At 32.6% G+C, this 71,098-nt stretch overlaps 7 protein-coding genes across 18 annotated transcripts in view; 6 read left to right on the forward strand and 1 right to left on the reverse strand.

Moving 5' to 3' along the window:
* Positions 1-5,410: 5,410 nt before the first annotated feature.
* On the forward strand, positions 5,411-7,034 carry LOC112285779 (60S ribosomal protein L15-1-like). The gene is made up of 4 exons (NM_001378712.1): positions 5,411-5,480; positions 5,606-5,772; positions 6,062-6,259; positions 6,565-7,034. The coding sequence occupies exons 1-4, from the start codon at positions 5,477-5,479 to the stop codon at positions 6,808-6,810; spliced, it is 615 nt and encodes a 204-aa protein (NP_001365641.1). The 5' UTR covers positions 5,411-5,476; the 3' UTR covers positions 6,811-7,034.
* Positions 7,035-8,633: 1,599 nt separating this feature from the next.
* On the forward strand, positions 8,634-11,631 carry LOC112285778 (purple acid phosphatase 18). Of its 3 annotated transcripts, none has more exons than XM_024526895.3 (7): positions 8,634-8,725; positions 8,904-9,152; positions 9,369-9,675; positions 9,996-10,372; positions 10,519-10,707; positions 11,014-11,102; positions 11,296-11,631. In XM_024526895.3, the coding sequence occupies exons 2-7, from the start codon at positions 8,994-8,996 to the stop codon at positions 11,543-11,545; spliced, it is 1,371 nt and encodes a 456-aa protein (XP_024382663.1). In that variant the 5' UTR covers positions 8,634-8,725; positions 8,904-8,993; the 3' UTR covers positions 11,546-11,631. The 3 variants fall into 3 exon arrangements, with proteins under 3 accessions (XP_024382663.1, XP_024382665.1, XP_024382666.1); XM_024526897.3 differs by having other exon boundaries at positions 8,918-9,152; XM_024526898.3 differs by having other exon boundaries at positions 8,948-9,152.
* Positions 11,632-14,790: 3,159 nt separating this feature from the next.
* Positions 14,791-16,346, forward strand: LOC112285423 (large ribosomal subunit protein P1w). The gene is made up of 4 exons (XM_024526243.3): positions 14,791-14,941; positions 15,407-15,527; positions 15,744-15,832; positions 16,134-16,346. The coding sequence occupies exons 1-4, from the start codon at positions 14,873-14,875 to the stop codon at positions 16,185-16,187; spliced, it is 333 nt and encodes a 110-aa protein (XP_024382011.1). The 5' UTR covers positions 14,791-14,872; the 3' UTR covers positions 16,188-16,346.
* Positions 16,347-18,694: 2,348 nt separating this feature from the next.
* On the forward strand, positions 18,695-26,489 carry LOC112285827 (uncharacterized). The gene is made up of 12 exons (XM_024527058.3): positions 18,695-19,914; positions 20,375-20,639; positions 21,010-21,187; positions 21,381-21,580; positions 21,705-22,354; positions 22,763-23,210; positions 23,441-23,622; positions 23,895-24,057; positions 24,232-24,432; positions 24,806-25,162; positions 25,520-25,621; positions 25,862-26,489. The coding sequence occupies exons 1-12, from the start codon at positions 19,259-19,261 to the stop codon at positions 26,267-26,269; spliced, it is 3,810 nt and encodes a 1,269-aa protein (XP_024382826.1). The 5' UTR covers positions 18,695-19,258; the 3' UTR covers positions 26,270-26,489.
* Positions 26,490-31,094: 4,605 nt separating this feature from the next.
* On the reverse strand, positions 31,095-33,995 carry LOC112285987 (uncharacterized). 6 transcript variants are annotated; one of them, XM_090252713.1, is made up of 3 exons: positions 33,899-33,995; positions 33,246-33,754; positions 31,095-33,012 (listed from the first exon to the last, which is right to left on the reverse strand). In XM_090252713.1, the coding sequence occupies exon 3, from the start codon at positions 32,771-32,773 to the stop codon at positions 32,018-32,020; it is 756 nt and encodes a 251-aa protein (XP_090108839.1). In that variant the 5' UTR covers positions 32,774-33,012; positions 33,246-33,754; positions 33,899-33,995; the 3' UTR covers positions 31,095-32,017. The 6 variants fall into 6 exon arrangements, with proteins under 6 accessions (XP_090108839.1, XP_090108840.1, XP_090108842.1 ...); XM_090252714.1 differs by having other exon boundaries at positions 33,441-33,754; positions 33,895-33,995; XM_090252716.1 differs by having other exon boundaries at positions 33,265-33,754; positions 33,895-33,995.
* Positions 33,996-58,499: 24,504 nt separating this feature from the next.
* On the forward strand, positions 58,500-64,085 carry LOC141045690 (uncharacterized). Of its 5 annotated transcripts, XM_090252720.1 has the most exons (5): positions 58,500-59,290; positions 59,670-59,827; positions 60,147-61,825; positions 62,117-62,319; positions 62,689-64,085. In XM_090252720.1, the coding sequence occupies exon 5, from the start codon at positions 63,569-63,571 to the stop codon at positions 63,884-63,886; it is 318 nt and encodes a 105-aa protein (XP_090108846.1). In that variant the 5' UTR covers positions 58,500-59,290; positions 59,670-59,827; positions 60,147-61,825; positions 62,117-62,319; positions 62,689-63,568; the 3' UTR covers positions 63,887-64,085. The 5 variants fall into 5 exon arrangements, with proteins under 5 accessions (XP_090108846.1, XP_090108844.1, XP_090108847.1 ...); XM_090252718.1 differs by having other exon boundaries at positions 58,500-59,328; positions 59,670-61,825; XM_090252721.1 differs by having other exon boundaries at positions 59,670-61,825.
* A 2,279-nt stretch (positions 64,086-66,364) lies between these two features.
* Positions 66,365-71,098, forward strand: part of LOC112286160 (uncharacterized) — a 6,864-nt gene continuing 2,130 nt past the window's right edge. The window contains exons 1-10 of the mRNA XM_024527805.3: positions 66,365-66,907; positions 67,547-67,653; positions 67,870-67,988; positions 68,158-68,320; positions 68,445-68,686; positions 68,868-69,013; positions 69,136-69,243; positions 69,405-69,646; positions 70,247-70,653; positions 70,788-70,979. Of these exons, the coding sequence (XP_024383573.1) occupies positions 66,737-66,907; positions 67,547-67,653; positions 67,870-67,988; positions 68,158-68,320; positions 68,445-68,686; positions 68,868-69,013; positions 69,136-69,243; positions 69,405-69,646; positions 70,247-70,653; positions 70,788-70,979 (1,897 nt within the window). The 5' untranslated portion in view covers positions 66,365-66,736. The remainder of the gene's footprint in view (positions 66,908-67,546; positions 67,654-67,869; positions 67,989-68,157; positions 68,321-68,444; positions 68,687-68,867; positions 69,014-69,135; positions 69,244-69,404; positions 69,647-70,246; positions 70,654-70,787; positions 70,980-71,098) is intronic.

Consider the following 71,098-nt stretch of genomic DNA (forward strand, 5'->3'; position numbering starts at 1 on the left):
CATTTTGAAATAGATTGACATCTTTTTGAAATAAAAAAGATTGTTTGTAAATTAAAATTTGTAGGTATTATAAAATTTTAAAGAACTATTTTTAATATCATGCACATGAAGATCTGATATATTTTATTGAAATTAATCAAATAATACTAAATTAATAATTAACGTTGATTTCATTGCTTAAAAGTGAAACTACTCTAACTTCAAAAGAATTATTTGTTGTTGATTAAAAATTGTATTTTATTTTTTTGGTTGAAGATAAGAACATGTAAAAAATATTTTTGATAAATTGTATTGTTTTTATAGTTAATAAATAAAATTAAATATAAATCTTGATGAAAACATGTTTTAACAATCTTGGTAATAATTAAATATGTGTATTAACATAAAATACTTAAGATTCTTGTCAATTGTATAAATAATCATTTAATTAGAAGTGCTTTTTAAATAATAGCCTTATTCTTAAAATGAATCTATCATTACAAAAAGTTCTTTATTGTCAATCTTAAAATTAATCTTAATTGCAAAAATATTTTTTGAATGAAAAGCTATAGAATGAATTTTATTATCTACTCCTATTTATAATAAAATGGCACTCAAGATAAAGTCTAATGTATTTGTTTCTATAAAAATTGCATTAAAAATATCAACACAATATAAAATTGGTGTTGCAATAAAAATTATCTTTAAAACTTTAAATATTGCTTTGGCTTCTTTATTTTTATTATTATTATTATTATTTTGAAATTTATTTATGTAAGTAAAGTTGCTCTTTGAAAATTATTTTTTTATAAAGATTCAATAATAATTGAAAAAATCAAAAAACATTGAAGATATCTTATTGTTCTTGAAATCTTCTAATCCATAATAATTTATATTTTTTTGGAATCAATTATAAGGCCATTATTTAAAATGATATATTCTAAGAAATTAACTTGAGTTATATGATTTTTTTCCATCTTAATATATAGCCTTACATCTCCAAATATTTGTAATACACAACAAATATAAAAGTTCATATAATCCTCTACTTTTAGAATAGATTAAAATATCATCTAGATAATAGGTAACAAAATTATCTAAATATTTACATAAAATATCATTTATTAGATATTGAAAAGAATTTGGAGTATTTATGAATCCAAAAGCCATAATATTATAGTTAAAATACTCATATCTAATTCAAAATATATCATTATATTCATCCTTTATTTTATATATATGAAGTTATATATTTCTTATACATCTATTTTAATATAAATCTTTTTTTGATTCAATTAATCAAAAATTCTTGATATCAAAGATAATAAATACCTATTCTTTGTAATTTTTTTGATAAGTCACATATAATTCATGCTCATCTATAGAGATCTATCTTATTTCTTCATAAATAAGATAAGGTCTTATGTTCAAGATTTCAAATGGTGCATGAGGTTTTTGACCAAATTCTCATTAATGTAAACTTTGAATAAGCCAACTTTTTTTTTAATAAGCTTCAAATTAGTTTAAATGGTGGTTGAGGTCTTTTTTGAAGATTAATCAATGAATCATAAGATTTTTTTTTAAATAATATTTATATTTTTTTTCTAAAAAATATCTTGATAATAATTATATTACCTTAAAATATTTCTTGAAGTCTTTCGACCATTAAAAATAGATGCGGCATAAATAAAAAATGATTTCATGCATACTACAAAACCATCTATAATTTTGAAATGTTCAAACTTAATTTTCTTTACTAAAAATATTTTATGACTTTTAAAAAATTCTTCATCTAAAAAACTAACTAAGGCTCTTGAATCTAGTGGAACAAAGGCTTTGTGGTTTTAAGATCTTAAATAAATATCTATTATAAAATATGGTGAGAATTTTAAAGAGCAAATATAACCTTCACTAAGTGTTGCATGAGATTCTAGCCACTTGGTCCTTGTTGTAAGTAAAAAAAATTATTTTTTAAGACATTGTCTTCATTAAAAATCATACTTCTGATTTTGTAATTGTGTTCCTTCTTTGATCAATATTGATTAGTGTGTTTAGATTCTCTATAGTATAAATACAATCTTTCTTGATGATGTCAAGTATTTTCTTGCCGACCAAGTTATTTCAAATGTATTGCAATTTACGAAGAATTTTCTCCTTATTTGAAAACTTAGGAATTATTTTTATAACTTGATTTATTCTTCTCTAATCAAGTCTTTATTTTTAGTATCTTTCAAAGAATTAATTATTGCATGCAATGGCATGAGCAATAAATTATTTTAATAAAATTATTCTAGATATTTTTAATAATAAAACTTTGATATTATCTTTTAGTCAATATCAAAATTGGTTGATAATGGCTATATTATTCCGATCCACATTACAAATAAGGCTTTGAAATTTGGCAACATAAATGATAGTTGATCGTAATATATATTATAAAAAACATATTTATTTTTAGTTTTTATTTGTAATCAAATTTTCTAATTATGGCCATATATACTTTCAAAAATAAATTTAAATTATACATGAATTATGATTTTTTTTAATATTGAAGATATAAATAAAAAATAATTACTTAAAAATATGAATGCATGTATAAATCTAACTGAAGTAAATCCATCAAGGTATTGAAAAGAATGTAATCTTAAATAAAACTTGATTTTTTGTCAAAATCTTTGAAATTTTGATCTTCTTCTATCAATCTTCTACAACATACTAATCTTTGCCTCCTTAATATTGGTGGTAGGAAAGCTTTTTGAATTCACTTGTAAGATTGATTTACTTATTTCTCTCAATTGTATAAATTCTTGGCATAAATATTAGATCTCATTGTTAATTTTTTTTTATAGGTGTAAGAATAATACTTTTATGTTTGATATTAATATTTTATAATTTTTTTGTCTTGAAAGTGTTGACAAGCTCATGAAAATCTACAATAGTTACAAATTTATTTTCATTCTCACAAAGTATAGCATTTATAAATTTTTTTTCATAGATAATTTTAACAAATCAACAAGTCAAATAAGAGGACGAGAATCCCTAATTTCTAATACCAAATCAAAACTTCTAAAAAATATATATATATATATATATTATTAAAAAAATCAATATTAAATAAACAAAAAAATGTTAGTTAAAAGTGGATAGTTTGCAACTTTTAAAACACAACAAACAATATGGAAACATATAAGTCTTGTAGTTTATAGAAATATTAACTAACATTTAAAGATTAATTTAGGTTTTGCTTTGACTATGAGATTCAATTTAAGGCATTAGTGCACAACGTTGGAAGAAGTTGAATGTTGTCAAAGGATAGGATATGTTAGATTTTCTATCTAGTATGCCTTGTTCTTAGGGGTTTTTGAAATCTGCCAAGGTAAGATATTGTATGTTGTTTAGTGACATAATCTTATGGAGGGTTGAAGAAAAATGTTTTAAAACAGCAACTACATTTGATTTGATTTTGATTGTGTTAATTTTGAATTGAACACATGTCTATATCATGCTTGATGTGCACAAATGGATTTTGTAGGTTTGGTGTTTTGTAAATGGAAGAGGGAAGAAGTGTGAAGTAAAACCCATCTTAAGCCAGAAATATGAACAAAGGGGAGGGAAAAAGGAGGAAGAGACTAGGAATAAGAAACAAGAACTTAGAATAGAGACAAAATTAGTCATGAGATAGTAAAGGGAGGTGTGGCTTTACTAATTCCTTATCTATCTATCTATCTATCTATCTATATATTATGATGTTTATTTGATAACATTATTGTCAATATACGTGCATTTATAACAAAAAAAAAAAAAAAAAACAAACAAACAAACAAACAAAAATACAATTCATTCTTTTTTATATTCCAAATATTTAAAAAACTTCAATATCTTATTAGCATAAAGATATAAATAAATTTTAAAATATATATTTATGCACTTTTTAAAAATACTATTTTTTTGTGTATTGCAAAAAATCCATATGAATTCTAAAAGTAGAAGAAGCAAATGTATTTATTTATTGTTGTAATTGTGCAAAAACATCAAGATTTATTATTTTATATATTAATATTATAGTATATAAAAGTATTTGTACCAAAACCTTACAATCCAATACTTTGATATTAAATTACATACAATTGATAAGAAGTGTTGAAAGATTTTTAAAATGATGAATATTTGACAATTAATTATTTGTATTGCTTAATCATATGGTTTCTATGTAAATTCAACATAGTTGATTTTTGTAGAAGTAGTAGCATTAGTACTTAGTGTAGTTGATATTTATTTTTGTATTAATGGGTTTTCTCTCAGAAAAATGATAAAAAACAAATATTATACTAGTTGACTTTTAGGACCAAAAATTTAATGGAATTGGATTTTGAGGTCAAAAGTGATTTAGGCTAACAACACATACTTGTATATTTGCAGCTAAAACATTGATATTAAAATTTTCAATATAAAAAATGTCATGATTATTCTTTAAGTTAATACAAAAATTAGGTTTTGAAAGTTTTTATAATGACAAGAAGCATATTAAAACTTAATTAAACATACTATATAATTTTTATTCTGTATTTTTTCTATTACTATAAAAAAAATCAATATTTAAAAAATAATAAATAAAAACCAAGTATTCCAGAAAAAATAGAATAAATTAAAATTAAATTATCCATGTCAAAATAGATAGTTGCAAATATTTTAAAATGTTTATTAAAAAAAATTACAAGTCAAACTTGAGCAAGCAATTTACTTTTAACATCAGTAAGACAAAATTGATGTACTTTCGTTATTTGATATCCCTTAACTAATATTCCTAACTTACTTAAAAATACTTTTTTGAAATAGAGATTTCTAAGTTGTAAACTTATGTCTCAATAAATATTTCTTACATAACTTATAAAATTTCTATCCTTTGAGGTTATAAACTAAGCAAGGTGCATTTTTATTACCAATCAAAACATTAGGTTCCATTTAGAAAAATGTTGAGAAGTATTTGGTTATTAATCAAAACTTTTATATCATAATTACTAATTATTTTGTAAAGTTTTTTTTGAATTGATTTAAAACTTGGATTTTCATATTAAATTAACTCAATAATTTTTATATTGTCATATTCTCTCTTTTCAAATGTAAGTCCTCCAAGAAAATCCAAAGCTATTCAAATTATCCAATGTTAATTCACATTAGTCACATTCATCTGCATAGTACTTATATTTTATTATGCCAACTATTGTATGGAACCCTCTCTCAATTTCGTGGAAGGTGCTTCTGGAGAACACGGGAACACTTTGTTCGCACACGTAGGCAACTTCGAGATCCGTTGTTCTATCCAGGACCTAAAGTGAAGTACCGAGACATGGATCGTCACCTGAACAAAGGCGTGGTCAGATTAGGGTTTGCGTCGGTGGTCGGCTTATGGTCGCAACGAGCCCCCAGAAACGCTCTTTTTCGTGATCCCCCATCGTCGGAGCCACGCTTCTGCGCAGGCGAGCCGCTGTCTCTCATCATGGGTAAGCAATTTCTCGCAGCCTCTGCCCTCGTCATGGATCTCTGTGTGTATGTGGAGCTGACGCCTGACCAGATTCGGAATGAATTCTCAACCTTTAACTAGGGTTTTTGTTTTGTTGAATTTTAGGTGCGTACAAGTACATTGAGGAGCTGTGGAGGAAGAAACAGTCCGATGTGCTGCGCTTCCTGCTGCGTGTTCGCTGCTGGGAGTACAGGCAGCTGCCCGGCATTGTCCGCGTCACCCGCCCTAGCCGCCCTGACAAGGCTCGCCGTCTTGGTTACAAGGCCAAGCAGGTCAGTTTGGATTAGAGACCCTTGGTTTCAGTGTTTTTGTCTGTAATTGTTTCTGTGTGTCTACATTTATCTACATGGAACGCTGTCTTGGACATTAGGGTTTCGAATTTGACTTTGTCCTCTCGTGGATTAGTGATTAGTAGTTTGACGTGTATCGAACGTGTTCGGCAGTAGACCAGTGTGTTTTGATTATACTTTTCAGCACCCTTGTTGTTAGGGTGCCTGGATTCTATCCATATGATATGTTTAGATGTCTAGATTTTCGGATGATAATGGACCTCAACTGCAGGGATATGTGGTCTACCGTGTCCGTGTCCGCCGTGGAGGCAGGAAGAGGCCAGTTGCCAAGGGTATTGTGTATGGAAAGCCCAAGAACCAGGGTATTACGCAGCTCAAGTTCCAGCGTAATTTGAGGTCTGTTGCTGAGGAGCGCGCTGGACGCAAACTTGGTGGCCTTAGAGTCCTTAACTCTTACTGGATCAACCAGGTAAAGTAGTGACTTTTTCCGTGAGAGCTTATTGCTTGCACGCTCATGAGTTATGTCTAAAACATCATTGCTTGCAAGACAGCTGCATTTTCAAATCACAGTGTCATTAAGTCCTTTTCGTGCAAAGACCTAGATTAATCGCCTCTTGATGCTCCGGTTTTATCACAAGCCTAAGCCCACATACCTTGTCCTCTTTCAGTGTCCGTTTCTGTGACCATCTAGATGACAATCTGGTACTCGTTATCTTGAGTATTCATATGCAGACATCTTAGGCAAAATCTCATCAACATGCTTTTCTTGTGTAGGACTCCACTTACAAGTACTTCGAAATTATCTTGATAGACCCACAGCACACTGTGATCCGCAAGGATCCCCGAATCAACTGGATCGTGAACCCAGTGCACAAGCACCGTGAGTTGCGTGGTCTGACCTCAGCAGGAAAGAAGTACCGTGGTCTCCGCGGCAGGGGGCACTTGTACACCAAAGCCCGCCCTTCAATCCGCGCTACCTGGAAGCGCAACAACACCCTGTCTCTCAAGCGTTACCGATGAAGATCTTAGGGTTATTGATGATGTTCTCACTCTCATGTTGGTCAGCATCAATTTATTAATGTTATGACCCACCACAATTTTGGATTTACTTATCCTTTCATCTGCATTCGTATCTGATTGGAGGTGCAAGGAACATCAGCGTCACTTAGGTTTTGAACGACTGGGCGAGGTTGTTGTGGTGTGTTGTGTGCTGAAAATGTGAAGATATTTCTCCAAATATAAGTTGGTTTTTTATCTTTCCAGTTGTGCTCTCTAAAGGTACTGACTTCACTGGTCAAAAATATGCTAAATGTTTTGTGAAAACGATGGTTCAGGGATTTTTGTTCTGCACTTCTTCAGCTCTTCGAAGTGTCGGTATATCTTCTTACAACGAAGTTTCTCAGTGTAAACAATGGACGGTTTATAGTAATCTCAGGCCTGGATATGTTGGTTAAGGGTTTCTCTTCGTTTCGTTAAGGATCTCATTCTTCGTGTGAGTTATTTTTAACCTGGATGTGAGGAAACTTACTTTAATAGGAGGCTCAACGATCGATAGCTATGCAGGTATGCCGATTTCAAAAATCGGCTATAGGACTTATCTCCTAATCGACAGTTAGGTTGTTCTTCTAGGATAACATTTTTACGATCTAAATTCTAATTAGATTGGGAGTATAACGATACATCCCAAAAATATCCTTCGGCAGCTCTCATATTGATATCTGCCACACGCTTCCGTTACCTTTGTGTTAACTTTTCTATGAAGTGAGAAGCCTCCGAGAACTACTCCACACTTCAAGTTCTTCCATCATGAATATCAGTTAACAGATTTTCCCACAATCGCAAAGTTCATTGTCAACTAGTAAGTTATCTCTGTTAGATCACTCAAAATTACATTCGTAATTTCAATTGTACACATTCTAATGGTGGGAGGAGACGCTATACACATCTGAACCTTAACATTTCATTAGTATTCAAATCGAGATAGAGTTATGTAACAATGAATACTATTGACCTTTCAATTACTTCAGTTTAAGCAGATTGTTTAAGACATCTACCGAACGGTATATGAACACAACAAAATAAGACAATGTTGCAATGAGCATTCCGGCATTTGTTTGTCTGCAATTATTAGTATACAACATATACACTGATCATTTTTTGGTAATCTGTATCCAACATGTGTACACAGACCAAGTCATGGATTCATATAAATATAAAAATCAAAGAAAAAATGTAATGGCAATAATAGTAATAATAATAATAGTAGAAGGAGAAAGGCCCTTATAGAATTGGTGCACTATTTCAAATAAAATTAATAAATAAAACGTATACACTACTTGAAAATCATTTCCATGAATTAAAATTTCCGAAATATTTATTAGACCGAAAATTTTGCAAGGTCAGAGCCGGAATTACCACTTTAAATGAGAAAGTTTTCAATTGGTGAATTCATACGTAGTTTACATCATTAAATTATTGCCTTAAAACTAATATGCTTTAACCATTATTTTACAAGAATTGTGATATTCATTTTTCTTTTCTTTTCCTTTCTTTATATTTGTAACTCTTCAACCATCCCTCCATTAATGTGATATCAACCCTATTTTAAGTTAAAATTCCTGAACATAGAAATTCCATACAAAACCTACAAATTTTATATTTCTAGAAGGAATCGCAACTTGTAGCATTTGCTAGTAAGTCCAAATTGTAGGTTTCAACAATCGACATCCACGACGAACAGACACGAGGTAATTCACGTTCATCCACAATTTGTCATCTATCAGTTCCGTGGCCTGCCGAGAAGTGTTGTAGGAATCGTGAGGTGCCGCAACGTCTTTGATCGCGAGCACGAGTGGATGGTCTCGCAGTCGCGAATCCTGTGCCGGAGTATTATTTGAAGTTGGGTTCTGAATTCTCACGGCGTGATTCATTTCCTGTAAGAAAAATTGATGTTTTGTGGGTGTGGAGGAACTGATTTCTCTTGTGGTCGACGCGACGATTGTGTTTTTATAGTTTGTTGGCTGGTCGTTTTTTTGGATGCTACTTGAAAGCAGGGAAATTCTGCTTGTCGAGAATGGATTTTTTTTGGGTATGAGTTTTTGAGAGTGAAGCAGTGTTTTTGATGCAGAGTTTTTCGGGGGGGGGGGGGGTGAGGTAGAGAATGTGACGATTAGCTGGCGCGAGTTTGAAGTATAGAATTGAGCATGGGGTGGACATGGACCTCTCGGTTTACCGCCGTTTTGATCGTGGTGGCGGCGGTGGTGGTCAATATTGATGCGGAAGCTGCTCCTTATGTTCGGCCACCAGCTCGGAAGGCGCTCTCCTTCTGGGGTGGCGTGAAGAGAAAATCCACAGTTCAACAGGTGAGCTTGTGAGTAGAGCTTTTCCCTCATGAAATCTGGAAATCCTTCCTCATGAACTATCATCTGTTCAATCCGTTGTGATGAAGAGTCCAACTCCCTATCTTGTGCTTGTATCCATGTGATGAGGGTTTAGCGTTGAGCTTTCTGTGTTTGGCATTGAATCCACGCGGTTCTAATCTTTGCTATGGGTGTGTGAGTGTGGGTGTGTGTGTGCAGGTGCATGTGTCATTAGCAGGACCCAAGCACATGAGAGTCTCATGGATGAGTACTGTGTATCAAAACAAGCCACCAGTCGTTCAGTATGGATTAAATTCAAGGAATTATACTTTCACGGCTATTGGGAAGTCGTTTGGCAGCTACTCGTTTCTACTCTACGAATCTGGTATTATGAATCATGTTGTCATTGGTCCTCTGGAAGACAGCACCTCTTACTACTACAAATGTGGAGTTGGTCTTGAAGAATACAAATTTAAGACCCCTCCAGGTGTCGGCCCGTCTGTTCCTGTCAAATTTGCAGTTGTTGGTAAGTGCTACAATTTGAGGTTTATTACTCTTTATTGATCACATGGCAGTATGAGAGGATTTCAATTGTGCATTCAATTAAGAATTACATGTTCAGGCCTTGTGTGATGCATTAATCCTTCGCATACTTTTTTTTATTTCCGTATTAACCGCAGGAGTGAGAAAGAGTGGATTTATGTTACTGTGGTGATATGAACTGGTATATGCGTAGGGTACTGCCGAATCGTGTGAAATCATCGTGGAATTCGATCTTGTTCTTCTTACTTGATGCCCTGAATAATGTAGACCGTGGGGGTACAATACTTACTCAATTCTGTGCAGGGGATTTGGGTCAGACTGGATGGACAGAATCTACTCTAGCGCACATCGGTGTTTCCAACTATGATGTTCTGCTTTTTGCTGGAGACTTAGCATATGCGGACTATTACCAGCCTTATTGGGACTCATTTGGCGAGCTTGTTGAACCGTACGCCAATGCTAGACCTTGGATGGTAACAAGTGGAAACCACGACATTGAGTATATTCCACTTTTCGTTGAATCATACCGCTCTTACAATTTGAGGTGGCAAATGCCTTACATGGAAAGCGGCTCCGATTCCAACTTGTATTATTCCTTTGAAGTTGCGGGGGCGCATGTTCTTATGCTTGCTGCATACGCGGATTACAGTAAAGGCTCTGTCCAATACAAGTGGTTGCAGGTAAGAAGGCTAATGTGCTTTAGCTGATGTTGGTTTAACGTATTTCTGTTTCAGTCTCTCTGCTCATCTTTGTCATTTTGTGTTTGCATTGCTACAGTCGTTGTGTTCACACCTTGACACTATCGAAATGATACTGAAATTTGCAGTCAGACCTGGATAAAGTGGACAGGAGCAGGACACCATGGCTTATTGCGGTACTACATACTCCATGGTATAACACAAACCATGCTCATCAGGGCGATGGAGATGGCATGAAGAAGGCAATGGAATTAATGCTCTATGAGGCCCGTGTAGACATCCTTGTTACTGGGCATGTGCATGCATATGAGCGCACGGTGAGCTATTTTTTACTTTGTCGACTATGGTTTTTATTGTAGTAGATTTGAAGGTGGGTTGTTGAACACAAGTCGAAGGAGCTATGTAGTGTTATGCTTAAATCGAACTTCTAAGTACACGTCTAAAGCTGTCTATGGTGGAAGAAGACACTCGGTTGGTACCTCTGATGAACTATTTACTTGAGGGGCTCGCTGTGTTTTCCGACTAACTCAAAATGCGTGCATGTTTTTTTAGAAAAGTTTTATGTATGTGATTTTACTTTACAAATGGTTCTGACCTCAATTACTGTTCGTTTGAGGAATCAGACACGAGTCTATGCAAACAAAGTCGATCCCTGTGGTATTATGCACATCACCGTGGGCGATGGAGGCAACCGGGAAGGTCTTGCTAGAAGGTGCGTCTCATCATTCAAATGTGTTCCAAAGCTAGTCCTTGTTTTTGGGTCGTCCATACTTATGTTTAAGAGCTACGTGGGTCGAGTCTTACTTTCCACATACCTCGAGATTTTTGTGAGGATGTTGTTCTTGTAAAGAATCTCTTCACAAGTCATGCATGAATATTGAGGCTTGGATTTGGATTTTGTGCAGGTTTCGTGATAATCCACCAGAGTGGTCCGCATTCCGAGAGGCAAGTTTTGGTCATGCGGAGCTTGAAATTGTGAATGCAACTCATGCCCACTGGACTTGGCGCCGGAATGACGATGACGACTCTGTTATGGCTGACGAATTGTGGATAACGACCCTGAGTGCCGGGCTTTCAAACTGTGTTCCAGTGAAACCAAGTGTAGAAAGATCTTTTAAATCCGAATCTTTTCGTGTAGGGAAGGGCATATACTAGATCAGTCGATAGCTTAGTTTTGTATCAATGTACCATCAACCTGTTCACATCCGATTAAAAATCATGACCTTTGCTTGTGTTTTAAACTCTTTTGATGCATCCTGTGATACTTTCAGCTGAAGAGGTGTATTTGTGGCTGATTCTACTGATACCAAATCGTGCTTTCTGACTTAGAGAGGTCGATGCACCGTTCTGACGTCCTGAAGAACGGTGCATCGACCTGAGATCATACTGACTGTTGTTGCCTGTATTGCAGATAATGTAGCTCGTGCAATTTTATTTTGCCTAGATACAGAACTCCAAAATTCATCTTGTTTAGCTATTTGGTGACAGAACCTAATGGTGGTGTAGGGAAGAGTGGAAGCAAAAATCGTAATCGGAATACAGATGTGCAGCAGATAAACTAGATTACTCTAACATGAAACAGGGGGATATGAATTTAATCAAACATCAATTTCAGTCTTTAAAGGACCGAAAGAGATGCCACCTGATTGCTAGCATCATTCATCCACCATACAGTATGATCTTATCAAATATATATATATATATATATATATGTTTAAATTTTTATTCTAAATAACAATAATAAGTTTCATATCTTAGAATATTTTTATATATACCTACATACATACAGACATACATAGTTGTTTAATTTCTGAAAAGCTGGAAAAATAATAAGTTTGAATTCTGAAAACTTGGTACTCCTGGAAGCATCATCCTACTTTATTGTATTTAATATTTGCTATTTACACCGAAAAATAAATTATTACTGGTATTTTCAATCAAAGTAAATTTCAGCATCATAAATTTTTACTTGCTTACAAGACTTTGTATTTTGATATCTACTTGTACAAATTTTTAGCATTATCATGAAGATTTCTTTAAACTTTTGGTGATATAGACATTGCTTGAGAAAACAAATCATAACAAGTAGTGTTAACTATAGCCTTGCATTATGAAATATAACTTTAACTATAATATAAATAATAAATTTTAACCAAAAGAGTATTAAGATATATTAATTTATTGAAAGAACATGTGCTAAAATTAAATACATATATATATATATATATATATATATATACACACACACAACTAGTGTATAGTTTTAGGTTTTATATAAATATAAATTCTTAGTGAAAGATTTATTTTTAATTAAAACATTATTACTACTACTTGTTAATTAAAAAGTAAAACCAAAAAAATAGAATATGATTTTATGAATGTTTTATTGAATGTGAATACCAATTCTATAAAAAACATAAACAAAAAGCATAAATAAAAATGTGCAATAGAATCCACTCTAAAGCATATAATCAGTTGTCTTACTGATAAGTTTTTGACAAACGTTTTTAAACTTTTAAAAATGTTCGGAGAATTTTTTGATAATGCTACAATTATATTTTGTTAGTTGTTACATGCCATTCAATTTTGTATATTTTGTGTAAAAAAATAAATAATGGAACTCTAACATTTATTCAACGTAAGAGTCTATTTAATGTATCACAAACTTAAAATTGGTTAATTACATTAATCAAATTGTATGAAGGTAGATTTTTTAAAATAAAGTAATTTATTCAAAAAAGATATAGAATGACACTACTTTACTTTATAACCTAACTTTATTTTCACTATGACAATACTATCTTCAAATTTGTATCCATTACATGTTATTAATATACTAGACCATGTTGATCGATTGTCTTTTTCAAGTGTTACTTCTTTTAAATTAGTTAGTTGGAATTTAATTTACTTATTTACTATTAAATCTACAATCACATGTTTTCTTCCAATTGCATGCATTTGTAAAGATATGTGCTCATAAAAAAATAAACATTGTTATATTGGCTTATACAATAGAAAACATTTATCTTAATCATTTGTATTTTTTAAATTAATTTTTCTATCTTTTATTTTTTTTTCAATGTGATTTCTTTAAAATATTAACCATATTTGTTCAATATTTACCAATATTTCATTTATTAAAATTACATATTTAATGTAAAATGTACATAGAGAAATAAATAAATAAATAAATAATACAAACTCAATATAAAAATAAATATCATTCAGTAATGTTTTGCATATCAAAAAATATATGTAACATGAATTTTACGTAAGGCACATGTTGATTAAATTATATATTATGTTGCATGTTAAAAGCACATTTAGTATATTCTTGAATAAGATATATTATTATTAAATTTGACAAGGACTTAATAATTGTTTTTGATTTCATATATTTATCTTATTTTTATTATTTTTAATTCTTTGATTTTGTTTGAATTGTTACGTTTTCACACATTTATTATGTTTTCATGGAATATAGTTTTTATGTATAGTTTTGCATCATCTTATTAATATTTGTATTTCATTATTTGTTTAATTTTTGTACTGATCTATTTTTTTAAGCTTTTAAAATACAATATGGATGAGTGCAAAAATATCCCATTTGTTCAATATACATTTTTACTTTTATTTGATTACAAAGACATAGTGTGTGTGTATATATATATATATATATATATATATATTTTGAAATCTTTAAAAATCTTTAAAAATCTTTAAAAATCAAGCTGGTAATTTAACACACATTTAACAGTAGTAAAGAAAGCTTACATATCATGAGTGTAAATTGAAGGTTTTGTGATAAAACTAGTAATACAACAAAATTTACGTGTTTTGAAGGCAGTTAAATTCACCACACACACACACACAAGTATATATATATATATATATATATATATATATTCATTATTGGTAAAAAAGTATAAATTTAATATTTTAATGATTAACTCTTTAATAATGTTAAATTATGTTAAAAGTTCATGAGAAATTTTTGAAAAAATTGGGTGATTTTATACATGTCTTATTTTACAAATGTTCTACAATTATTGAAAATACTACATACATGCTGGTTTTGTTAATATTTTCGTTGAAAATAATTCTCTAAATAATATCTCATTTAATCATGATTTTACGAACAATTAGATGTTGAATTAACACATCCAATTCCGTGGCACAGAAATTCGTGGGGCACATCAAATAAGTCCATTTCAGTAGCCACGGTAATTTCCAACAGTAACATTGTCCGGGCCAAATTGCAGCGGTGTGAACAGGCTTCGTAATGGGCAGCATCCTCGCCGTTGGGCTGCTCTCATCATCGGACGGTCTGATGAGGTATTAGGTTAAGCCGTGGCAATGAAGACCCAGGTCTCCGCGTAGTTAGAGCCCTCTTTGCTTCGCACGGCTCTGCTCTCGCTTTTGCCCTCGGTATTACAAGCTCCGCGTCGATTTGCAGCGCTTGCGCTAAACCGCTTCGCCACCATGTCGATCAGTGAGGTCGCCTGCACTTACGCCTGCCTCATTCTTCACGACGATGGCATCGCCATCACGGTACGCACGACTGTCGAACCCTAACTTATCGTTCGAGTTAGGGTTTGGTTGGAGTTTTCTCGTTCGCATTAGTTTGTAGTTTGTGCGTGCTGTCGTGGTTCTTAATCTCGAGAATTTTTCAGGTTCCAGAGGAGCTTGTCTTCATGTGTTGCTGCCGAAATGCCTTTTATTTTTTAAGGTTTTCATGTGTTGTGTTTATGGTTCTGTTTGAGTGGTCTTAGGTCGTCATGGTGATCTTTATTTCTCAAATGTGCGAGGCGGAGATAGCTTGCGGACGAGAGCAGTGTAGTTAGGTCTTGAATTTGAGCTGCCTGCCTGATTTTTCTTATCAGGGATTTAAGTTACGTCTACTACTACCCTGAAGTGCCATGATCATCTTTGTCAAGTTTCATGGAGGTAATTGGTCAATGTTTGACCACAGCTGTGTTAGCTTTCATCGTTAACATGTCGTTGATAATGAATTAGGCCGACAAGATCGCTGCTTTGGTTAAAGCCGCGAATGTCTCAGTTGAGGGATACTGGCCTTCCCTGTTCGCCAAGCTTTGCGAGAAGAGGAGTGTCGAGGATCTCATCACCAATGTCGGAGGTACTAATTATTCTCTTTTTGAATGTGCTGTTAACCTACTGTTCGAAGGATGTGGAGAGCTTTTATCCTCTCGTTTTAGGCTTTTAACAAACTTATCTTTAAACGCATCATGGATTACATAGTAGCTTCATCACGAAGTACAGCATTGTATCCAAATCTTTTATTTAGCGGTTTGTTAACTACCATCTCGGGTCACTCGGGTCCTAATCTTTTCAGGTGGTGGTGGTGGTGCCGTCGCCATGAGCGCTGCACCCGCCGCTGGAGGTGCCGCTGCCGCTGTTGAGGCTCCAAAGGAGGTCGAGAAGGTAGTTTCTTTTTCACATCTCTTTATCAACAATGCAATGTCTTGTCGACAACCTTCTTGAGTAGTAATTGCAATCATAAGAAAAGCACGTCCCATTCACCTTAGCATATTTTCCGATAGTTTGTGTCCTGTAGTTGTGATTATTCCGTACGTATCACGCTGTTGCTGTCCTGTAGGATTACGGTCACATGGCAGGTCTGTAATGTATAGTTTCCTATACAAAAATGGGTGACGCATTCGGCGGTCGCAGATTGGTTTTATTCTAATTACGTGCTCCATTTCTGCATGAACTTGTTTTGCAGGAGGAGCCAAAGGAAGAAAGCGATGAAGACATGGGTTTCAGCTTGTTCGATTAGAATTATCTTGTAGGTATAGAGGAATGCTATCTATGCCGATCTTGCGCGTTTTTGTTAGGGGTTCCTTGATTTACAGAATTTCTATATTCACTACAAGCTCCTGCAGTTGTAATTATTCCAACGATGTGATGCTGAATTGTTGAGATTTTTTGATAGTCAGTCGTTTGTTGTGATAATCATGTTAATTCACGTGATGATGTGTTGAAAAACTGGACAGTTCCTGCGTGGCATGTCTCTCCTGTACCAATCAACTGGGTATACGGATTGCGTAGTGTTCGTCTGGAGTCTGTCGTTGATGAAGTCCATGTGATGTCTACTCACCATCTTAAGTGATGCCTTCTTGGTGTGATCTGTAATTGCTCAACTAGCTACGTTTTTCATAATATTGAATGGTAATTATTGATTAATTGGATGTTGGGGAATAGACATCAAGTCTAACAATGCACTGTGAGCTGAACTGGCGTTAGCTACGAATCTTTTTGGAATACACTGTGGTGCATCACATTTTGATGTCCTCTTCCACTAGTTTTATTGTAGTAAGGATCAAAATGATTATCTATTTTGATTGTATAGCTATTGAGCCCGATTTCGTGCCTCATTCGGTGTTTTATCTACGAATACGCTGATGCCTTCTAAATCTTCGTTCTTGCGGCTTTTGCTGATAAAACTACCGAGTACTGATGTGGAAAAAAGGTGCGGTTTGTTTTAACTTGACATGTATAAACTGGTCGTGCAAAGTACATCATGTATCAGATAGAGACGCGATGCATGTGGCCTGAGAATATATCTGTTTATATATCGATGGTATTCCCGCAGTAAATGCTGTTCAGAAGTGAATCGCTGAGAAATGTATGTGACACGTGCAAATTATTTCAGATTTTTTTACTCTCTTTTCTACTGCAGTATTTTTTTCGTACAAATCGTGAACGATGTTAGACAAGTGAAAAACAAGTAGTATATCTAATCCACAAACATGATCAACGCGGACTCTAATCATGCGACAATGCAATCTAATTTTCTCAGCTCCTAAAACAAACTGCTTAACTTCACCACCCCTAGTATTTCAACTATCTCACACCCAGTAGTAGTGCCATTCAAATTCCACTTTCATACACTGAAATGCTCATGAATACTTCAACGGATAACTGCTGAGCTTCTATTTTTACCTTCATCAATGATGGTGCTTTGGCTTAAATGATATGAACAAGTAAAAATGAAGGGGACACGACTTGAATCAACAAGACAAAGATTGCTGGAAATGTAGGACAAAGAACCGTACAAAAAGTGTGTATATTATAATGTTTTGTAAGACCCAATTGTTAAAATTATTTTGATTATTTAAATTAACAATATCACTCTTTTATTACAAAAGGTCACGTAAAGCCATATCTTGTATCTTAAGAAAATCGAAGTGAATGATTGATTGAAAATATAAAATAACCGGAACATAAAAAGAATTTAAAGGTATCCTTTTGAAAATTGTATCAAATTGCATTTATAATATTTAATCTGAAAATAAAAAAATCTAACATTCCATTAGAATGGTTGAATTATTTTGATTTTTGTATATCCCCAAAGGCCAAAGTATTATATATATATATATATATATATATATATTCTCATCTACACGTGTGTATGCATAATGTAATTTATTAAAGACATTTTCATGCATTTATTTATGCATTTACTTATTTTTCTACATTCATGATTTGTATACTTACAAATGTTTTAGAATATAACATGGAAGGCACACTGGTCCAGAGCACACACGTGTATTTTAATATGTAAACTAATATTCGTATTGAGAAAGGGAATAAAAATTATACCCTGTTAAAGGAAAGTTTGTAGAATACAGGATGAAGGTGTAAGTGGTTTCATATTTACATTTTTTTTTTCAATTTTTTTATTCACACGTAATAGCAATAAAAAAATATTTACACACACTTAATATTTTACAATCATTGGTGCCATATTGAGAGGATTTCGTCACATTACCAAGGGCATGTTCTAGGATGGAAGATGTACAATTCCTCCAATATTGTCCCATATAATTCATTCGTCCACCATTGAGATCATCCATCCATTAAAGTTTTCTTGCCATGCGTCATGCTGCTCGAACTACTCGTGTCCCCGTTGAGAATATTGAGCCATAGTTCTTCTAATAGACCAACTGTAGACACTGCCCCAAGTCGGTTCAAATTGAGACCCTGTATCTTGACGGATATAAACTAATATCATACCCGGAACCCCACGCCGGACGTCGTTGGGTACCGAGCCCGACTGTCAGTCGCCCAAGGCTCCCTTCCCTAGCAACGACTGAATAAACGTCCCTCCGAAGAATAAGCTCTCTTCCCGAAGCAGTAGGCTTGGCCCCCACGCTGGGCTCGGCGTCATGCTAGCAAATTAGCCTCGGCACGGGCTTGGAATCAGCCTCGGCTCAGCTCCGGCCACCCTACGATGTGAAGGCTCGTTCCCTCGGAAAGAGCGGACCGAGAGTAGTTGTAGGTTTTCACGCGGAGGGAAAGCGAGCAATCAGGGGCATATTTTCGGACGATTGGTGTAGTTCGGAGACTGCTGGAGATCGGGGGCCTGTTCGCTGCTCCCTATCTGCATTGATTTTTACCATTGTTTCCACCAGTTGGGCCGAAATCAGGCCTAGTTGAGAAGGTTTTAATGTCGGGGAGGCCTTCGCTTGGGCGTAACTCTAGGTGGTATGAGCAGGTGGCTGGTGTGGGTTTATGTTTATGTTTATGTTTTTTTTTTTTTTTTTTTTTTTCTTTGTGTAATTGATGGCGGAGTGAGGTTTCGGAGTTCGCTGTGCGAGGTTTGTCGTGGTTATTGGAGTTCCTCGAGATGTCACTTTGGATGGTGGTGAGGAGCGGCGCGGCCCTTGGTTGGAGGGTTAGTTGGGAGGGCTTTTGGAGTTTATGCAAACAGGGTGTGGAGATGGTGCCGGAGCGTTGAGGTTTTGGAGGAGTCACGGACGGATACCTCATTCGCGGAGGCTTTAGCATGAGGTTTTGGGGTTCTTGAGTTGATGCAAGGTGCGGGTGCAGAGATTCGGCTTAAGTATGGGTGCGGCGGAAGAGGGTTGCACCCGATTAGATCATAGAGAGGAGAAGGAGATTGTGGCGGAGGATGTATTAGGTTCGGACTCTGTACCTGAAGGTCATAGCGAAGGTCATTTGAGAACGAAAAATGAGGTTAGGGAGGAAGAGATTGTTGTAGACGCTGCCAATCCTTTGGAAGAGGAAGACCCTTCATGTGGCTTTGCTGAGGTTGCGAAAGAAAGTGGCAACGAGGGGACTGTCAAACCAGTTCAAGAGGAAGACATTGACATTTCTCCAAATGGCAATAGTTTGGCCTCTCTCGCTCATACGCCGCATGATATGGCTGCTCGCTTCAAGAACATGTTCGTGTATGACAACTCGTTCTCAGTCTTGCCGGCTTCTATGAGGATTTTTAAGCAACTCAGGAAGCTCAAGTATTGGGCAAATGAAGTCAAAGTGCTACCTGACGAGATCGGTGAATTGACAGAGTTGGAGGAGGTGTGCCTTAAAATGTCTCCAACAGGTCTCGGTAGTTTGCCTCCTCTTGGCAAGCTTAGCGGGCTGAGAGCTTTAGAACTTCATCAAACTCCCGTACCTCCTTCTTCTGCCACTTTGACTCGAGACATTGCTCAACTTCGGTCTCTCACCCGCCTTGCGGTTTGCCATTTCTCTATCTCGTAAGTTTGTCGAAGTCACTGTATTTTAACCACAAAATCGCTGGAAGGTTGTCGAATAGTGCTAGTTCAATCGTAGTAACCGGCAGTGAGATTATGAGCAGGCTATTTATGAAGCAGATAACTTACAGTGATTGTAATTCGGGCATATGTTGATATGGAGGAAGAGAGTTCCTATTAAATCAGTCATTTTATGCAGACTGTGACGGCTCGTTGTGTGCAATTGAACAGCTTGGATTCCATGATGTCCATGATGATCGGTTAGCTGATCTGCGACGCGAGTTCTGGTCTAACAGTTGGAGGGCGTTAGGGCAAGTTGAAGTGCGTTTGCTGACTATTGAAATTGTCGAGTAGCAAGCACGGTCACGAAAGGTCTGCGAGTAGCAAGCAGCGTCTTTGCTTTTTAAAACGTTGGTCACGGGTTATTGGGAAGGTGGTTGTTAACTGTCGTGTGATGTTACAGGTGGATTCCTGCAGAGATATCTTCTCTCAAGAATCTGGAGGAATTGGACCTGTCATTCAACAAGTTGAGATCTTTACCAAAGGATATAGCTGGACTCACAGCTCTGAAAAGTTTAAGAGTAGCCAGTAACAAGCTGGTGGAGCTGCCATCTGAACTTTCAGCGTTGCCGAATTTGAGTAGTATTGATGTGGCACACAACCGCCTCACGTCGTTCCATTCTCTTGTTCTGCAGTCCATGACCTCATTGAGGGCCCTTAATGCTCAGGTATCTTTATTTGCTTGTCCAATCTCAGTGTCTCACGTAAGATAATCATAGATTGTAGGCGTGTCCTTCTGAACACTCTAACCCGCGAACAGCCTGAGAAAAGTCAGTTTCCAACCAAGCGAACTACCCTGATAAGAAGTTGACAAGAATTGGTTGATTTGAATCCTGATCCTCGGGGTCTTTCTCTATGTGTTTAGATACGTGAGCTTGCCTGTGATATGCTGACAGAGGAGATTTGCCCAGTGCTTTTGGGATTTTTGGACAGATGTAAGTTATAAGTTCAGCTGTGAGCCACAAGATTCAAATTGTATGTAGAGGACTTCGCATATACTGGGATGCTTATATGTGTGACCGTGATTCTTTATTCCAGTTCAACAAGTTGCAAAACATAGGCCAGATTCCAGCGTGGGTGTGTTGCCAGTTTGAAGGAAATGAAAAGCTGGAGACAACGCTTTATTGTGCTAAGTCTGATGATATAGCCTCTACAGAGGAGTATCAGTTAGACTGGGAAGTCTCTCCATCAGCTGGAAGTGCCCTCGTTGTCAAAGGTGAGGGGTCTGCATGCTGCGCATTGTTCGTAGGTTAGATTTGGTGATCTGTATGAAAGCTATATGTGATCAGATTCGTAGTGATGTTTCTGTAAGCATCTCAGAGGCAAGTCTCGGTGGTTCATTTAGTTTGTACATATAATGCTTGTCCCCGTATGTGCAGAGCTGGAAACTGACATTTGTCGTGTTGCAGTTGATGATCTGGTGTGTCCATCCGTGAAGGGAAACTCTCTCAGCCAGAAAGTAACTACAAACCTGAAATTAAGGCGCGGATGGCGGAAACAGGAAAACCAGCAGTACAAAGCTCGACAAGATCGTCTGAACTGTAGTCGCAAACATCGAAATGACGAGCTTTGTGTCAGTAGCGAGGAAACAAGTGTCAGAAATGTGGAGGTGAATCATTTTGTGTTTGTATCGTGATTCAACTCATAGCACAAATTTCCAAACATTTTGCTCAATGTCTCGTCTCTATTGTTTGTACACTCCTTCGACCATAACCATCTGGTGCGACGCGCAGGTTGAAGAAGTTCCATGTATAAGTTCAAGTGGAGATGAAAGTGTCATGGACTTACAGCAGCCAATAGTTTCGGAATGTATTGTTGGTGATGCCGGGAGAGATGCATGTGGGACAAAAACACGCGTTCTTGTTTCAGCTAAGCAGGAATTTGATTCGAGGGAAGACTCTGAGAAGGGTAATTGCCACAGTGAGTCTAGTTTAAACAGCGAAAACTTAAGGGGAGGGAATATTGGTGGAAAAGTAGATTCCTTGGTGGGATCGAAGGATGAGGGTTATCGCAGTGACGTTGATCGTAGAAATTTGAAAGACAAAAACAGGTCCAGAAAAGCCATTACTGGTGATAGATCTTCTGGAAACGAGGAATGTAAGTCTTTAGAGGATTGTGAAAGATGCATTGTCAAGCAGGAGGTAAGATTTAGGCGACACGGCAGTGATACGGACAGGAATCCGAAGCCAAGTAAGCGGCGGCGCCCTGCACAAGATTTTTCAGAAATTTCGTTCAAATATTATAGTGAATCTTTTTGTGGGTTCCATGAAAGGTTGCCTGACGGCTTCTATGATGCGGGTCGTGATCGGCCCTTTTCCTCCTTAGAGGTTTTCGAAAAGGAGCCACCTTCCTTCAACTCGAGGGAGGTCATCCTTGTCGACAGGTAGGTACAGCCTTCGAACTGCGGCATAGATGATAAGAAGCTGTGCAGGGTGTCGAACGTACAGTGCACGCTCCTTGGCTTTGTAGTGACCAATGGCGCTCATTCTTCTCTTTTAGACGCTTTACAGCGCCCCCAAAAATAGTTTTCCTAGTTTTCACCTAGATCTTTTCTGATGTGAGCGGCTAGCTTTGTTTAGTTTCTCCGACACTGCATTGTTAGCCATTATCATTATACTTGTACTAATGCCATAAGTTCAGATATGTACACACATTTTGGGAAGTTGTTGATTAATAGAGTTTTTATCTATTTCATTTATTTTTTGTGAATCTAAGTTCTTTCAATGTTTAGTTTATATTTGTTCATTCTACTTGGTCTCACTTCCGTGAATTTTGATAAAACTGGCTGTAGAGAAAGGGATGAAGATTTGGACGAGATTACGCTTTCAGCTCAGCAGCTTCTTGGAAGGTTGAGGCCGTCACTGTCCAAGAATAATGAGGAACAGACAAAGAGAATGGCAGTGGATACTTTTCAGATGATTACAATGTTGGCCCTGTTTGTTTCCGACTGTTTTGGTGGCAGTGATAAAACTCAGAATGTCACAAACATGCGCCGAGCTGCACTTGGAGGCACTGCGGGTGCTCCTTTTGTCTGTTCTTGCAGCTCAAGTCTGAGTGCAGGAAGTTCCAATGGATTTGTAGATAATGGTGTCGGATCTTCACCTGGGGCTGCACTTCCAAGCGTGCACGCACTCTGTGAAGCTGCAGTGAAGTATTTGAAGGCACAGAGAGGATCAAACGTGGTTCCTCTTGGGTCTCTACGATTTGGCGTGTGTCGGCACCGTGCTATACTGCTCAAGGTCTGTAAGAGCATTTCCTCCTTGATTTTGTCGAGTACAGAGCAGCTGAATTATATGCGTTTCTCTTTTTGTTTATCCAATGCTATGTTAATTCTTGTAAATGTTTTAGGTGGACATCCGGTGAGATTTATTCGTAGTGGTAAGAATAGAACAGTTTAGATCTCTTAGAAAGTATCTGCTGCTACACATAGAAATGCAAACTATGATTGACCCAATGCTTGTGCGTACAGTACTTGTGTGACCGAGCAGATCCCGTAATTCCATGCGAGCTGGTGCGGGGCTATTTGGATTATATGCCACATGCATGGAATGTCATTCTGGTAGAAAATAGCAGTAGCAGCGTTCGTGTTCTAGTCGATGGGTGTCGTCCCTTAGATATTCGCCATGAAAGCGATCCGGAGTACTTCTGCAGGTATTTTTCCTTCGTTGAATGTGACCGACACTACCACTTTTACTACTACTACTACTACTACTATTGTGTGGAGGTGGTTCTTTTGTATTCAGTATTTAGTATTTACATGTACTTTTTCGTTTGGACATGACGAAATCTCGACCCTGAAGCCTTTTGCTAATACGCTTGTCAATTTGCGGATTAAGGAGCAAATTAAAATCTAACACGCAAAACCTACTGCATTTTCTGACTGTTTTAATTGTACTTTTGTTGGGACCGTTTCGTTGGTGAAGATACATTCCACTCAAGCGGTTTCTTTTGCCATCTGCTTTGGATGGAGATCGGCTGTTGAACAATGACATCACATCTCCCGTTTTGCTCGAGGAAATTGGTCAAGGAGCTTCAGGTGCTTCTGTTCGCCGCTGTAAGTTTGGGGAAATTACAGCAGCTGCGAAGGTTTTAATCTTACACATTCTTTATGTTCAAGTTCCTTGATGATGCACCTTTGTTTGGTGATAAATTTACTTCTGAGTATTTACTGGGTATGTCCAACTTATTATGTCCTGCTATTATATCATTGCAATTTTCTTTCTCTGTTATATCAAGCATCTAATCATCTCTTTTTGATAGGTTCGACGACTTGAAGGAGGTGGTGATGGCTTATCTGGTAAGGGTCCAGAAAGCAGCTGTCTTAGCGAACTGCGCATACTTTGCAGTCTTGGCACGCATCCTTGCATCGTTTCTCTTTACGGCCACCAGTTTGTCTCTCAGTCCGACACAGGTTCCCGGCTCATCATATACATGGAGCATGTGAAAGGAGGCTCGCTAGAGGTGCGTTTCATTGTTCACGGAAGCCTGGTGTATTTTTCTCTTTTGTTTTTGTCTCTAGAATATCATTTATTGAATAGGTTCAAGTACTACACCTTGTCATCAGGTGACTGGTGTTAGAAGACCTCGCCTTATGCTCATTTCGAACTGACGTGCTTTTGTATTTTGAGAACTTTTTTGGATGCTCGTATTAAAAGCGCTTTTATTTTTAATTTTCTTAAATCATGTTTAAAATTATCAGAAAGGATCGCCACCAGATGGGGCAGTAAGAATTTTTCTGTATAATATTATCAATGGTACACCTGGGTGGTGGTGTATTTCGCACTTTTTGAATCTAACCCCAGATTGTTTTGTAACATTGTTGATCTGTGCGCAGGGAGTAATTAAAGATTTGGCTAAAGAAGGGAAAAAATTCATGTCTCCAAGGCTTGCCTGCCAGGTGGCAAGAAATGTGGCTTGTGCTTTGGGTATGCTGCACTCCAAAGGCATACTTCATAGGGATATAAAGAGCAGCAACGTGCTGATTGATCTGGATTCAAAACAGGGTCCCGATGGAGGTCCTGTTGTGAAATTATGCGACTTTGATAGTGCTGTTCCATTGAGTTCGTCAGCTACTCATACATGCTATCTGGCACATCGCGGTGTCCCACCAATTGGTGTCTGTGTGGGAACACCTCGTTGGATTGCTCCCGAGGTGTTGCAGGCCATGTATGGAAGGCATGCCTATGGATTGGTACGTTCTTGTCCCTCCTCCTGCGTAAGCCGTTTTACGGAGGTTGAATGTCAGTTTGTCTTAAGACTACAAGGCTCAATTATTTCTATGTGGCTTTTCGGATCGCTTCATGTTTATTAATAAATTTAATTTGCTTCTAATTTTTTTATTTCTTAAAATATTTGTTGATTTATTTTTCTGGACTTTTTCAGCCGTGTATTTTTTTCTCTTTCATTCAAGAAAGAATTGGTTCACGTGGAAGGGGATAAATGCTGATGTCGTTTCTTTCATTTTACGCAATTGTCCCTCACCAGTGCATTTATATTGCGTTATTAATTATGCATCAAAACTAAGTACTGACGACTGGATGTGTTGCAGGAAGCGGATGTGTGGTCTTTTGGCTGCCTGGTGGCTGAATTACTGACCCTCAGGGTTCCATATTCTGGGCTCCTGGAATCTGAAGTTCACTCTTGTATCCAGGTGATGCTCACGATCTGAAAGTAGTTTTCTTGGTGGTAACTTGGTCAAGTTTGCGTTCTATTTATTCGTCTTTATTTTGATTTGAAGTTTGTATTTTTGAATTCAATAGTATCGTGCTGCAGTATACGAAGAGGTTCAACTGGCTTGTTTTGGTTTCTTGTTTCATTCGTGTCTTAAATACCTGAAAGTGTAGGGTATGAGAAATCTAATATTGTTGAATTCGGGCACTCGTGTTTTCAGATGGGTCAACGTCCTCGTTTATCCGCTGAGCTAGATAACCTGGCCTCTCAACCTTTTCCTGACAAAAAAACTGCAATTGACGAAACGGATATCCTCAGAGTATTGGTGAAACTTTTTTACTCTTGCACAAAGGCAAGTCCGTCGCAACGTCCCACTGTTAAGGAGATTTTTGCAATGCTTTCAGAGGTTTCCGGTCCTGCCTCGACAAATGTAGATCCACCATTCCAAGAAGAAGCGACTGATGTATCCACGAACATCGACGAGACTGGTCCAAATATATTGAGACCCCTTGAATCGGGACTTCTAGAGGAATCAACACCCAATGAGGCAGAACTGCCATGCAGTTGCGGAGGGGAGAAGTGTCCGCATTGTGAATCAAAAAGTGTCTTAGAGGCAAAAGCTACCTGATTTCGTAGACGATATATTTGGTGTCCAGCATTCAATGAAGATTTCGAACTATTTGTCTCATAATTACCAGATATTCACGAAGTGAAACAGTATGGAGTATGGAGTTACTCTTGCATTATTGTGTAGCACTAAGAAATCACTTTTGTTGAACCATGGTTTGGGCTTGGAACATACATAACAGGTATTCCGTCATTGATTTACTGTCGGTATTTAATTCTCAGGACCTGCTCCATTTGCCGTACGCATTCGATAATGGTTACTGCTCCATCTGATCTTAAGGTTGAATTTATGTTCTTTGTTTCTGTTACCAATTGTAGAGAACATCTGTGGTTCTAGCAGCACCCAATTCTTCGTCTAATAGATAACGAAAAACCAGCATATTTTGCCTGCTGGAAGTTACACACGCAAGCATGTTGTGAACGTGTGACATCGTGTCCTTTTTTATTTTACTATATTCTTACACAAGAAGTGGTCACATTATGCTAGAATCCACCAAGTAGGATTGAAATTTTAGGTACTTGCAGCTGGAATTTAAACCGCCAACTTCTGTGAGACTGGTTTTTTTGACACATGCACTGACATTTTTTCAATAGCTTAACAAATGGAAGTTCGCTTTTCGAAATGTGATTGTAGAAACGGTAGAAATTTTCATGGCTGGGTTTTATTTTCCAATTAATCGTTGTAACTTCAATTATGTCTTTTCCGATTCTGCAACGAATGGTTTAGATTCTGAATAGTTTGGCGCAAGTTGCTTTTGATTCAATTCTTTCTTCAGACTACCTACTTGTATCAAATGTTTGTCAATGTTTTCACGCTTGAATTTATTGACATTTGTAATGTCATTTCACATGAATCATTTGTAAAAATGTCATCCTGTTTATTATTTATTTATTTATTGTATGTCAAAATAGTAAGAGAATTGTCTGATACAAACGTAAAGATGCAAGAAATATAGTTATGAAATTAAAGTTACTTTACTGAAATAGTTTTTGCTGCATTAAAATTACTTCAAACAGGTCTAAACAAGTTCAAAATCACTACAATAGTGTTGAAGATTTGAAAAAAAGTAGACATTCATGTCTGTTATTAATACATATTTGTACCACATAAAATTTAACAACAAATCTTGCATTGTAGCACTCCACTAAGGTATTATATAAACATATATAATTTAAATAATTTTATATAAATAAAATTAGATGAATTTGACTAGATAAACATTATTGTTATTGATACCATCTTTGATAACAACTTCATTAGCGCTTAGATATTCTTATTCTTCTTTAGAAAATATGGCCATAATCTTCTCATTAATTTAAGATTAAATATTATTAATTTAAGATTAAATAATATTAATTTAAGATTAAATATTATTAATTTAAGATTAAATAATATTAATTTAAGATTGAACTTGATATATACACACCTTCACATGCATCACCAAATTGAATTTGCATTGCACAATGCTACTTGTATTATGAGCTTGGAGTCTAAAACAATTGATTGCTTGATAGATCTATTCTTTTTGTTTGAGTAGCATTCAAAGAGACTTCAAGGCCATGTGAATCAAAAGCTATTATTACACGTTGATCAAAGCATCTCTCAAAGCTTGGAGCTCTTTCTTGCGATTTAGACAAATTTATTTACATTGTGTGAGGCCGAATGAACTTTGTATTAGTCGCTATTTGCCATGAGTCCATGACAAAGTTCCAAGCTTGTCTATCCTCTTGCCTATAGTAATAGAAACCACAACATTGGCTATACCATTACAAAAAGAATATAGACTAATCACTTGATGAATACTTTTCAAGCTAATCCAACCTTTAAAACAGATGCAATACTTAAAAGTGGACAATTGAGTTCAAGTTAAAACAAAAAAGAGTACATGGAATGAATGAAAAGCCACATTCTCTCTCTACAAAACATGAACTTTTATGATAAAAACAAAGACCAAATGAGTACATAAAGATGCTCACTTTGCAATACAAAGCTTTGTAAAACAACTTGTCAATTCTATGAAATAATTTGTGAATTCTAATTTTTTTATTTTTTTTGGTAAAATCCAAGATAGATCCATGTAGTGAATGAGAGCTACTACTTGTCTTCTTGAGCAATCTTAATATACAGATAACCAATCTCTTGTAAAAATAAGAAGCTTATTTATTTTTTTGATAAATTAATTTATATATAAATATAAATAAAAGTAATTTTTTCATCATATACAATTTAAAAATAAAGTAAAATCAATATAAAATATAAAAATAAAGATTCTCAATTCTATAATGTTTTAATTTCTAGCAAAAAAAAGTATTAGATGAAATATAATTAATTTTATTAATATAAAATTTATGAACAAATTAATATAAAAAAACTTAATTTTATCTACATCAAAATTTTGCAAGAAAATAAAAATAAATTGTTATTTTAAATAATTTTAGTTATTAATTTATAATTAAAAGAAAACAAATACTAATAATATTTTAAAATATAAATATATTTTTTATCTTGAGGAGTTATTATTGATTTATGTAATTAAAAATATCTAAAGTTTTATAAAATTTAGCTTAAGTATCAACTAAATAAAAATATATATATATATATATATATATATATATAACATAGCTTGGATATAATACATAGTTTCAAAAAAGTTTTTTGATTGGTTGTAAAGAAGAAAATTTAAAGAAAGCAAGATATATAAAAACTAATAAATAAGAAAATGTGGGAACATTAGAAGAAAAGACTATAGGAACATAGAAGCAAGGCAGTACAAATAAATGAAGAAATGGATGAATGTATGAGAAATTGCAACACCCAATAGCCCCAATTTTTGCTAGTTATATATATATATATATATATATATGATAACTTAGGTATAATACAAATAAACAAAGAAGTCTTTTGATTGTCTATGAAGAAGATAATTTGAGGAATACATAGAACATAGGAATCAAAGAACATGGAAACATGAGAACAAAGAAATGTGAGAACATGGAAATAAGAAAATATAGATCTACTAAGAAACGTAAGAATATGAAAATAAGAAAATATAAATAAACAAAGAAATAGATAGATGTGTTTAAGATTATAATGTTTAATGATATAATTTTTTGCTAGTTATATATGAGACAATTTGGATATAACACAAAGAAAATACATATTTGGATTAATTTGCTATGAAGAAGAAATTGCATAGAACTTATAAAATATAGAGAATATGCAAATCATGGAATATGAAAATTAGAGAACATAGAAATAAAAGAACATGAGAATATAAAAATTAGGGAATATAGAAATAAAAAAATTTGGGAACATAAGAATTAAAGAACCAAAGAACATAGAAATGAAGGAGTATGGATGAACAAGGAAAAAGATAGATGTATCAAAGATTGCAGTGTCTAATGGCACAAGTTTCTATTAATATATATATATATATATAATATTTTCTTATTTTTTAAGATTATAGTGTAGTATATCTATGAATTGTATTATAAGCTTTTTAGATCATAAGATTATAATTTTGGTAATGATTGATGATTTTAATAAATTTTAACATATTTAAAAATTTAATAAAGAATCAATTATCATCAAGTTTATGGAATAAGTATTTAAATAGGATATCTAAAAATACACTCAATGGTAATTCAATATAATTTAAAAAATATAACAATAGTTTAGTTTTTAGTAAAATAAAAGAGACATTACAAAAAATAAGGTAGTATTAGAATATTGGAGTATTAAAAAAGATAATTTTGATAATATTAAAGAATTAAATATATTAAAAGCCTAATTTAATGGTAAGCTAAAATTTAAAATTTTATTTTAATAGTATAAAAGATTGTAATTGATATTTATAAATCAATTTTTATGATAAAAATCAAAGTGCATGTAATATGTTATGTCTACTTAATAATAATTTTACTAAAACTAACAAATAGTTAGAATAAAATAAAGTAATTAGATGTTTTTTTGCTAAATATGTAATACTTAATATTTAAACTAATGATTATTTTAAAAAATTATGTATCTAAAATAAAAAATAAAGAACTACAAAAGATAAGATATAAAACTATTTAAAAATGTATATATAATTTTAATAGAAAATTACAAAGTATTACTAAAATTAATATAAAATTTAAAATAAAACTATAAAAAGTTAATATATTCATGATTGATAACATCTTTTTTATTTACTACTTAAAAGAAGTAGATGCATATTTTTAAACTATTTTAGTATCTAACACAAATACTTTTTTTAATTAATAACATATAATTGAAAAATTTAAGTGCATTAATTATATGATATGTAATATTATTTAGCCTTTTATTTTTTAGAAAAAAAGAAGTAAAATATATGTAAAATAAAAATATTAAAAATTAAAAATATAAATTATAGAAGCATAATAAGTAAATTTCTAATTTTATCAGTTTTTAAAGTATTAATTATTGATTTTGGAAAATCTATTTTATTATCCAAATTTTAAATATATTTCTTAATTCGGTTTAAAATGTGTAAATATACATATAAATATTTTTTATTTTTTATTTATTCAAATAAAATTTAGATTAATTTATCATATTAATTTTAGATGCTCTAAAATTTGTATATATAATATTTTATACATTTAATTATTGTATTGTATATATATTATGTATTTTGGATTGGTTTAGTTTTTTTTATAAATTCAATAAAACATGTTATTATTTATTTTTATTTCATTAGAAGTTAAAAACTCTGTATTAATCAAATATTTAATGAAATTGATGCATCAAAAGAATAGAAGGAGCAAAAATTATAATATAAAAAGTAAATTACACAAAACCATAAGAAATTTCAGATGCATTGATCATAAATCAATAGAAAAACTTAATCAAGGTCATCAAACTATCATCAAAACAATAAATGTAACTTTGATGTAGGATGTGCTCTTCAAGAACCAAAGGAACTATTCTGTAATTCAACATCATGAAAGACAGAATGTAAATAGCTATGGCTATTACAACAAAGTTCCACCGTAGAAGTTGCCCTTGAAACTAACTAACTAACCAACTTTGTGAAAGGGCGATTGCTACACATGGGCTCATTGAATGACATACCAACTACTCTCCAACAAGAACAACAAAACAAAACAATAAAGTGGAAGTAGAGATAGGAGTGAGGAGCTTCTCTACAAGAGGGAAAGGGAAGAGAGTGTGGGCTTTCCAGGGCATCCAGAAGCACAAGAGCCCTTTCATTGCACCCACAAGACGTGCAACATGGTATGAGCCAGAGGCGGAGGAGGTGAAGCTTTTGGGCTTCTGTCAATTGCTGAGAGCGTTACAGGAATATCTGATCCTTGCAGAGCCAGAACAAGTGCCTTCATCACGGCAACGGCAATGATCCAGACGCAAAATGGAGCACACACTCACTCTCGGAACTCGGATCACCAATTTTTCATGCGCTACGCTACTCTAATAACTGTTGATCCACGGTTGATCGCCGTTGGGCAAGAACCCATTGGAATTATACATCAGTCTACACAAGATTTGTACACCAAATACCTTTGCGGTGAACCAGGTGGGGAGGGGGAGGAAGAAGGAAGAGCCTCAAGTGATAGTGAAGAGGACGAAGATGACGATGATGCAGACTCGTTCGCATGCGGAGACAGTTATCTCGACCTCGGCACTCGCAATATGCACAGAAAACGAAATCAGCAAAAAAAAAAAAGAGAGCTGAGGATGATGGCCTTGTGCTGCTGCTGCTTCATGTCACGCGCGCATTGAAGGAGGCATGTTGTCTTCCATCGGGTACCAGGGATCCAGAGGGTTGGATGCGGCGGTTTGCATGCGGCGGGCGAATTTGGCCAGGAGTTGATTCTCCAGGGCTATCAGGTAAGGGTTCGGCGCTAGACTAGGATCTTGAAAGTTGGCAATAGAGCTCATGAAATCGCTGCCCATTCCTTCCCACAGCATTGGCATGGTGGTCCGGCTGGGACCTCCGAAGAAGCCATAGGGAGCCCCTCGTACGCTGGCCGGCACGTTCGGGTAGGGTGGGAACCGAGCGCCTCGTAAACTGGCCGCGTCGAATTTGGCGCGGTCCTGATCGACGTGTTTGGATGGGGCCATATTGCTTCGTAAGAAGTGCTGGAAGAACTCGGAGTTTGGAAGCTCCGAGGTCGAGTCCGGGAGGACGCTCTGTGGAGAGTTGTGGACTTGGGGTTCAGCTTCAGCATCTTTGTAGTCGTCCAGGCGGTCCTCGTCCAGATAACCTGGCACCGTCTTCGACTGTTGCTGCTTGGCGGAGTTTGCAGGTTTGGGACGATGGAATCCGGTCAGCTTCTGCACTGCGTCTCTAAAATCCTGGCAGCTTGTTTCCAAAATCGTGGTGGGTACTCTCCGTGCAGCTCTCCTGCGCTTGTAGATCACTTTGCTTGCTGCAAGTCCAGACGCTTTGGAGTTGCTGCTTGAGCTTTGGTATGGCTTTGATCCGCTTAATCCCTGCTGCTGTGTCTGTAACCCTGCCATTCTCAGATGTTCCGGACAAAAACCTCGCAGGAAGTACTTCACTTGATCACCTTGAGAAAACTATCTATTCGGAAAATGCTTTACGCTTATAATTGAGCTCCAGAACATGTGGTGTAATGCTACGGAGAGCGGAGCCTTAAAATCCGAATGGCGACACTGATTAATTGCAGAAATTGCGGAGTGTCCATGGGCCAAATTACTTCCAGAACTTAGATGAAGGTGACAGTTTCGACTTGAAGCTGCGCAGAATACACATGCACGAATGTCAGGGATGCTTGAAGCAGACGAAGCGCAAGATTACAGGGACAATATTTGCAATAGAAATCAACTAAAACAAGCGCTGATCAAACAGGGCGTTTCAATATCGCCGGTGACTAAATCTCCATATTGCATCAACTATTGAACGATCAGTGATGGTCTGTTACAAACAGCATGCGATTCTCAGAAAACGTCCTAGACAAAGATTCTAGACCTGAATTATAGATATTCACCACTGTTACCGACTGCGTCACCAATCTGATCCAATCTCCTTCAGTTTTCTGATTCTGTCTGAAGCGAGGTTCTACGAGTCCCCTCTTCTAAGATGATCTTCCACCCGGATACCTCATCCAACAACGTGGTTCGCAGTTCGAGCAATACACATTTAAAGAGGTCTCTGTTTTCTTACTAACGTAATGCGTTCGATCCGACGAAGCGACCGAGCAAGCCTGATTGGGCTGCACATCCGAAATGGTAACGCATCAAACGATTGAGTGTCTGGTCTCATCTTCTTGATTAAAGGGAGGTGCACCAACACGTTTCACAGTTTGGGAGAAAGGGTGCACTAAAACCTTTATGTCCATCGAGACCTGCTCTGTTCTCTAGAATCCCAACTGTCTCTGCTAAATCCCACTTGCAGTCCAGACATTCTCTGACGTGGACTGCACGGACATCAGCTCACTTACGTGCAACCTTGGTGCAAAAGCTACGTCACCGATCATGCTGTAAACACCGCGGAAACAGTCACTAAGATTACTATATGCAACTTTATATCGTACAGGGTGAGTTGGAATGCTTAAGAAGTTCGACCAACAACCCCAGAGTGTAAACCATCAACCAAAAAGACAGACAAGAACACTTACTCACAGACAAGTTATGGTAGCGATCCGTGGCCTCCCAGAGAGATTACAAGTCCTTTTGATGATGAGCTCTTGACGAGGACGATTCACAGTGATCTAATGCAGATTTAGTTGGCGTAGAGGTAACCATGCATATGTATTAAGTAAAGAAGGTGCCATCAAATCCTCCAAACTCATCCATTAAAAAATTAGCAGGTTGTGGGGCCAGCGCGGGCCAGCGTCTAAAGAGCTCATGTTTCCATGCCCCTTTCAACGGTCAAAGGGCACAGTGCACAGTGCTTGATTGCTGCGGGGGAGGTGTCAAGCGGGGATGAAGGCAATTTCCAAATTTAGTGAAAAACTAAGAGAAAACTTGCAGGTTCCAGCTCTGTACGTTTCCTGCCCCCATGAGAAAAATTCGGCCGAACCGATCTATAATGAGGTGAACCACTGTAGTCAAACAATCAATGAAGCTAGGCTCGCAGTGTGTGGGTGGTTCGTAATCTGCCATGAATCCATTCTACATACCACGTCCATTACCATACACTACAGCCAAGTAATTTGCATCTGGAAAGCCAAAGCTGGAATCATCAGGAAAAATTTCTTTAGCCCCTGAAAAGAGCACTCGATGTTTTAACTAACGACCTAGAAAGCAGTTAATCATTCAAGTGCACGATAGACAGTAGAGCTGCTTTATAAGGAAAGTTACGGATTAGTCCACCGTACATCTACTTCGGATGGTGTGATGAGAATTGTACACGTATGTTTGTAAGTATTGATTGGGGAGGTAAGTATGGAACATGTAGAGCTAACTTGCCGACGTGTCCAGTGCGAACCCATCCAAATGTCAACCTGTAACGCAATGACCGACTTCTTCATGCTTTAAATGTTGCAGCGTTCGAGTGCTTCCAGCGGCTGTCAGCGCATCTCCACGGACAGCCAACGCAGACAACAGTTCGCTATTACATCGTGCTTGGTTGAACTTCTCAAGGAACGAAGTTTCGTGGAGTAGTCACCGAATTTTAGTTCCAGATGGTTTGCGGCTGCGAAAGTCGAGCTTGTTTTTTCTGCAAGTCTGGAATGGATTTTGATGTCAAGCCCAACGTAAAACAACTTCCTCCTCTCCTGATGAATGTGTAACTGCTTTTCCAAAATCCATCACTACCATTCAGTTTGTCCAGATAAAACTCTTCAAGTTCATTCAGATGATTAAATAATCAAACAGTTTTTTTTATTCAGAACTTTCATTGTAGATACGCAATCTTCACATCGTGAGTGCAACAACAACGTTTTCCTCAAATCACACGAGTTGGTAGTGGGTGCTCGATGCTCTGATAATCCACCCTATCCTGAGGAAAAAAAATTTGTGTGTCAGGGAGGAACATACTTATATATATATATGTATATATACATATGTATATATATATATATATATTATAATGAGTTGAAACACGACTAACCGATTAATTTAACAGAGAAGAGCATTGCCGTCCCCCGCACAACAGCCAGATGTCAAGATTCCTGCTTTACGCGTTGCGCAGCGTGACGAGGCAACGCACCGAAATATCTGCCGAAGAAGGTTAAAGTAAACCTTGGTGAGACTCGAATGTCAAACCGGGAACAACACTGGGCCCCTATAAGTCCAACACTTGGTTGACAATTTCCAAGCCCCTGTTTCGCATTCCAGGGCGAGCCAACACACCTTTCCTGCTTGACCTGGGTAAGCTTCTTTGGTGCAATTCCGCACCTTTATTATGTGGGGAAGCACTAACATGACACCTAATTCAAAGAAACCCCACTTTTTCTGTGGGATGCTGGGAGTGGGTTGACCCTTTTCCCCACAGCTTTCCTCTTTACAGTTTGGATGGCCCGGTAGCATCAGCAGCAATTACTTCTCCCCCTCCCCTCCCCTCCCCTTTTTTAAGCCACAAAAAAAAAAAAACAAACAAACAAACAAACAAAAATAATAAAAAATAATAAAAAATAAAAATAAAAGTCTTATTCTCACACATCCTCTCAGCACTACTGCTGCTGCTACTGGGGTGAGTAGGGAGTCTCCTTGAGAGAGTCCCCCCTCCCCCTCCCCTAAACACACCCTTCCTCTTCTGCTTCTTTTCTAATCCCAATGCTACCTTGGAAAAGCCTTTTTTGTGGGTGACTGGGCATATATAATTGTGCAATGCACATGCTAGGGATGGGGTCATCCTTTCATCTGGTCTTGCTAATGCTACCCTTAGGCCATGCCTTGCACCAAGTCTATAATTGCCATGTGGTGGTGGTGCATGGTGGATGTTGCTCCTGGCCAAATGGGCTGCAGTCATAAGTTAAGTCTGTGATTGGAAACAAATTAGTTTAAAAATGCTTTTTGAGGATGTTGTGTGAGTGAAAAGTTTGTTTTAATGTGTTGGAAATGAGAGTTTCAACTACAAAAGAATAATTAGAGGTACAAAAAAAGTATTTTTGAGAGATGTTTCACACAAAACACACACACACACACACATATATATATATATTATATATATATATATAGAACTAAAGTTTAAATAAAACTCACAAACATTAGATAAAAATATGTACTTAAATTTTGATATTATGTAATATTTACATAAATATGTTGTAATAAACATATTAAGATATTGAAATCATACAATGGATTTTTTTACATAGATATGAATATTTTTAATTTGAAAAATCATTTTGTATAATTTTTAAAAATGTTTGTATTTCTAAGAAAAAGAATTGATGAACAAAACACATGTCTTTCAATATCGATACTGCTCAACCATTACATTGAGTTCAAATTAAAACAGAATATTTATTACAGTTCCTGATATATATATCATTTTAAAAATATTTTCAATATTTGCTATCATGTAACTTTACTTTGTATTCAGAAACTCTGTACTCCCCCCTTCCAAGAGTAACAATTGCTTTGGATAGCATGGATTCTAGGCTTGTTCAATTCCTAAGCTTTGCATTATAATATTAGAGATTGAAATCACATACATACATATTTATAAAAATTTGAATAGTTCATATTAAAATCAACCAACATTACTTGTTCGGATTTTATTCTAAATTATTATTATTATTATATTACTGTAGCATGAAATGCACTATCAATATATTGCATAGTACTGCAGAAAGGACGTTCGTAGTATCATGTAGATATTTTATGAAGAAAAAGAAAATTCAACCCTTCCCATTTTAAGGAAAGGTCCTCTAATTAAAAGAGGGCAAGAAAGAATCAATTCTTCAAAGGGGGAAGAATTCCATTGTGGCTCATGCAGAAGCTTCACAGAACGATACACCCTAACACCAGGAAACCTTCCTCAAGTCTAATGAATCCAAGAGCCTTCACCCACACTATTATATAAGTAAATAAGTAAATAAATAAATCAATAAAATCAATCAACATCTTCATAGAGTCCAAAAAGGAAGAAAAGTGGAGTTTTACCAGCTCTTTTTATTTGACTTGACTGTGTCTCAATGGCCACAACTCTTATAATTTTGAGCATCTTTGTTCAGAAATTCATGGAAGTTCCAATGGCGCAAATTAAAACCCGCAATATAGTGTTTCTTTATTTCCTCAAATTAATAATTCATTCATATTCCTTGAAAAAGCAATTCAATTTCTGGCCAAAAATTATATTAATACTAACTTTAAATCTTTTGGTTCTACAAATTTCACATCATGATGTAAAACACATTGTAAAATTTTGACAACATTTTAACTATCAAATATTTTTTCTATAAATTTGAATGAAAAATTATTAGAGCTATTTGATAAATTAAATTACATATCAAATTTACACATCGAATAACATAAGATTTAAATTTATTTGATGTTATTTACATATAAAACCTGTAAATTATATAGAACTAAAATTTCATATTTCATATTTTATATTTTTGAAAAAATACTTTTAAAAAATGAACCGTCGAAACTTTATTTATTTATTTCTTTATTGATTATACACCTATCAAGGAGTATGTTAGTTTCTAATTTTGATAACAAACAAACAAATTGTAAAAACCATACTTGTCTTGTGTTTTATACATTCAAACAAGTGGCTGGTTAATTTATTGATGATTATTGCCAATGGATGATGGCATTAGTTTAAAAAAAAAAAAAAATCTGTGAAATTTTTTATTGACTATAAAAACGATTATATTTAGCCAATTTAATTTCACTTAAATAATGTATTTTTGAAAAGGTCAATTTTTTAGAAGTTAGTATTAATATAGTTGTTAGCTATAAGTTTAGGACGTAATACTTATTTGACTTTTAAAAAAAGAAAATTACCATTATGTTTTTAATCTATATCATTAAATAACACAAGGTTCTACTTGATAGTCTAAATTCTTACACTCTTACTTTTTTTTTTAAACAATTTGAAAATTTGATGTTCATTAACTAAAATTTTAAGCTTTAAATTACTTAATTATATATTTGGTAATAAAATTTTATTTTAAAAAAGCTATATCAATAAAAAATTAAATATTTAATATATAATAATATTAAAATTTTATTATTAAAAATTTTAAAAATATATTATGATAATAAAGAGTTACCAAACTTCAAAATTACATTATTAAATTTAATTATACTACCAAGCTTACTATGGACAAATAAATTATTTTGCTGTGACAAATTAGTGTAATTATTAGTTATTTTACAAAATTATTTAGAACTTAGTAAATAAAGGTAAAATCATGGATATATATTTGTAACGAAGTTTTTCATGAATAATATAATTGAAATTTATATATATATATATATATATATATAAATTTCAATTATATTATTCATGAAAAACTTCGTTACAAATTTCAAAATTTTATAAGAATATTCGTACTAGAAAACAGTTTATAAAAACTTCAAATTATATAATTTTAAACACCCACTTTTATATTAAGCATTATTGTTGTTATGGTTATTTAGAAAACTTTTTGAAATAGAAGTACATCAAAGTAAGTAGAAAAAGATTATGTAAAAAATTGATTTTTAAGAACTGTTTTAAAACCTTTAAAACACAAATTACATGTATTATATAATAATAGAAAATATTCTCAAAAGTTTCATAGAACTAAGAAGATTATAAGTTTCTTAATTAATACATTTATAAACTTTAAAATAATATTTTATTTTCTAAATTACCAACAAGTTGTAAAACAAATTTTAAATGAATTTAACTTTTAATAATTTAATTAAATTCTATGTGCATATATATCCTTTTAATATCAAAAATATAATATTATTTTAAAAATCTTATTAAATGAATAAATAAACCAATTTTACATGTATCTTATTTTTTATGATATGTCAAAAAAAATATTATTACCACCATATGTAAGACAATAAGAATATATATATAAAATTAATACATACATGAATATTTTATGATAAAATATTCTAATTTAATTGAAACTTAATCTATTCAAATAAATTCAACTATAAAATAATTTTATGTAGTTTTTTTTATTTTTTTTTATTTTTATAATTTTCAATAATAATAGAAGTATTTATCATATATAAGACATTCTTCTATTTCAAAAATAGTAAAATTTATTGATTGGAGATCACCTTTAAAAAATGATGCACTTATTTTATAAGTCTTAAAATATATATATATATATATATATATATATATATATATATATATATATATATATCTGATTTAAAAGTTTGATATTTTTTTATATTTATATTATATTTTGAAAATTTTGAAACATGATATATTGGTTGCTAGCCATGCATAAAAATTTCAAGAAAGTTTTTAAATTTATAAAAAAATTGATAGCAATATGAAATTTTATTATTTAATATGATAAATCTTTAAAACCTTAATAAATATTTTATAATTATTTTAATAGACGATGCTTAAAATATATAGTATTTTTAGATTATTTTATTATAATAAAATAATTTACTTTTTTAGAATAGATTATGTCACCAACAAAATCAAAACCAAGATTGTGCTACAAGAAAAATACAAGACTTTCAATTCTAATATTTTTATGAAAACCTTTTAAATAATCTTAAAAATCTTTTAAATATGTTGATAATCTAAGTATATACTTTATGAACAAACTTATATACATTATATTAGAATAGTTTTTATTATGATTTTATTAGAATCTTTATACTTTTATAAAAATAATTAATTCAAGTCTATTAATATGGTTCTAGTGAATATGGTTTAAAACAAAATATTTTAATAAAAATCATCTTATCATATATATATATATATTATTTAATTTCTATATATTTTTAATAATTAAAAATTTATAATATATTCTAGTCTTAAAGTTTAATTTACTAACTAATTTTTTTAATGCATAATTATTTCAAAAAGAATAAGTTGGATATACTTTTAACATATTTGTACATCTATACAAGTCACACATAAAACACACACACACACATATATATATATATATATATATATATATATATATAGATTAATTCTTGTATTTACTTAGTGTTAAGGATAAGAACTTATAGAACTTGTAGAAATTGCAACTTATCTTACAAATTAGACATATCATATTCAAAATGTCTACATAATTGAAAATATAATCTTTCATTGACCTTCTTTTTTAATATGTACTAAGTTGTATGCTTTTTATAGATCTATTTTTTATATAGATATTTATATGATTTAATTTATTAAGAAATAATATTATCAAAGATAGAATATATTTATTTTTAATAGTATTTTTATTGAATCCTTAATAATACTCACATATTTGTAGGGTTTTTTTTTTTTTTTTTTTTTTTTTTTTTTTCTTTTCTTTACAAACAATATAGGAGGTCTTCCTAGAAATTTTGAATGGCGTATGAACTACTTGGCCAAGTTTTTATCAATGTATTCCTTGTATGTAATCAACTTGTTTTGTAATAAGTTATAGATTGGTTCCAATGGCAGTTGAATTCATTCTTAAAGATCAATTGAATGATTGTAGAGACAATGTTGTAAAAAAATATTTGCATTATTTTTTTTGAAAATATCTTCATAATTCTTATATTGTCTTGGAATGTTGCTTGAAGTCTTTCTACTTTTAAAAATAGGTGTAGCATAAATAATAAAAAGTAAAACTTTTTTTACAGCATGCATGAAAATTCTTGTACCTACCAATAAAGATTTAATTGTATTAGACTTATGATATTTTATTTTAATAACAAAAGTTTGGATTATCCTAATAAAAAAATTAAAATTATAAGAAATTTAATCTATTTAAAAATAATAATTTTCTAACCATAATAAATCTAAAATAATTGAATTAGATGTAGATCTAATAATATAAAATATTACTAAGCTATTATAATCATTTATTTTTACATCTTTAGGATTAATTTTATGGATCATTTGTCTTATTTGGTAGCCACGTTTTTTATTTTTATAATTGCATGGTTCTTTGACAATATTGAGTAGTGTGCCTAGGTTCTCTATAATATAAATATAATCCTATTTAATAATTTTGAGTCTTTTCTTTCTTAATGAGAAGTTTATAACATATTGTATCAATTTGCATAGGTTTTGATCTTAATGCATAAGTTTCTAAAAACTTAGGAATCATTATTTTGACTTGAATTTTTCTTTTTTAATCAAATCTTTATTCTTGGCATTTTTCAAAAAACTAATCATTGTATGCAATGGCTTCAACAATAAATTATTTTAAACAATTTACTTTTGGCATTGTCAATCATATATCTTTAACATTATCTTTATATCCATGTTAAACTTGATTGACAAGGACTTTATTATTAAACCATATTGCAAGCTAGATTTTGGAATTTAGTAGCATATATGATAATTGATTGTGATTTCTATTACCCTTTTTCAATCATTTTTTTTCAAATAATGTTGTAAATACTTTTGAAAATGAATTCAGATCATGTAAGAATTATGAATCTTTTTCCAATTAAGGTATAAACTAAGAAAGAATACTTCCATATAGAAATTCACCTATGAATCCAACCTAAGTAAATCTATTTAGATATTAGAAAGAATATAATAATAAATAAAACTTGACTTATTGTAAAAATCCTTGGTATTTTGATCTTGTTCTATCAAACTTCACTAGCATGTTAATCTTTGTATTTCTCATATTTTTAATAGCAAGTTTTTTTGCATTTACTTATAAGTTTAATTTGCTAACTTTTTTGAATTACACAACTTCTTGACATAGATATTAAACATGCTTGTTAACTTCTTCTTTAGTTATAGAAATAATACTTTTATAGTTAATATTGATAATATATAAAAATTTTGCTTTCAAAATATCGACAAAATTATAAAGATCAACAATTGTTGCAAATCTATTCACAATTTTACCAAGTATAATATCTATAATTTTTCCTTTGATTCCTATAATAGACCATTTTAACAAATTTAAAAGTAAAATTAGAAGAAAGTAATATGCAATCTTTTTTATCAAATAAAAATTTTTATAAAAAAAGATTATCTACTTTTTTTAAAGAATTAATATTAAAAAAATAAAAATATTAGTTTAAAAGTAGTTAATTTATAATAAAAGAAATTGAGTAATTTATTCACTTCTAAAACAAAATAAGAACAATAAATTAATACTTTTGTCAAATCATTAAGGACAAAGACTAGATAGTAATTCTTCTTACATATGTAAGTAATAGTGTTGATCATATCCATGACACTTAGATATGAAGAGTTAGATAGAAATAGGTAAATTTGATAATATCTTTTGGAAAGGCTTTTTAAACATGGATTTGACTTTTTAAATATTTATAAGTGATTGATAGATCAAAAACTAGTTGAATAAGTTAGCCATGTAGCACATATATTAAAAACATGCTTTGTAAGTTAGACATATATTTTACAAGTTGAATATGTATTAGATGACCTAAAAAACATTGCCATGTAGTTTATTTTGTTAGATATTACATATAGAGGTAAAAATAACCTATTTTCATTCTTATTGATATCTTTCTTGCTTCTAATCTAATTTCAAAAGTATGTATCTTTTTTATCTTTTATAATATTCATTCTAATTTTTTCATGAATATACATACTTTTTCATAATATTTATGTTATCTTTCATTGAAACACATCTAACATATAATACATGATGTGGGATCATATTCTAAATCTTGTTAGATATATGTAATTTAAATTATAAACTTTTTTTTATTTTTCAAAATCTAAACCCACTAAGTATATCTCTAACTTTGAAAAGCCCTCAAAACCTCAATATCCATCCAAATAACATGAAAAAAAACTTTTAAAAATCTCTTCTTCAGTTTTCTTTCAAATCTTGCTATGTTATTGACAAAGAAATCCTAGAATTGCCGTAGGTGTGTGGTTTTGTGCCTCTAGGTCCGATTTTGATCCATATTCATAACTAATTCTCTCTAGATATCAATTTTTGAAATTTTTTGGTAATTTTTACTTAAACCTATTGTTAAATCTCTCTTAAAAATTCCTATATTAATAAATTATCTCATTTACTTTGATTTGAGGTATTTATGCTTATATAAAGTAAATAAAAGATCTTTATATAAAAGATAATATTAAGATTGAATTTTTTACTATCTTCCTATCATTTATCTTTATTTTTCTACTACATCTTTCTACAGGTTCTTCTATAATAACATTTATATTTTTTATTTTTTACCATATAGTCGTATTACTACACAACAATGGCAACCACACTTTTTTAATTGCCATATACTATGCCAAACCTCAATACACTCACTAATTAGATATTAATAGCCATGCTACTACATTTACAATTTGAGAAAAAAAAACAAGAACTACCACTTAAGAGCACTTCAAGAGCTCTAGAGTACAAAAAAAAAAATAAAATAAAAAATAAACATAACATAACATCACATGTAACTAAGAATAACGTAAAAAAACACACACACAATAAAGAAGTATTCACACCATATGGAAATACATTGGAAGCATTGTAATACTTGGAGCTGAGAAAATACAAATAAATACTAAAAGAAAAGAAAGAAGATCTAGGGTAGCCCCGACCTCTATCATCAAAAAAGCTACTGCCATCCCTAAGCAATCTCTTGTTCTTATTATTATTATTATTTTTATTTTTATTTATTTATTTATTTTTCTCGCTACTCTCTCCTACTAATTGCCTACTTCCTTTCACTTTTTTTTCTTCTTATTTTTTTGTTGAAATGACTTGGATCAAAGGTTTTATTTAATTTTTATTTCAATTAAATATTTAATATTAATAAGATTACTATTATTAAATTATAAATTGATATTAGCTAATTTAAAGAAAAAATATTTAATTTAAAATTCCTTCTCAAAAGAAATTCTACAAAAGACCTATTCTTACAACTCATATTTTATTTTTATTTTTTTTATTATTTATCTCAAAATTCTTGCACCAATTCACTAAACTAGTGATTTTAAGCACCATAAGTGCATTTTTTATATTAAAATATACCAATGAATCGATTTTGTGATTGATAACTATTTATTATTATCCCTCATAGAGCTAAATATGTATTGATGATGGCATTTCAACAAGTGAATTAAACTTGTGGCTTTGTTATAAAATTCTTTTGAGTTGGTAGCTACGGTTTGTTTGGATGGTGTATTAGCATATTTTGGAATTCTTGCTGAAGTTTTAATTAATCAAAGAAGAGAGTTTTTTTGGAAGTTTTGAGGCTTTATGTACTAAAGTTTTGATAGATCATTCTAAAGTAGAGGCTTAGCTGAAAAAATCGTTTAAACTATTAAAAATGGTTTACAAAAGTATGACTTATTTCATAGCAGCCATTGTGATTGGAACTTGATGTTGCTATACATTGTGATGAATTAGAGCCTTAATAGATAAGTAACTATAATATCTTATAGCTATTATGAGTTATTATTTGGTGTCAAAGACATGGTTTTTAAAGAACTAAAACATCAATATACTCTTTCGACACTCAAGAAGACTACAAAATCACTCAAAGGTGGCATAACATTAAACTAGAATGGCTATTTCCAAAGACAAAAAGACTAGAAAGTCTTGAAACAAGAATAAAAACTAAAAAGGTACCAATTAGAGTGAAGAAGGCTTCACTTTTGCTTCTATATATATCATCTAACTAGAAGTTATGTGGTGATGTTCTGCACGACTTCTGACATATGTCTAACTTATAAGACAAGTTTCTTATATGTGTGCTACATAATTAGCTTGTTCCACAAGTTGCTAACATCTGCAATATGTGACTAATTTGTTAGCTAAGTTTTTAATCTATCAATTAATTAAAATATGTATAAAATTAAATATATATCTATAAAGTTTTTACAAAGTTTTATCACAAGATAATATCAAATCTATTTATATTTAGCTTCTACCTAATATTTCTTATATATATATATATATATATATATATATATATTTGTGACATTAATTTTCCTTGAAGGCACAAATTTCATGAATATTATATATTGAAATTATATATTGAAAAAGTCATTGATATGCCAAATTGTGTTTGCCATATACTTTGATCTTTATTCTTTTCAAATGTAATTGATAGATCTTCTCAATCATTGATAGTATTTCACACCAAGGCAAGCAGACCACTTTATTATTTGATCATTGTTGAGGCCTTTGTAACTCGCTTTAAATAAAATATTTAAAATATTTTTGAAGGTAGTTCCTACCTCCAATAATATTACTAAGTATTAAGAATCTCTTCCAAGATTATGATATCAAACATGTTATATTTCACTATTTATGCAATGAAGAATATGTCATTTTTGAAGACCTTCATCTCTATTGTGACATCTTGAAGATTGTAATAATTATAGTGTCTTATTTGGTAATTCAATAAATGATAGCTCTTGAGTTGAATGTGCTAGTTGTTGATTCTTCATCTTTTTAATACCACAAATATACAAAAATTACAAACAAGGATAGAAGATACAATGCAATCTTCTTTGAATCATATTTCTTTTATAATTTTTTTTTTTTATCCTTCATTATAATTTGGATGGATATTGTTGATGAAAAGCATTAATCTTCTTTATTACATTTGTAAGATTCTTAGCTGACTTCTATGTGCATTTATTAATATCATATTTGTAATAATAAATAAGCTATTCTAACCTATTTTAGTGCTCCCTTAAATTTAAGACTTCTTTGATTTCATATTTTTTTATTATTATCCATTTTTATAAGAAGAGGTGGGATTTGTCACCTTTTTGATATATCTAGCATCTTATATGGCTCAAAAAGAGACACATCAAATTTAAGATGGTTCTTTATTGACTCCAATAGATAGAATTAGAAAGCAACTAGATTAATTTATTTACATAAAAGAAATGGTCCAAATCTACAATAATCTAACTTGTCACAAAGACAAAAAGACTTGATATTATAACAAAATAATCATATCTTATTGCAAATATGGAATTGAGGTTGTTCCTTGCAATAATCATTAATATTGAACTTTTTTTTATTCTTGAACTTCTTTAAGTTGTGCCTTCATTGTTGTATGTAGTTCTAATAAAATTTGCCAAATCTTTTGCTATAGGATTATTAAATTTTAAAAAGTCAAACATATTAAGTTGTGGATGATAATTATAATTGGCAAAGAAAGGTGTTTGTTGAATAAAAGAATGTATCATATTATTATAGGTAAATTCTACTAATAGTATAATAATTGTTCAATCACCTCATTAGTAGTTTATGGTACACTTCAAACAATGCTCCAAAACTTGATTCATCCACTTTATTTGTCCATCAGTTTAAGGATGAAAAGCCAAAAATAGTTTTATGTCCACCTTTAGAATCTTAAAAATATTTTTTTAAAATATTAATACAAATTGAGTCTTTTTATTTGATATAATATTTTTTGGCAATCTATAATAGAGATAGATATAGTTAAGAAAAAACTTAGCTATTTTTTTACTTATAATAGATTTTATATATAATACAAAATATGTTAGCTTGATGAATTAATCTATTATGATAAATGTAGAATTATAAGAATCTGAAATTAAAAGATTCATGATAAAATCAATAGAAATAAAAGACCATGGTTGTTTTGAAATTGGTAATGGCTGAAGAAGTCTATAAAATCAATAATGATGAGTTTTTGATCTTAAAAAAATGTCACATGTTTGCACAAAGTCTTTGAATGCTTTTTATATTTAAAGCCACCAAAAATCTTTAGATATTAGCTCCAAAATCTTATTGTATCTAAAATTTTTAATTATTAAAAAATTATGTCAAGCTTAAATAATACGTAATCATGTATTACTTTCTAAAATATATAAGTAATTTTAAAAATAGAATAGATTATTATTAAATTCAAACTTAAAAGTATCTTGAAAGTTAGAAAAATTATTCTTAATATCATAAAGAACAAAATCAAAAGACATACTTCATTGAACTTGCTTAAAAAAGGTTGAATCAACAATCAATGTTGATTTCTTTACTTAAAGATGAAAATACTTTAGCTTCAAGAGAATTATTTTTTATTGATCAAAAATTATATCTTCTTCTTTTGATGCAAGATAAACATGGCTAAAAAGACCATCTAACAAACTTTATTGCTTTTTTGGTCAATAGATGATTTTAAAATCAAAACTTGATAAAGACATGCTGTAGTGTCCTTGGCAATAATTCAAAACACATGCTTACATGAAATATCCAAAAAAATAAAATAAATAAATAATATTTTAAAAAATTAAAATAAAATAGAGTGAATAGGAAAAAAAAATGGTTGAGATAGAAAAGAAAAAAGTAGAAGAAGACCAGAAAAGGAAAGTAAAAAAGAGAGAGAGAAAAGAAAAGCAGAAAAGGAGAGAATGAATAAGGAAAAAAAATTAAAAGCAGAAAAGAAAAGATGAGAAGAGAAGATGAGGGGAGGGGCTAGAGGCTGCCCCTGAACCTTGACAGCTTCTTTGTCGATAGGGGTCCAGGCCGCCCTGGATACTACTCCTTTTCTTCTAGTTTTTTCATGTGAGGCGTTAGTTCCGACGGCTACAGAAATTTTTCCATGTGTTTTTTTTCTTGTCAGTGTGTTTGACCGTGGCAATGCTGCGATGGAAAAATAGAGTTGCTGGTTCTACTTTTTCCTTCTGTGGCGGAGAAGGGCTACGGATCAAGCTAGTTGGCGCGGCGACCTGGTGGAAACGTCATTATTGACGCCTGACCTGCGAAAGTGTTTGGAAAGCACCGTTTTGTTTTTTTTTGTGGTTTTTGTTCCATTTTCTTTGTGCAGTTGATGAATTCAAAGTTGGCGGTGCTGTTACGATGTCCTTTGTCTGTAGTAAGACACCAATGCGAAGCGGCTCAAGGTTCGTTTAACTTGCAACGGTGGTTGTTGGGGGGCACGATGCGGTGGGTTGGAGTGCGTCATGCTGTAACGACAACCTTCGTGCTAGGGAGCGCATTGCATTGGCTGGTAACACAACGGGGTTCCTTGATTCACCTACAAATTGGTGAAATCAAAACAATCTAATGCAGTGTTCCCATCTTCACAGTTAGAGTGTAGGATTAGTGATCCAGTTGTTGCCCATTGGGATTTATTAGCATTGGGGGTCCTTGCCGTTGTGTTCAAACTAGATGATCAGGCTTGCCCAAGTAGATCAGCCACCCACGGTTTGCTCAATCGTTGCTGAATTCTTGGCGCGCGACCGTGGTCACAGTTAGTGAATTTGTAAGTTGGGCGTTGATTTGTTTGTCTTGTGCATTGAAATACGAGTCAGCAACTTTAAACAGACAGCGGGGTATTATTGTTGTTGTCGTTCTCTGCGTGGTGGTGCTGTTTACCTCCTCTCCAGCATCCGAATTCAAGTTGCTGCTTGGTATAAGGTTCTAATAGTCAAAATAAATAAATAAATAAATAAACAGACACAGGAAGAGCGGAAGCTTGTTTGCGCTAGATGCCTCTTTGCAAATGGTGGAGCGGAGTTGGCTCACCGCTAACTTTCATATGTTCTACTTGATGGAGGAATAAATTCCAATTTAGGTGGCTTCCATCAGGTTTCGGTTCTATGTGTTCACAACATTGGATTTTGTAGTGGAGGAAAAACTTGCATTACAATCTGCAATCGCAAGTAGATTCAACTACTGGGTTTGGTGGCGTAGTGGGCATAAAGTGAAGTTATGGGATTCAAGTTGAAGAGGGCAGTTTGTGGTTATATTGTTGTTGTTCACATAGTGAATGGAATTCGGTTGTTCCGTGCCTTCAACGACACTGTACATGCTGCAGCTCGGGTGTCTGATCTTAGGAAAGGCCTGCGGACTATAGTGGCCGCTCATCCAGCAATCGGGTTAGCAAGCAGAGGTGGTGGAGCTTGACTCACTACTAGTCCAACAATGCGGCAAATTCCTCCAGCTTGGTGAGGACTCCCGGATGGTGATGTTGCTAGTAGGGTTGAAAATAGTAGGTTAGAAGAATTTTAGTTTTGAAGAATTTTAGGATAAAATGGATGATTTATGTATGGATGAAAAATAAATTGGATGAAGATTTAATCAAAGATGAAATTTTTGGCATGGATAATAAGTTATTTGTAGATGATAACTTATATTTGGATGATTTTTTTTATCAATGGATGAATTTAATTAAATAAAATAAATATTAAACAAAAAATAAAAATAAAAATAAAAAAATTAAATTAAAAATTAAGAGAAGGAATTTCTTTAGACATGCATTTTATGAGTAATTTGGTATTGTGAGTGTGAATTAATGGTAGAAGATTTGCTTAATAATTTGGATGTTTTAAGAAGATTAAAGAGTGATTTAATTAAAATTTAAATAAGAGCTACAACTTATTAAACTTGTTTAATTAATTTACTTCTTGAGAATTAGAATAAACTTCTAAGTAGTGGAGGTTTATTGTAGTTCAAAAAATGTAATCTTTTATTCATCTCCTACTTTGATGTGTACCAAGTTGTATGCTCCTTGTAGATCTATTTTTATATAGATCTTTATTTGCTTGAATTGATCAAGAAGTCCTAAAATCAAAGATAAAGGATTTATATTCTTGATGGTGGTCTTATTGAGCCTTTGATAGTCCACACACATTCGTAATGATCTATCTTTTTTTTCCCTTAAAAATCAATTAAATAATCATACAAACCATGCTTTAGAAAGATAATTTCTTTTTTTCTTCTCAAAACCATCTTGATAATCTTGGTATTGACTTGGAATGTTGATTATAGTCTTTCCACGATTAAGACTGGATATGGTGTATATAACAAAAAATGGCTTTTCTTTTGTAGCATGCATGAAAGCTCTTGCACCTATCAATAAAGATTTGATTATATTAGATTTATAGGTTTTTATTTAACTAGCAAAATCTTGAATTAAATTATAAAAAAATAAAGGTTACAAGAAATCTAATCTATTTGAGGGTTATATTTCTTTAGCTACAATAATCCTAAAATGACTAGATTGAAAAGAAATCTAATCACATTAAATATTATTAAGCTATTATGACCATTAATTGTTATATCAAAAAGAACAATTTTATGGATAATATCTCTAAAAGACAACAAACAACCATTTATTATTTTTACATACATGGATTGGATTTTCTTAATTAAAAATATTTCTTATTTTTTTATTAGTTTTTGTCTATAAAACAAGTTGAGGCTTTTATACCTAATAAGATAAAGACCTTGTGATTTTTTGATCCTAAAAAAATTTCTACTATAAAATAAGATGAAAGATTTGAAAAGAGAATAGGACCTTTACTAAGTGTTGTACAAGCTTCCAGTGACATGATATCTATTGTAGCTAGAGAAACTGGCTTTTCAACATATTATCTACTTTAGCAACCATGTTTATCATTTTGTAATTGCATTGATTCTTTAGACAATATTGAGAAATAGGCTTAGGTTTTTCAAAATATAAGCACAAACCTTCTTGAGAACGTTGTGAAAAAGAGAAATTTTACTTAAAGAAAACACATGATTTTTTATTGTAACTAGATATGGACAAACACTGCCTTTCATTCAAATGAATTCTACTACGTCATATGTCATGATAGCTTTTGATAGTTGTGAGTTCGAGCAATGCATCTTAATTGATGAATTAGTTAAAAGTATAGTTTTAAGTCATTTTATTATATAAATATTAAAATTAGGAGTCTTTTTAAATATTTAAGTATTTATTAGAATTTAGAATTATTTATAAATTACAAAAGTCTTATTAGAAGAAAAGTTATAAAAATAAAATCTTAGTAAGTCTTTGAAGAAATTATCTTAGTTGATTTAGTATTTTTACTTATTATTAAATATTAAGAATTAATTATTAAGATCAATGTCTTTATTGGCCTCCTATCTACATGTATTACTTATAAAAATCCTTTCAATGTTTTCTTAGTAGTTAGAAGAAGCATGAAAAAAAACTTCATATCTTTTTAGTTAATTCTAAAAAAAATAGATTTTTAGTGGTTTTAAATTGATTTTATTACTATAAAAAATAATAAAAGTAGAAAAATATAATCTTAAAGAAATATTAGCATTACAAAAATATTATAAAATATTTTAGGATTTATTTAGAATTTATTTAGAATTATTTAGAAAATTTTAGAAAAGATTTCAAGATTTTGATAAAATTGAGTTTTACCATCTTGGAAGCCATTATGAAAAAATAGAAGAAGATTTGAAGGCCATACAAGGTTCTTAGTCTATTTGGATGTTTTTAAACAATGTGATGAAGTCAAAAATGTAAAATTATGAATAATAGAAAATAAGAGGACTAGCAACTAGTATAGTCCTTGTAGAAAGAGAAGTGCGCAAGTCCCATGTGGATTGTAGCACCTTGAATAGATTTAGGAGGATAAAAATAATGCCTTATAACCTCTCTTAATAACTCATATATACTACATGTGAACATTGGTGATGCTTGAATCCTTAATCTATAAGCAAGTTATCCTTAAGGTAAATTATTTTGACTTAACTTTTGAATTATTCACTTCTTATTTTTAAACTTTCATAAATTACTTACAATAATTCGGATTTACACATTTCTTATGTCATTACAAAGATAATAAAATTTATTATATAGAAATATATTTTTTAATCTTTTATTTTATTTTTTACGAAGTAAAAAATCAATAAATAAATTATAGACTACTTTTCTTATATGCAATTGCTTGATTGCACTTATTTCACTTATTTTGTGTTGTTCTTTCTTTTATTCTTATTTATTGCATCTTCTACTTTATTCCACAAATTATAAGCAACTTTTAATTGAGGCCATCTTGTAATTTGGATCGAGGGAGAAATTTATCCTCAAAATAATATGTGGTGCTTGACATACATTTTTTTGCTCAAATAAATGCCATAGCTCTATACTTCATTAGATTTTAGTATATAATGACTCTTTCGAGAGCTACTTAGCCCATACACATATTTATCAAATCTCACATCCTAAAATTTTTTGTAACATACTTTATGAGCAGACAAAGCTTCGAAGTTGTATTACATGAAGTTTGCTTGAGAATGCACTTAACACCTGATTGTGGAAGAAAAAACAATGAACTTGCAATAAGATGATCTTAACTACTCTAATAGAATCCTAAAAAAATTCCAAATAAATTATAACAATATTAATCAATCTTTAATTAAATCCAAAAGAAATTTTAAGAACTTACAAAAGTAATGTAAAGAAATAATAAATTAATCTTAATAAAATATATATTAATGAGAACTTAGCCAAGAACTTCACATTAATGAGAACTTGGCCAAGAACTTCACATGCCATTTAAAATTTCTAGCATAAACTCCTATCTTATTTGTGATGATAAAAGATAAATCATTATAAATGTTGTAAAAATTATCAAAAATTCAACAAGATTACTATCAAAAAAAGATATCTTCTATTTTTAATATTATAATTTTTTTATCAATTAAATCAAGAAAATATCTATATTAAATTAGATTTATAAGAAGCATATAATTTGATATACATTAAAAAAGGAGATGAATAAAAGATTGCATTTTAAACCAAGTATAGGCTTTTTTAATATAATATCATGCTTTTAGACTCAAATATATATATATATATATATATTAGCCACTTTTTAACATATAATAAATGATATTTTTAAATACTTTTAAGATTATTTTATTATTTCTTATCTAAAAAATATTTTAATCTATTCTAAAAATATATAAAAATATAAACTTCATATTTTTTTGTTAAAAAAATATTAAAAATATAAAATAATATGAAATAATAGAGATATGTATATTTCATATCATTTAGGTTGATTTCTTAAGATATATTATTTCAAATAATAATGCTATGATAGATCCTTAAAAAATTCAAACTATTATATATTAGAAGATTCTATAAATTATAGAATATTTTTAATATTTTTTTAGAATTTTCTAATTACCAAAAATTTACTTATTATTAAGAATATCTTTTAAGTTATAGCTCCACCTATATGTTTGATTTGTAAAGAAAAATTTGAGTAGAATAAAGAAGCTGAAGCTGTATTTGATTCTTCAAAGATATATTTTACTACAACACCAATCTTATGTTGTTTTAACTTCTTCAATGCATTTTTTATAGAAGTAGATATACCCAACTTTTCTTTAGATGCAATATTATTACAAATGAGAGCAAATAACAAACTTTATTCAATAGCTTTTTATTCAAGAAACATTTTAGTAATCAAGATCAATTACAAGATCTATAACATAGAGATTGTAGATTCATTTTAAGAACAATAACATTATCTAAAAGATAAGTTACAACATTTTTTAATCAATTACAATCAATTATGTCTTTAAATTCTTTCATGCATGATATCAATAATAATTCTTTTGAATTTTATACTTATAAATTTGAATTTAAGCATAATCTATTTTATTTTTAAAAATTCTTATATATTCCAAAAGATGAAGCACAATCATCTTTTCTTTAAGTTTCTCAAAATTTATCAACTATATGACATTTTGGATGTAACAAGATCTTAGAATTAATATCAAGATACTTTTTATAGCTTCAAATGTAAAAAATAATTAAAAACTTTGTACAATCATGTGATATTTGTTCAAGATCAAAAATACTTTGTAATCAATGTAATGAACTTTTCCAATCATTATCTATACCAAAAGAACTATAGTCATATATTTGTATAGATTCTATCACTAATCTTCTAATCTTAAGCTCATTTGTTTTTATATTTGTAATTGTACATTATTTCACTAAAATTGTATATTTTATATTGTATATAAAAATTATCACAAGTAAAAAATATCTAGATTATTTTTTGATGATATTTATTATTTTTAAAGAATATTATATTAAATAAAAAAAATCAATTTGTATCTAGGTTTTAAAAAATAATTAAGATATTGAAGGTAGATATAAAACTATCTTTAGTCTTCTATCTTCAAATTGATGGACAAACTATATATATAAATGAAGTTTTTAGAGTTTCATTTGAGACATAGTATCAATTACCATTAAAGAAATTGAAAAATTCTCTTGCTATTAGCAAATTTTTCTATAATAATATAATATATTCTTCTATTTAATAAATATTTTTTTATTCTAATTATAATTATGATCCATAATTTTATAATCTTGTAATAAAAAATTAATAAATTTTTTAAATACTAAATACTATAATAAAAATATAATTAAAAAAATCTCAAAAAAAAATGTAGATATCTATTGTAAAGAATAACTTTAATTCTACGTTAACAATTAGATATAATTACTTTGTTGTAATATCAAGACTATTTGTTCTTGTCACAAGTTGGATTGGTATAGGCTTGGATTATTTTTCATTTATAAATAGATCAATTGAATTGCATATTGATTATATCGACCAAAGTCTATAATAATTTATCTTATATTCCATATATTTATTCTTAAGGCATATAAATTAAAGGATATATTGGAAAGAAGTCAAATACTACATCTTCCTATAGAAGTGTACAACAATCAAGAATTTGATATGGAAGAGGTTTTGGACTCAAGGCAGTGCTAAAGTAGGTTGGAATATCTTCTACATTGGTATAAATATGATATTAGTAAACATACATTGGAGCCATTCTAGAATCTTGCAAATAATGCAAAAAAAAGTTGATACTTTTTATCAATGATATCCATCAAAATTAAGATAAAGACTTTAAAAATTTCATGCTATAAACCAAATTAAATTCAATGAAGATTATACTTTATTTTCTATTCATTTTTATAAATTTTTTTTCAAATTGTATCATTAGAAAAATAAAAAATCAACAACGAATAAATTTAACTTAAGAACTATCATTTATAGAGTTACTAAACTAGGCATTGATATTGTCACAACCTTCAAGACAGCTTAACAAAGATAAAGATCTTTAAAAAAGATGTCATGATGTATGCTATTTAATAGTTAAAACTTAGGTTATAATGCATGTTTATTATTAATTTAAGTTTATAATTGAATTGATATTAATATGATGTTTATGTAGTAGTTGTTGTTGTTGGTTGAGAACTAATTCAAATAATCATTAGATTGGTAGTTAAGAGGACTTTGTTGATTGAATTAAGCTAAGAGTTAGATTAATATTAGATTGAATAATGGAGGTGTAAAGATGGTGGCTTACTATTAGGCTAACTAAAGAAGAATCTTTATTTGACCAAGTATAGAGCAACCATTGGATCAAATGTAGAGAAGTTTTTGTTGCACCAAGTATGGAGCAATTATTGAACCAATTGATGAAGAGTCTTTATTTGACCAAGTTCCAGCTTTTTATGAAATTGATCTTATAGAAACTTCTTGTGGTGGCCAAATGTGTGGCAACTTCTTATTAGATGGTTTTTATAGTTGAGATAGTTAAATATACTTAGAATTTGGAATTTAAAAAAAATGGTTAGTAGACATTAGAAGTTGGTTTTGAAAGTTTGAAGTATGTTTTTTTAAAATTTTTTAAGTGCTTAGAGGATTTAAAGATATTGAGATTACTTAGAAAAGTGAAGATATGTACTATGTGCATATGATGTGTTATCTACTTGGACTTATAAAAAAATCATAGTTTGAATTATGAAATTTTATTTATTAAATATGATTAGAGAATATTTTTAAGATAAGCTTTTAGATATGAATCTTTGATGAGGTATGTTAATAGTGTACAAAGTTTGAAAGCTTAAAGTTTTCTAAAATTTTTAAAAAATAAAGAATTAAAATAAAAGGTATATAAATACTATGGTAGTAGAAAGAATAAACTTTAAAGATACATATTTCAATAGATACTTTAACTTAGACTATTAATTATTGAGAAGTGAATGCTTACATAATTTTTTTAGCTTATTTCAAAATCTTACATGCATAGGATCTATGAACTATCACATATAAGTATTTATGCAAGCAATCTTTGATCATATGTTGCATATATTGAATTTTTGCATTATATGCGAACTATTTGTTATACAATTTGATCAAGTGGCATACATGTTAGAAACTTGCTTTATAAATTAAGCATGTGGCTTAAAAGTTGAACACACGTTAGATGATTTATAGAACATTGCCACATAGTTCCTTTGTTAGATAGTATATATAGAAGCAAGGAAGAGGCCTTTCTCATTCTTGTCAACTTTATTTTTGCTTCTAATGTAATTTTAAGAATTTTTAGCTTTTTATCTTTAGAAATAGGTATTCTAGTTTTTTTTATAAATATACATACTTTCTTATATTTTTTATATTAAATTTCTTTGAGACACATCTCATTTATTTGGTTATATTCTTTAAGTTCTTATTTTCATCAATATCTAAATCAAAGAAATATGTTATTTTTATAAATTTTTAAAGAAAAAATATATATTATTAATTTTTATTATTTATTATTTTAATATTATAATTAAAATACATTATTAAATAATATAAATGATATTAGTATAAATTATTTCTTTAAAAGAAATCAAATCTATTATATTATGTTCTTTTTAAAATTTTGACATCTATTTGTTCTACCACATAGAAAATTAAAGAAACAATGGTATCAAAAAAACATATTTTACACATTATTATTACTTGAAAAATAAATTAGGTTGTATTTAATATTATAATAAATCTGATTTCTACCATTTTAATATATAATAAAGAAATAATATCATCAAACACTTCATTGTTTAAAACAACTATTATAAGCCAATGTATCATATTTACATCATCTACTAACTAATATAAAATTTTGTATGTTATAGAAATGGGATTTTAACAACTATGACTAATCAATGAAAATTATTTTATGTTTCATTAAAAAAAATTCAAAACTGACATATTCTAAGTCTACATGTAATATTTTAATTGAATATTATTTTTATTATTTTTATAATTATTATGATATATAATATATAATATATTTATAATATTTATAAAAAAAATTAAAGCCACATCCCAATTTTGTTAAAACCACACCCTCAAATCATTAATTTTGAAGAATGAGGAACATGGGAAAAGGGACAAAGATGGAGGATGGACAAAATCAATCATGAGATGGTTATGTGGGGTGTGGCTTTAAAAACTCCCTATTTATACTAAATAAATTTAATTATATTTTGTAAGAATTCTTATGCAATCTAAAAACTAAACACCAGTATGTGTTTTTAAGCTTTAGATGCTATTGCTAAAAAAAATTGAAAATAAATCACAAGATTATTTTAAAAGCTAACACCTTGCACTGATATTTTTGAAAAAAAATAAAATTTTAAATTTCATAAATAAATGAAAAAAAAAAGAAAAAAAGAAGAAAAAAAGACTAATCCATCCTTCGTAACATTGAAAAAAATATATGCATTTATTTAATTATTTTTGAATCAGATATCATATCAAAGTCATCTGTTCAAGAAAATTTAAGAAAATATATGAATTAAGATAGTACATACTTGGTATATTTAATATAAAATCTAAAACGAGAATTTTTTGTAAAAAAAACTTTATCTAGTATCAAAGATATAAAGCGAAGGGACCAAGAATTTAAGAAGTTCAAGAAAATGAAGATATAAAATTAAAATCAAGACTGTGTACAAGACTAAGAACAAAACAAAACTTGGAATGTTTTAATTTTTTTGGAAATAAAACTAAAATTCTATTTTTCCTACTTCTCTATCTATACAATGACAAGTAAGTTTTTTAAAAGCTTCTTAAAGAGATTCTAAGACTTATAATCATCCTAGAGGACTATATAATTTTCAATTGAAAGACTAGTCATTTTATTATATCTCTTTGCACTTAATCGTGTTAATATGTTGAACACAGGAATATTAGTGAGATGATTGAATGCAGGAAATAATGAAGTGCAATAGGTATCTTATTGATAATTTAGACCAAATAGAATTTCAATGATTTTATTGAAAATATCAACTCATTTTTGCTTACCAAGTTGTGGGTGCACAATAATGTAGGACCTTTAACTGTTACCTAAATTTTAACAACTAAAAAGTGGGAAGGTTTCAAAAAGCCCCTACAGCAAGCTAAAACTACACCCAAAAGTATCTTATTTGGCATAAAGGATGAAAAGAGACGAGGCCTTGTGGGATTGCCATAAAAGAGCTATTCTAGCAGAACGCTCTATGACAAAAATTCAATAGAAAAAATTATATATATATATATATATATATATATCATAAATTCTTTATTCTTTTATGTATTTTATCCTTTTTGAAACCTCTGCAAAACCTCATGGAATTGCCATAAAAAAAGCTACCCTACTAGAAGGCTCCATATCTATGCTTCAATTGAATAATAAATAGATCATAAATCCATGGCCGTTTATGCTTCTTCTTTTTTTTAATTTTTTCTTGATGTATCCTTTGAAAGTATGGGACTTGGAAATGGAGCTAATCACTAGTGCCATCCATCATCCCCTTTTACAAAAAAAACAAAGCCATTGACTATCATTTGCAAGGACTACGGAATGCATCCCTTGGCATGTACTTACTTAGAAAAAGGATGGGAACCATATTTGAACTATATTTGGACAATCCTTCTCATGCCCCATTTTGCAAATAAACTACTTTTTTGTACATGTCTTCATGTAGATATAAGAAGAAAACTCTAACATTAAGATCAACATGGATTATGTGTGAAATATTTTGGCAAGAGTACGCTTGTCAAAAATGGTCTCGATGCATGTCTTTGAAAAAGTGGCTCAAATAATTGAGAGTCTAAACAAATTAAAAATAAACAAATGAGAATAGGGCAAAGGTTGTTGTGTGCCACATATTAGGGCTAGCCTCTTGAGAAATCATAAAGGAATGTTGACCTCTGTTGCTTTAATTACTGAGTGATAAGACACAATGTTACATAAAGTACCATGTTTGAGCTACATGGCATGAAAGAATAGAATCTTATTTCATTCCAAGTGAAAATTCTATGTTAACATTAAATATTTTAAACTTCTTTGCATACATTGTGTAGAACTGTATGAAGATATTCATATAGAGGTTATTACATCCACATATTTATATGTTACACATAAAATGTATACACACTAAACAAATGAATGCCAGTTTACCTTTGAAGGAAATTGATTTTTGAAGATGAAACTTCAAATTTCAAATTACAAATTTTAAAAACTTGATTTCTTATATATATATATATATATATATAATTTAATTTATAGGTAGTTAGTATTTTTAAAGAATAATTTTATTGTTTTTTAAAAGAAAAATAAATAAATAATCAATTTAAATTTTGTTGATAAATATATATGGATATATATATATATATATATATATATAGGTTAAATTTATCAATTCAAATCTTATAATTTCAAATTCAAGTATTTAAAATAACAACTGTATGCTAAATTTTATGTTGTAGATATTATATGATCTTTAATAATCCTTTTTTCATTAAAATATTTTCCCAATTTTTGAAAGAGAAAAGAAACAAAAAATCAAATAATCAAACACTCCAATCATTTCAAATACTCCATGCAGAATCTATAAACAGTGGTGTTGTATGCTGTGGTTTTTCAAGTATGTGATTTCAACTTCTTTTTTTTTTGTTCCTACAATATACATTTTCACCTTTAAGTAGTAGAAGATAAAAAAATAATAATAATAATAATAATAATAAGTAAACCTAACTATATTTCTGAAATTTTAAAAGTAGCATGATCATTACACAAATGTAAATCAAAACAATTCAAGCCACTAAATTAATATCTCTAGAATATCTCTAGAAAAACTGAATAAATTTTTCATGAAAATAATATTGATGCATGAAATTTCAAAAAAAGAAAAAAGGTGCTAACATGTACTTTCAAAAATAACTCAATATGTGGGTATATAATAGGAGTTTAAGATAAGATTAAATAGACCAAAATTGAAAATATCAGATTTCAGCATTATTTGCAATTCATTTAAAAAAATAGTTACATTGGAGGGAATATAGAATAATATTTATTCGGGGATTATGCAAGTTACTATTAAAATAGTTTTTTTAGGAATAACATAGTTGCTATCCCAATATTCAATTTTATTAGTGCCTCATGTGTCTTTTACATCAACACTAGATCAAACATTGGCCATTCATTTTAAACAATTATCAGTTCAAAAGATATGAAAGAAGATTTTCAGAATTTAAACAAAATAAGCATGGTACAATATTTGGTCAAGTGATGTACCAAGGCAAAAGAAATATGCAAGAATGTGCAAATGAAATAGACACTTCTCACTGAATGTACACATTAAAACTGTACAAAGACAAAAAGGGCTCAACAATGAAGCACATTGGGATTAGAAAAATGTAATTTATTTTGGGCCTGTGCACATTACCATCACTTTCTCACATTTCAATCCAACATAAAGTTTCAATGTCACATGAAAGGAGTAGAAGACTCTGATAACACTTGCAATTAAACTTTCCATATTTGAACAAGTAATTTTTAAAAAGAAACTACATTTCAAAATGTACAATCATTCACCCGTTTGACCAAGTTTGGCATAAATCAAACAATTTAAGAATAATAAACAAGACAAAATAAAATCAAGTGTATACTGAGAATTATATAGAAATTGAATCTAAATAATAAACTTATACCTGGTATCCAGAATTTTCCTGCAAAATTTAATCTTTTTTTTCTTTTAAAATTTGAATGGAGTATTACTAAGATTCAAATTTCTAACTAAGAAATAAAATCTCCAATGATTATACCATGGAATTCAATGCATTCAATAGTAGTGGATAAACTCAAAATAAAGCTGTTGGTGATTTATTTGTTTGTTTGTGTGTATATATATATATATATATACATACATATATGTTGCACAATATCATATTTCTTTCACAAGTTTTTCATCCATCAACTGAAAGAAATATGTTTTTCTTAACATATAAGAATGACAAACTGTACTTGTCATTCAATTAAACATCTTGTACCTCCTTTGAAAGTTGAACTGCTCAATAAATATTCAAAGATTGTGTGTGTGTGAGTGTGTGTGTGGGTATTGATATATCAAAAGAATTGTACAGTGTTCAGAGGATCCCATGGCAATTCTAACTTTTAAGCAGACCAGTTTTTAAGAACAAGATATTTGAGGATATAGAGTTAATCACTACAAACGAAGTGAAAGAAAAATAATAACTTATGGTCAATTGTTACTTCAACAAAACCAAAAAAAAAATCACGCTCATTATGAATATTATATTACTCACATTTTTGATAACATAGGAAGTGTATATAATTTTGAGGAAGGTTTAAACCTTTTTCATATAACTTTGTAAGAATGTTGTTGTAAAATGCATAAAGAGAAATGAATTCAACAAGAAGATATAAAAACTTCGAAATCAACTAAAATCTATTTTGTGTGAATTTTCTCTTCGTGAATCAATTTTTCATGTAATTAGAGCCTTGAATTTTAAAAGAGAATTATTTCAAAAAACTTTTGGTAAACAATTCGCACTTGTAGTAGGAGAATTGCCGAGGTCTACTCTACATTTCAGTGTGGATTGAAATTCAAAGGCAGACTTTGGTAAAATACTTCTCCTTATTGTGCTTTGAAATTTATTGTTGTAAAAGAAATATATTACATCAAGGTTAAAAAAAAACAAAGTAAATCAAAGCCTGAAAAACAAAAATCTATGAACTATATTTGATATATATATATATACATAAATGTTAATTTATTTGTCTCCATTGCTTGTGGGGTTGCTATATATTTCTTCCTGAAAACCTCTACTTAATCAAAATAACCACAACAATATTAGACTCCAAGAACAAAGCCTAAGTGGTGTGAATAACTCCTTTGAAAAAACCTAAACAGATTTGCAGAGTTGCTCAACTTAAGCAACATAAGTGGATTCTTTGTGAAACATGGGTTGATTTCAATACCTAATTTGTTGTGATTTTAAAAACATATGAGGTGATTGCGCTGTGCGGATTGTGGATTGCAGTCTCCAATGTGTGATTGAAAACATTGACTTTGTTTTTTTCTACTTAGTTCTTTTCAACTATACTCTATTGGGGGTACTGAACACTATCACCAAGGATGGTCACTTCATGAACTTCTAACATTGCATAAATAAATAAAACACTTGCAAAATCTAATATATATATATATATATATATATCTAATATCGTTAAAAGAAATATTCGTGTATTACTTTTAGAAATATGATTGTTTTGTAAGGAAGATAGATAATTTGTTTTGGAATCATTTTGGTTTGATAGAACACGTTTCTATAATTCTTGGTTGCAATAATTGCTTTATAATTTACTATTATATTACATATTTTTATATACCAATAATTTTTGCAAATGTATTACTTTTCAAAATAAATACGTGTCTCATATTCTAAAATACAGAACCATAATATTTTTTGTTTTTTTTTGTAGGTGGTTTTACTTATTTTCTATCGATTGAAACTATTACGCATCAAAAAGTATTAAATTACATAAAGAGATGAAAGTATACATTCACAAATTTATTTTTAATAATTTCAATTATTTTCCCGCCACATCAATAGATAACGCTACATGTTATCATTATTTTAATTGTCATAGAAATTCGATTGTTGAGACAAAGTTAAAATTTATTGTAAAGTATATTTCTTTGACTCATAATATCGTATATATATATTACTAATAAATTTTGAACAACCACAATGCATAAAGCCCAACCCCCAAAAAAAGTTAAAAGTAATGAAAACAAACTGGGACTTTTACAACACAAGGCATTTTATTCCATTCCTTCGTCAATAGTAGGAGTAGTAATAATAATAATATTGTCACCCCACTTGAGAAAGCAAGTAAAATCCAGAATTGAAAAATGAAAAAAAATAAAAACCACATGGGGCCCATTCAAAGGGAAAAGTACATAAACATGACAACAACGGATTTTGTTTATTAATATGGGCAGACACCCCCTCTTTATCATTCTCTTTCTCATGACCATAGTAATAATAATATTATTATTACTATTACTACACAAAATAAAATGAAATAAATAAAATGGAAGTTTGTATGGCGCTGTTTGAAAGTGTCTGACTGGGCAGCCAAGCGGGAACGCTGAAGCTCCTCTGCAGGACCGGACGGGTGACCCCCTCTCATTCCCTTCTCCATTAAATGACCAGCCAGATTGGCGGGACGGAGCACCCGACCCGCTCCTTTTGTCTCTTCTCCCCCCCCCCATTTCCTGCCATATCCCTTCAATGGCCCCCTAGCCCAGCCACGGGCACTGGAGCCCGTTGTCACTCGTGCCACACACTCACCAACCATGGATACCCCTACATCCAGTTCCACGGGAATCGGAGCCCGTTTGTACACGTACCCATGCACTAACCATCCAATGTTACCCCTATGGCCCCCCTACACTACCCGTTGCCGCTCTCCCACGTGGTACCTTTCCACCCTCCCACGCATGCTCACGCGATGGGAACGCGGACGGGGACAATACGCATGGATCCTCAACCGGGATCGAATGCCGGGAGAGATGACGTCATCTTTTTGTCTGGCAGGGCGACCTGTGACCTCACCCAGCCACGCTGGCACCCTTCGCTTTCCACCTCGGCAGGGACGTGGATGGCGTGGATGAATGTGGGTTATTGGATGAATAATGGATTGAGAGTCAGATGGGTGATGAAAGTAGCTTTATGTTTCTGCCATTAAACTGACTCCCACTGTGGCATGCATTTGACTTGGTGCTATTAATGTGGATTATTTGTATTTTGTATTGTGATTCATTAATGCAGTACTCTCTCTCTCTCTCTCTCTCTCTCTCTCTCTCATCTTATTGGATTTCTTTTCTCTTTTTTCTTTTCTGTTATATATATATATATATATATATATATACTAAGAGTGTCTTTATACAAATTTAATCATCACTTTTTCTCAAGACAGGTTTAATTTGTCAAAAATACTATTCATTCTTCAAAAATAATACATATATTTATATATTGATGCATATAATGTGATTGCTGAAGTGAAAACATTCACACTGAGATATTTACTTGAACATTTGTACTTGTCACATTGGTCAGTAATAAATGCTCATTGGTAAATGGTATATCAATGCAATTCCATTGTAGGGCCCAAGGAAGAGGTATACTACCCACATGTTACACACACACACACACACACAACCAGTACAAACAAACAAATCATTTTGGCACAATATTCACCCCCCATGAAGTCCATGTTGTTCACACACCAAGACTATGTTCATTAGAACAAAACAAACATATATATATAAATATATATATAAAGCTTTAAATAAACACTTGATTCTCTGGGAAACAATTATGGAATAATCATCCATCCTCAATAACTCATCTACATATATCATTCATACAAAGTAATTCATCCATGATCACTCATCCATATATACATCCATCCATGGTACTGAAACCCATGATGGGCATGTGCAGTGGTGGTGAGTGTATGACTGCCTGTGGAACAGGCTTTGACTTGGGCAGGGAAATGGTGTACTGCCCCTCACCTGCTTGGAACCTTCTTCCCCCTTTCATTCAACCTTCTCACCCCATTTAAATATATGTATATGTATATATCCCTCTCTCTGTGTGTTTTTATTGGGATCCACATCAGTGTCCCCAAAGCTTTCACTTACATGAACCCATAAAACTTATCAAACTTGAGTGACATGACACTACATGACAAAGGCACAACATACACACATGGATGGGTGTTGTTCTAATCCCCCCATTCCAAAACACTGAAGAGCACTTTTTCATGTTTGGATATTTAGGCCCAATTTGGACAGTTTAAGGTGGTTTTTAGGGGGGGTTTCACTAATAGCATTGATGGAGAAGAAACAACATTCATTGACAACATCTAACCCTACATTTGCTCTACTTTGTAAGACCTTAACTCATGGAGAGTTGATGGAGGTGAGATAAGGAGATGTTGAGTTGGATTGGGTATTGAAGCTTGGACTCCACATGGGACATAATATGTGATGGTAGGGGAGGAGTGGCATATTTCAAGCATTGTACAAATCCGTTCATCAAGGCCTGTGCTCCTCGGTTGAGATCAAACACTTGACTTTTTGTATTCTTCCTACCCAATGCAATGCTCTTATCAACACCTTTCTTCAATTATTTATATGTGTGGGTATGAAAATATATATATATATATATATATATATATGTATATATTTGTTTTGAGTGAGTGATTGATTGCTTGACTGATTACTTGATTGACTGAAATGATCTTAAACCAGCAGAGAATGACATCAATATATTTTGCAAATTTTCACCAATTTTTTTGGCTATATATATATATATATATATAGTGACTCTGAAACCTTCCATCACTCCTTGCTTGATGTAATCTAAAGTATGAGCACCTATGCTGTGTATAAATACACAAATGGAAATGTTTACATGTTTTCATACTTACACACACAGAAGAACACGGGGGATTGCATATGAGTTTTTGAAGAGCCATTTGAGGATGAATCATGGACAAATCACAAAAAACTTGGCACGTCCTCACTAATCTCAAATCAATGCAAACTTTACAGAATCAAATCCTACGTTTTTAGAGGAAAAAAGAGAAAAAAGAAAAAGAAAGGAGAGGAGACTTCTAATTCACTTATTTCGGTGTATACAAGAGTGTGGAATTGGGTTCCTTTTATCCTACCAACCACGCCAAGTAGGCACACAGCTACAAAAAACATAAAGCGGGAAATGAGATGCAAAATTATTCGCATCACAAGGGAGGAACATGGCACCATTATTGAGGCAGCAGGAATGACTGGGAGGGCAGGTGGAGTGCAACGCCATCTCTTTATCTCGCCACCTGAGCTCGGGTCAATGCAGCAATCCTCGGCACCCCTGATTGGCAACCCCCTCCGAGGAAGCATGCCACCCCTCAGGGGAGCCCTCGCAGCCCCCAACTTTTCGCCTATTTTAAGCTCGATGAAAAATTCCACTTGAATGTTGCAACAAAATGCAATGCAGGCCGCAGGTTGTCAGGTGGCGACGACATTCGTCGCAGGCCTGAGGCCAGAGTTATGGCTTTGCAGCTCTCATGATGGTCCAGCATCCGATATTGCTCAGTTATGGAAGAGCGGAGCTGAGCTGAGCTGCGCTGAGAGTCACGGGAAAGAGCCCACTAACCATGCAATGCCAGTGGGTTTTGGTTGTTGAGTTTTCGGTGGCCCTTGCCTGGTGCTTGTGTGTTTTTTGTTGCAGCTTGCAGCGTGAGAAGTAGTAGCGTTTTCTTGCGAGTCTTGCTGCATTGGAATGCCGATGGACAACTGGGGTCTCTCGTCTCTTCCTTACCGTGACCCGCCTGCTTTTGAAACGGTATCCGTTCGCACGTTTCCCTGAGTTCTGTCGAGGAGTTTAGAGCTTGCATGCGCTGAGAGTCACAGTGGAGAAAGGTGGAGTGTGTACTGGAGCTCAGGAGAGACGACGTCGAGATGCTGTCGCAGCTGGGATGTGCGGATGAGGACAATGACGTGGACCCGCAGCTCGGATACCCACCGGCTTACCCCAAGCTGTGCCGCCATGCGCACGCTTCTGGATTGCCAATGCCTTATACCGAAGGTCCGCCTCAACGCTTCTTGCCCTACTGTCCGGAAACGGAGGACGTAAGTGCCATTTCTGCAATCTTTCTGTCTGTCATAACGTTGAGCTTCTTTGAGAATGGCCAGAAGTAATCAAAGTCGTCTTTGTATCCTAATTCCACTAGAATGCTCGAAATCTAACGGGGAGCTGTGTGCATGCACTGTGTACAATTTTATCGCACACAATATCACTACGTTTGAACCTTGTATCTGGGCGTCGAATCCCCTATTCTTTATGGCAACCGCAGAAGGAAAACTTCTCCTGCCGTTGCGTAGAAAATATAATGAAGTGGATGAAATGGAGCAGAATTTTGTGAGAAAGAAGTGAATCAGTAGTACTTGCTGAAACTGAACAGTGTATCCTTTGGGGGTATGGGAAATTTTGGTACGAGCGTTGTCTTAGTTTCTTCAGTGCGAGCCTGATGTTGACGTTCCTGCTGCATGACAATCGCAGTCATATGCACCGCCTTTTGAAATCTGGTCCTCCGCTTCACTGTGATCGCTGCATTGCATTTTGAAGTAAACAAAAGTGGGGATATTAGCATTGAGCGTCGAGCATGGTTCGTCTAGCACTCTAGTTCCTCTTCCACGAGGCCGAAAATAGGAAAATCATGCAATGCCAGGCTACTGAGACTTGGTGTGTTCTCTGCTGTAATGGGGCAGTTCAAAGTCTGGGATAAAGTGTTTCCAGTTGTCGCTGGAAGGGAGAAAGGCTTACCCGATACACGAAAATTTGCTGAAGAGCTATGGCAGCAGCTCGAGCACCTCGGGTACGCAATTTCAATGCTTGTAATGCTCAGCTTGAAACGATTTGAATTCCCTGCTTTCTCATTCTATTGGTGCAATCCTCCATCATACCACTGGTACTCTCCTCAAGGTTAATAAGTGCCAAGCTTGAGAGTCCCTCCTTTGCACGTAATAGAGTACGTAATACAATGTCGGAATTTTCCATAACGGTTTCTAAACGAACCAGCAATGGAGTGCAGAAACGCAGGCTTTGATCCAGCTAAGTTCAGAGTCGACCCATATGGGAATGTGGTGCACTGGAACGCTGATCCCTCATCGCCGCTAGCATGGGATGTTGATCTTTGGTTCCCATATCCTAGTAAGCAATTTGAACATCAGCATCACACAAAAAGTTTCCTTCTTCCCTTGAGAATATTCAGTATAGATTTAAGGTTTGTGGAGTTCAATTGGGGCCACATCCGAATGAAATCTCATTTTACGTAGAACGAAGTCTGTCATTGAAGATATGTCAACGTTTTTGTCTCCAGGAGGAGGAAGAACAAAGTTGCCAAACTTACGAATAGTGCAATGGCAAGCATGTTTGCGGAAACGGAACCGCCTCGAATTTTTAGTGCCATGGTGGGATTTGCAACACGGGTGCTCCATCAACCAATTCCTGTCCGCATTCGCAGCGAAGAATGCAGATTTTAGGTGATGTTTCTTTTCACCAACAGATCCCACATTGTACGTCGAAACTGCCTCCTCTAAAGATTTTAATTGCTGGGGGTTCAACGTAGTAGCTTACTAGTGAGCTGCATCTATCACATCTGTGCAGGAAGCGATCCTTTGCGTTGTTTTTCGCAAGGGGAGAGGACGAATCAGTGGCCAGAGAGCACGTAGGAGAATGTCGGCCGTGGCCCCAGCAGTTCCGCGAGAAGAAAGCACTCTGTGGATTAGCTGCAGCAGCTTTAGTAAATGCCCCTAAGAAGCACAATGCCGAAGGTCTTACTGGCGCTTCTACTCCAGAAGCTCTTACCATCTCTGATATTCCTCTCAGTCCGCAGGGTGCAGCTTCAGGTAACTTGCAGTGAATTTTGAATCGTTCCAGAGACACCATCTTTTTGTTCTGAACACAGTTTCCACTTGAGAAAATTCAATTTAGTTTCAAACTCTCCAATCTGCGTATCACAGTAAAGCAATGCGGTTTTCCATTGTGGCTTTTCGTCCAGTGTGTCTCATGTATTTCTTCTCATCTCAGAAACTCCATCCAAAAGACATTGGAGTGTGGATGAAGAAGTGGCTGTAAAGCGTGGAGTCAGCAAGTTTGGAGCTGGCAGCTGGAAAGAGATCAAAGAAGGCGATCCGACTCTTGCTAATCGATCTCCAGTGCAGATAAAGGAGAAGGTAATATCTCTTTGCTCAGATATGTTTTACTTGGATTGGGCTCCAAACTCTGCTGCTCTTCAAATGTCAAGAGCGTCGCAAGAATACCACTGAACCACAGTCATCGTTTGTATTCCGTGCAGTTCCAGATGATGCGAGGGGTCTCACGGCGCAATGGCGTTTCTTCAACAGGACATGGCAAAAGTGATCTTTCGGGACGCCAGTCTGCAGCCACAACTGCCCTGCAAAAGGTACAATCTTCTCCCCTTTATTTATTTATTTATTTTATTTTAGTCTTTACACAATATTTTTATCCATTCACAAGCAATAGCATCATGCAAAGTTTTGATCGATACATTCTTATGGCACCTAAAGCTTGACATGGTTTTCCGGGACCTCGACGTTGACGCAGGAACTTCGTGTTAAAATCATGAGAGAAGAAGAAAGGCGGGAGAGAGAGGAGGAGTTAGTCCAGTTGGAGGAGACGGTGGTGAAGCTGAAGGTTGAGAATGAGAAAGAGAGGTTGAAGGCTCTGGAACTTGAGTCTTTGCTTAAGAAACATAAGCATCGTGTGGAAAAACAGCGGAAATTGGCAGAGAGCCAGTCATCGTATCGTCTCTGCCTGGAACGAGTGCTTCGTGATACCATGCATCAGTATGCTCTCTCCCCCTCCCCCTACTCCTCCCTCTCCTGCTCCCCTTCTTCCTCTCAATAATCCTTTTTTACCCCCACCTTCATCCAGCTTTGATCATATTCATTTTCCTTAAAGCAGCATAGCCGGGAATCCAGAGATTGTTCGCGAATCTAGTAGGGTAGTATAGTCATCCCGCTTATCAATTTCTTTGTAGACACCAATAAGGCTATGAAAATACAATGCAGATTTCTTTATAAGCTAATAACTGCCCGAGTGAGTCGCACTGCTTTCTACGGGTTTAGGGATCATGGTCGTTTGGCAACGAGGGGTCACTTGCGTAGAATGTAGATTACCGTGGAGCGACAGGGATTGGCCGCGAAGGAAAAGGTAGAACAGCGAACTAGATTCAGCAATTTCACTGAAGGCTCACCTCATGTGAAACAACATTGTCTTGTTTCAAGTTTTTGCAGCGTTCAACTTTCCTTCGCACTTTGTTTTCTCTACAGCCGAGTGGCTATGCGGAGGGGCTGAATCAAATAGTGAGTTTAATAGGTGCTCGCTCTTGATGTTGAGCACATCTTCAATTTTAGTTCGCTGAGTGATTTTTGGTATCTTCGAAGGACCATGGCCTATAAGGAGCAGGCGCGATTAACTCAAGAAGCATGCAATGTCCTCACTTCCCGCCTCGATTCCCAGAAGATCGCATGTGAAGCCATGGAAAGTGATCTTCTTCAGGTGCATGCGCAGCAAGAAATCTTGGAAGCGGCCGCTGGAGGCATAGACGACCGCACCACGCTGCTGCTTAAGAAGCCGGTTACAAAGGGGCGGGACATTGTTGACGTTAGCAGCTGCGTCTGTCTTCGCGCGATTGACGAAGAAGACGACGAGGAAGAAGAGAAGCTCATCATGACGGCCAACAAGTTGAGCGAAAGCGATACTGAAGACGAGGGTGAAGAAGAACTTAACCTTCGACGGGAGCATCAGCACGCCGCCGTAGGGAAGTCACTCGTCAAACACGCAATTAAAGGTATCTATAGGCTGCCTCAAGCTAAAGAGGTTTTGGCTTCTTAGAGCACGAGCTTACTTGCCCTCACATTGCAAGCTTTTGTACAGTGGTCATTGAATTAACAACTGCCGATTATTTTCGAGTATTTATCGCAGTCGCAATTCAGGTTGATGATATGAAAGAAGAGGTGGACTCGTGCTCGTGGGATCTAGTACCTGTTGAGGCCAAATCTCCATGCCCAACTGTAACGTCGGCGTACTCAATGCAGTCCAGAATGGAAGTGAGGGGGAGCGGTGACATCGCCATTATTCCGAACTTACAATACGAAGCTGATAGTGAAAGTCTAGGTACACTACATCCTCATAATATCAGCATTAGACTGAATTAGATTATACTTTGGTTGAGTCGTCCAACATTCGTCGATGCCAATCATCCCCTGCTAAGTTCATGCGCTTGTATTTCTTGG

This window comes from Physcomitrium patens, chromosome 8 (assembly GCF_059467195.1).
Source record: "Physcomitrium patens ecotype Gransden chromosome 8, ASM5946719v1, whole genome shotgun sequence".
In the NCBI taxonomy this organism is placed as follows: Eukaryota; Viridiplantae; Streptophyta; class Bryopsida; order Funariales; family Funariaceae; genus Physcomitrium; species Physcomitrium patens.

Excerpts from the sequence above, each read along its gene's own strand:
- LOC112285779 (NM_001378712.1), top strand. Across the intron at positions 5,773-6,061 it reads TTGGTTACAAGGCCAAGCAG|GGATATGTGGTCTACCGTGT; the intron begins GTCAGTTTGGAT and ends CCTCAACTGCAG. Across the intron at positions 6,260-6,564 it reads ACTCTTACTGGATCAACCAG|GACTCCACTTACAAGTACTT; the intron begins GTAAAGTAGTGA and ends TTTCTTGTGTAG.
- LOC112285827 (XM_024527058.3), top strand. The coding sequence starts at position 19,259 with ATGGGTGCGGCGGAAGAGGGTTGCACCCGATTAGATCATAGAGAGGAG. Across the intron at positions 22,355-22,762 it reads GAGGTCATCCTTGTCGACAG|AGAAAGGGATGAAGATTTGG; the intron begins GTAGGTACAGCC and ends AACTGGCTGTAG. Across the intron at positions 24,433-24,805 it reads TGAAAGGAGGCTCGCTAGAG|GGAGTAATTAAAGATTTGGC; the intron begins GTGCGTTTCATT and ends ATCTGTGCGCAG.
- LOC112285987 (XM_024527433.3), bottom strand. The coding sequence starts at position 32,773 with ATGGCAGGGTTACAGACACAGCAGCAGGGATTAAGCGGATCAAAGCCA.
- LOC112285423 (XM_024526243.3), top strand. The coding sequence starts at position 14,873 with ATGTCGATCAGTGAGGTCGCCTGCACTTACGCCTGCCTCATTCTTCAC. Across the intron at positions 14,942-15,406 it reads ACGATGGCATCGCCATCACG|GCCGACAAGATCGCTGCTTT; the intron begins GTACGCACGACT and ends ATAATGAATTAG. Across the intron at positions 15,528-15,743 it reads TCTCATCACCAATGTCGGAG|GTGGTGGTGGTGGTGCCGTC; the intron begins GTACTAATTATT and ends TAATCTTTTCAG.
- LOC141045690 (XM_090252718.1), top strand. The coding sequence starts at position 63,569 with ATGGATACCCCTACATCCAGTTCCACGGGAATCGGAGCCCGTTTGTAC.
- LOC112285778 (XM_024526895.3), top strand. The coding sequence starts at position 8,994 with ATGGGGTGGACATGGACCTCTCGGTTTACCGCCGTTTTGATCGTGGTG. Across the intron at positions 9,153-9,368 it reads GAAAATCCACAGTTCAACAG|GTGCATGTGTCATTAGCAGG; the intron begins GTGAGCTTGTGA and ends GTGTGTGTGCAG. Across the intron at positions 11,103-11,295 it reads CGGGAAGGTCTTGCTAGAAG|GTTTCGTGATAATCCACCAG; the intron begins GTGCGTCTCATC and ends GATTTTGTGCAG.